Source organism: Thunnus maccoyii, chromosome 5 (genome assembly GCF_910596095.1).
Source record: "Thunnus maccoyii chromosome 5, fThuMac1.1, whole genome shotgun sequence".
NCBI lineage: Eukaryota > Metazoa > Chordata > Actinopteri > Scombriformes > Scombridae > Thunnus > Thunnus maccoyii.
In genome coordinates, this window is record NC_056537.1 from 19,492,115 (window position 1) to 19,564,203 (window position 72,089).

A 72,089-nucleotide genomic window follows, 5' to 3' on the forward strand; every position below is an offset into this window, starting at 1 on the left:
AGACAAATTATATAGTGGCAGCTTAACCATTCTTTTCACCTCTTCCGTCCCCTGCCAATATGAATAGCATGAGCCTCTGACACACCGCTCACTTCAGAAAGATCCATTACGTCTTTGGCTGAAGCTTTATCAGTTTCCCATTGGCTTAAAATCAATAGTTGGGGAAAAAACAGGTGGGCATTAGTGAGCATGCTCCAAAAGACTATGTAAATCTGTGACAGTTGCTGTGCCAAACAGATAACAGGAGAAAGAGAAGGAGAGAGGGGTGGAAGATTGGCTGCCTTAAAAACACAACCTATGCGTGCTATATTGAGGGGGTTTCAGTCAATTATTTTAAGTCAATTAGCAAGTGATAAAAGGGAGAGGAAAGAAAAAGGAAGACAGCAGCAGTTATGACAAGACATCTTCACAGCTTATTTGTGACAAGGCGACATACAGTCAATATTCAAAGCATATGACTGACTCAGCTGCTCGAGATAAGATGGTAGCCACCCGAGAGAAAAGATTCATATTAACCCTTCTGATGTTGTCAGGGAAGGACTATTGTCTGGGCCCTTGTTCTTAGCGGTTAACACAAAGGCAGTTCCACTCCAGCTCTCAGCTTCTTCACCCTCGACACTAGTGCAGCAAACTTGAATTGACTGAACGGTTGATGGTATAATGTTAATTACAGACCTGCCTCCAGTTTTTGCTGTTACTGTAACACTGAAGAGGAGGAGGAGGAAGAAAAAAAAAAGAATAAAGGAAGTTGTCGGTTCCTGTATGTTGCTGGTTATCAGGCACATTAAAGGCTTTACAAACAGCCAAGAGCCTCTTATGAAGCTGCTAGCACGACCAGAGCCATGCTGTGCTGGGGAAATAATAAGAGTCTGCTCTTTTTCAACCCACACATACTGTAACAACCAAGAACATTCCGTTTTGTCAAATCAAAGAGCAGCCATCGCATTCGGGTGGCGATTGAATATTCAGCAGGGTATTGCACTCATATTTTCCTGCAGAAAATGGAGAAACACTTGACATAGTCATATGAGTTCCATCTGCTTGTTGAGGCCCACCTGTACTCACACACTGCCAGGTGTGCTGGCAGAAAACACTTGGACCTCTCCATCTATTCATTCAGAGCTGAGGAATCCTCCAAAATGACACTGACATAAGAGGTATTTCCTTTATGCCTGCAATATGTTAGATTTCTGACAGGCCAGGTAAGTGCTCTGATATTCCCTAATATGTACAATATATACTATTTAAACAAAAAATTAAAACAAACTCTTGAGCAAACTGACTCCCACTCAACCTGTATTCCAGACTGTTACATAATTGCTGTCCCTATTTTGTTTTACTGCACCAGAAGGGTACCCATTTTAATGCAGTCATCTTGTTGTGAATGTTAGAGAAAATATGTGTATAAATTCAGTAACATAATGCCAGTCATTAACCCTCTGTGAAAGGTAAAGGGAAGTCCAGCCTGGAGGTTTTAAATGAATCCTTGCTGTTCCTATCAACTCACCATGCTCCGTAATTATCACAGGGGTCATACCATAATTTCCTCTTTATCCGCAAATAGCCTCAGCAGGATCACTTTTGTATTGCAACATAAACTTTTTAAACAGTTACCTGCAGGGTTTGAATAGCATTTGTCGAAATCTCTACAACATAAGGAGGATTGGTTGTACTGTATAGAGGGCAACAGTATAAGGTCATGGGTAAGGCTTTTCAATCACCACATATACGCTTATTTGTAGTAGCTATCCTTTTAGCTGCCTGAAGTTAATTTAGATTGTTAAGAAAATGCACGGATACATGTGGCATCTGCAAAAAATCAGTCTCCTTTCTCATTGTGAGGTGATATATTTAGATTGTATTGTAGAAGTAATTGCTTTGCTGAAGTGAGCTTGTGTTGTGCCTCATATCATGATGAACCACTCAAAACAGTAAAACACAATATATATATTTGCACTTGATAAATATCAGATTCAGATAAGAACTAGAACCTGCAGATGAGTATGTAAGGAAAAGAAACCCACAAACTGTAGAACTGTGGGATACATGTATTTTTCCCCTTCACAGTCACTGAGAAATCAATGTTAAGAACTAAGCTGAGGCATCAAAGACCAACAGCCTATCTGACCTGCATAGAGCCCCACTGTGGGGTATAATGCAGCATTGTACACCAGTTACTTAAAGACCCATTCATGCAGACACTAAGTAAATGCATAGGACCGTAAGATGGGGGGTTTGGGGTAGGATACGATTTACAATACTGCCTCCAGCCTTTACGATTAAACAACTTACACACAAATGGAAATATATTCAGAGAGAAGAAAAAACATCAGATGAAAGTGTTTCTGATTAGAGAAATACAAACCAAAGGTTTTTATTTTTCATAGCCTCCTTTGTCTCTCCATAAAAATAGTGTTGCTCAAAATAAACTGTTAAAAGAAAAGGAAAAACAAAGTCATGTTTCAATGTAGTCCATGGAAAAGCCCCAGTATCAGACATTCATTTAGTTTCACTTCAATCCTCTCGTCTTTTTTTTTTTTCTCCAAAAGCAGAACGGTCAGCAAAGCCCTGTATCACTGCACCACGTCTGTTCCTTTGAAAAATTAGCATCGGAATGAGCCCTTGCAGAGACAAGTCAGGCAACTGCTGTAATGCATTACTAAATTAGCCCTAAACACTACACAAGCCATTAAGAAGCATGTCAAAACCTAAGGGAAAAGAAATAATACAAAATGCAACCAATAACAGAACAAAGTATTTGCAGCAACTGTTATTCGTCTGCACTTCATCTTTGCCAGTTGAACCAGTGGGGAATCATGTGCACACTTAATAAACATGTTAAGATACGCTACAACTAAGAAGCACTGGCACTGTCAAATAAACGCAGCTTAGCTCCAGCGAACAGAGGGTTAAACCTTAGCTGCAGAAATTCACTGCAGTCCAAAAGCATTTGGCTGATAGCTACTGAACAGCACATTCTATCTGTGCCATTACGTTGCTATCCTTTGACAAATGTTTCTATCTATCTAGATTTTGCCTGTGTGTCTTTTTAAGTTCCTAGTCTGGAAATACCATTTTATTGCATATAATATTTGGCACAGTAAAAACTGGAGCTTAAATCTGGGGCTGTACTTAGAAACTGGTGCCTGTATAAAGAGTTTTTTACTGCATCCTAAATATGGTCAAAAACAAACTAAATGCCTCTTTTCCTACAGGAGACAGTGCCACCTTCTATTATCAATCACAAAAGCAATTCAGTATCTTTGTCTTTTTTTAAATAGAAGTCACCAGTTATTAGAAAATAGTTTCAAATTACTTTCTTTTCTAATATAATCTGCATGTCTCACCACTGTCTGGTAGTTTCATTTATATATATTTGTATTTTTTCATATTTATATACTTATGTATAGGCATGTACAAGAAACAAAAAATGTCTCTGCTTTGCACTTCTGTACAAAAGAAAGTTACCGTTTTGTTCTTTGTGCATTCTATTGCATGGACTGGTGAGCAGGTGGAGAGGAGGGTTTAGGGCAGAGTCAGAGATAGATCCATAGGGAGCATTACTCAGATTTGGGTCTCTTGAACCTTTTCCTTGCCGTGAGTAGTCTTAATGACGTAGGGATCAGCAATGGTGCTGATGTGGCTGTGATGCTGTCTGACTGAGCGATGAAGAGAGTTGTTCTGGGTCCAGTGGGCTCCGTAGCCCCCTTGGCGGGATGAAGAGGAGGAGGACACATACCCAGGCTTAAAGGTGTTGCTGTTGTGTTCCACTAATGTAGGCAGTACCAACCCTGTGTCATCAGAGCCACTAGATCCGGAGGTGGGTGGTGGAACTGGAGGAACTTCCTCCTCCATCTGAATGATTTCTATGGTCCTGGCTGCTGCCACCGTGCTCCTCTGTTGATGCCGCTTACGCAACTTATAGAATGCTATCAACATGGCTGCTGCCAGCAAGGTAACAGCAACAAAACAGCCAATGATGATTTTGGTGGTTTTCATCACCTCATCCAGGCTGGGAGCTGGCCCAGTAGGGACTCTGGCAGTTGGTATTGACACCTGCCTTGGAGTCTGAGTGTTTTGGAACAGCACAGTAGGTGTGGAGATGAAGACGGGCTTAAAGACAGAGGGCGAGGCAGGGACAGTCGGCTTAGGTTTAGGGGTCTCTTCCACTGTGGGCTCCAAAATCTCCACTGTTACAGTGGTAAAATAGGACAGATTGGAAGTGTTGAGTTCGGCATTGCTGACATTTAGGTAGGCAGAGGCATTGGAGTTTCCTGCCATGTTGCTCACCATACAGGTGTAGACCCCTGTGTCTGATGGGAGAACATTGGAGAAGTTGAGTGTTCCATCATTAAGAACAGATATCCGTGGGTGAGCCGAGCCATGGGTCAGTACAGTCCCATTGGGGAGAAGCCATCGAACTGAGCTCATTGCAGCTGTGCGACACTTCAGTTCTGCCACCCTCGCTGCCGAGATGTTCAGATCTCTAGGAGCATCGAGTATGAATGGTGCTGAACACTGAAAGGTAGTCTGATCCACTTCCACCAGGTATCGTCCTCTCATGTGGGCCGGGGTGTGGCAGCGTCCACAGCAGGTGGAATTTGTGGGAATGTATTCTCTGAGCCACCAGGAGAGCCATACTACATCACAATCACATCGCCAAGGGTTGTGGTGCAGGTGTAGCTCCACCAGGTACTGTAGAGGGGTGAAGAGGTTATGGGGCAGGGATGACAGATTATTATGGGCTAAATTCAGCTCCACCAATGCTGTGATATCATCAAATGCATTCCTCTCAATAGTGGTGATGGCAGAGTTCATAATCCAGAGTTTACGTAAACTCTTGAGCCCATGGAAGGCCCCGGGCTTCAGTTCAGGGAAAACATTTTCTGATATTTCGAGCTCCTCCAATCCCACTAGTGGTGAAAGATGAGGAAACTCCCTCAGGTTGCACATCCCCAAGTTGAGGTACTTGAGGTTCTGAAGGCCCTCGAAAGCCCCATCAGAGATGTACTCCAACTTTCTCAGTTCTCCCAGGTCCAGTCTCATGAGGGACGGGACACGGTTGAAGGCATAAGAGGGGATGCTCTCAATGGGATTGTTTCTAAGCCACAGCTCTCTCAACTTTGACAGGTACTCAAAAGCTCCACTGGGTATGACCGTCAGTCTGTTGTCAAACAGCTCCAAGGTATTGAGGCTGGTCAGGCCATTGAAAGCCCCAACTTCAATCTGCCTGATGGCATTCCTGCCCAGCTGCAAAACCTCCAGGTGATGCAGGTGCCTGAAGGTATCTGCCTCTATGGTCTCTATGCTGTTTTCCATCAGGTTGAGGTACCTGGTGTTAAATGGTATGTTAGGAGGAACCCTAACCAGACCTCGGCGGGTACACACCACCTTGCTGAGCTGGTTAGTGCAGGAGCACACACCTGGACAGTTCTGTGGGTTAGCCGAGCCCATCGCTGGGCCTGTGGACTGGCACATACTGAGAGCAGGCACGATGAGGGAGAGCACGGCGAGCAGGGCTGCGTTCCAGGTAGGCTGCACACTAACCTGGCCCAAAGGACTCATGGTGTGGAGGGCTCATTATTCTGCATGGTGGGGGGAGACGGCACACACCAGAGGACAGACCACCCTAGCCTGGCTGGAGCAACTCAAGGCTCCCAAGTTCCATCGACAGTGCAGGGGGATGCTACATCAAAATAGATGTGACAGAAGGGGGGGTGGGTGGAGAGGGAGAGATTAATACAAGAGAAGTAGCAGGGAAAAACAGTGCAGCAATGTAAGAAAATGAACAGTATCAGTGACGTACCTCATTAGTTTGAAAGTGGTCCTTTTTGCCTCTTTACAAATGTTAAAAGCAACAGTCATGCATCACATTCATTTATAATTCCCTTCCATGGAAATACATGAAATAGATGTTTTCTTGTTTTCCCTTTCTGAAAAAGTGAGGTGGCCCTCTATTAGCCAAAGGTACAAAATGGCTCCTGGTATTAAAGACTGAGAGCAGCATGGAAAACACTCACAGGCAGAGGTAAGGCCAGGAAGGCTTGGCAGGTGCCTGGATCCCTTCTGCCCCCACTAACTGCCCCCCTGCCAGGCCGCAGACTCCAAAATGCAACTCCACTGTGGATAAATCACAATGATCCATAAAGCACTTAAACACGACAGAGGAGGAGAGAAGAAGTGACCAACTGAAATAAATAAAAATCCCCAGTTCTCTCGGCTGCTGATACATGTGTTGGCTTGTCCGCTGGTCGCCTGTTTGGTAGAGAGACCTCCCTCACTGTGACTTTGCCAAGGGCTAGTCGGTCGGTGATTAGCCCCGTTGTGACAGAGACTGAGAGACAGAAAAAGGCTAAAGAACTCCTGGCACAATCATCCCCCTCTCCTCTCCTCCTCTGTGTTCCTCTTGCTTCCTCCCAATGTTGGGCTGGCCCTGGTCAGAGCAGCTGCAGGCTGCCGTGTGCACAGTTAGCAGTAATCCGTCTATTCCTCCTGGGGGGAGGGGGGTTGGGGGTGGTGGGAGAGATGGTGGCGCTGGGTGGGGGGTGGAGAAGTGGATGCGCTGCACTGTTGGAGCTTCGCAAAAGGCTGTCGGAGGAGAGAGAGCACTCTTGTCCTCTTCTGCAATGAGAGAAAAGAGAGAGAATGACGCTGGGAGGATGTGTGTGGAAGTGGGCTCCGTATCTGTATCCATAAACAGAGAAAGGTATTGAGGATTCTTCTGTCCGCTCGCTGTTTGTCCCCTGGGCTGTCTCCTGCAGTGTTCTTCTGCTTGCTTATTTGTTAGTTTTTCTCCAGGGCTGAGGTAGTAAGTTGTGGCAGTTAGCCATGTGTGTGGCTGTCAGACTTGCAGCTGGCTGGTGGACTACTGCAGTAGACAGAGTAGAACAGAGAGAGAGAGGGAAAGAGACAGAAAGAGAGAGAAGGAGAGAGAGAACCACAGACAGATCAAGAGCAAGGGAAAGATAGAGTGCGCAAAGGAGAGAGTGTGAGAGAGAGAGAGAGATGGAGAGGAGGAGGCACACGAGCACTCAAACAGGCAGCCCACCGTCACAAAAGCAGCAGGAGCAGCATTCTAATCCACATCTCCTCTTCTTGTTTATTCTTCAATCTCTCTTTTCTCTATTCCCCCCCTCCGATGTGTGTCGGTGTTGCAGGCAGCTAAGATGCTCGCTCTGCCCCCTCCCTTTGTCCTTCAGTGGGAACGTGAATGTACTGCTGACGCACTCCTCTCAGCTGCTCAGCCAGCCTCAGAGCAGTGCATTGGTTTGATGCAGTGTTCCTGTGTATTAACACATTCAACCTCCCCTCCTCCCGTATCGCTCCTTCTCCCTCCCCTCACTGTAACTATCTTCTCTTTCTCTCTCTCTTTCTGTCCTTGTATCTCACGTGTTCTGTCCCTCGCCTTCTTTCTTTACTCTCACTTTCTAGATCACTTTACCTGTGCCGATCTTCCCCTCTCCTTCGCTGTCTGTCTCCATGCCTTCCCCCCCTAACTTGTCGTTAAAATTAAAAGCCTCCTGTTCCAAAGTATCATACAGAGACAAGAGGTCAGACTTTCTACTCCAAGTCCAGAGTGGTTTTGTGTTCTCTGTCTCGTGAGCGCAGCAGTGCGCCAGTGTTTTCCAGTGGAGATGCGGCTTGCTGCTATTCCTCACTTCTTGTAAGGCACATTTTGGTGAGTGTTCCCTCATACATTATTACCATAAAGGACAAACAGACAGAGTTGTTTCTTTTATTTGTTTTTTTCTCATTTTGTCAGCTGTGTAGAATGTATTAAGTGTGTGTGTGTGTGTGTGTGTGTGTGTGTGTGTGTGTGTGTGTGTATGTTTTGTTGGAGGTGACGGGTTGGGTCGGGGGGTCCGTGACATCATAGAGGACTGAAATGCTGACTCTGCTTCTCTGTGTCTGCTGGGCAGTCTTCTCTTCAGGGAGGAGAAAGATGAAAGAGCTTGCACACAGTTATCTCTTAGAAAGATGAGAGAGAAAGACAGAGAGATAGAGGAAAAGAGACTTACCGAGAGAGGGAGAGAGAGAGATTGGGCCGGGTAGGAGGAGATATATCCACGTCCTTGGTGAAATAGGGGAAAGGAGCCCATATAGAAGGAAGAGAGAAATGAGATAAATAGGGATAGAGAAGAAGAATGAGGGAGACAGATGAGGGAACGAACTGCATAGTAGTCTCCTCAGTGAAATGGCACAGAAAGGCGAAGAAAAAGAAGGATGAGGATTAGGGGTGAGGAGTAGGAGGGACGAGAGGAGTGTTGATAGTGTTGGATTAAGCATCATTTGAATGCAGGAGAAGGAGTCTCCCTCTCTGCCTTTGGTTAATGACCATATTCTCTCTCTCTCTCTCTCTCTCTCTCTCTCCCTCCTCTCTCCTGTCACATATATATTTGCTATTGGGGTCTATAGAAAAAAAAAAGAAAAAAAAAAACAAACAATACATGAGGACAATAATAAATGTGCCACCTGGAATAAATATAAAGATGTTATTGAAAAATTCATGTGCTGTGTCCACATTGGACTGTACAGAGGATGAAAAAGGATCAAGTGATACTGAAGATAAATTAAACAAATGGAATACCGTTTACAGAAGTAGAGCATGAGGACTAATGCATTTGTGATATTGTATGTGTATTATATTGGATTGTATGTATATCCTTTGTTTGTGTTTACACAGTATATAAATATGAATAAAATACTAAATAAATGATAATGCTCAGTATTATCAGGATATGTCTAGATAAGGTATATAATATTACCCTTCTCTATATGCATCTTACAATGCATTTTATGTGCAACATGTTAATTTTACTTCTGCTGCATTTATGTCACTAATCAAAAACAATTGCCTCTTCCTCGTCAGGAAACTGAAGCAACATGAACATGATATGCTTGGATGTAATATTTCTTCTCTTTTGACCTTCGGTGGACCAAATTGATTGACAGAATACATTCTCTTAATACACTTCTTAATACACTTGATACATTTATTTTATATTGCACATAATATGTGCCTCATGCCAGCATAACTTTACCTTGATGTTCATACTGACAGCAGATATTGGATGCTTTAAACTGCAAATGAGCAATAAACAGATGACAATGATGATGATTTAAAATTAATTATTTGATATTTTAATTATCAACACCAAATAATGAGGAGTGACCAGAACTGATGCTATTATCAAAACCACCATTTGTAATATATAAAAGGATTCTATGTGCATGAGGCAAATGTAAAATGAGGCAATACATTTGAATTTAAGAAGAATGCAGACTGTCCTTCACTGCCCTACAGTATTTAGTGAAAATACTGTGGAAATAATTGTGTGAGCAACAAAGGCAATGAATGAAACTTATATCTCACAGTTTGTTTTATGCATCAAAGAATGACTTTGAGAGGGATGAAATAACGGATGAAAAACAAAGGATGAATGAAAAAACTCACTAACATCTGTGTTTTGAGAAGTAACATGCCAGATAGGCTGGAAAAGCATTTGAAAAATGTGCCAAGTGCAGCTCGTGTACCTATTCTATTCCCATATGATGCTTTAGAGTGAGGAAAGGAAGAAAGAGTGAGAGAGGAACAGCAAGGTGGGGGGAAGAGGGGAGGGTGAAGGAGAGATAACTATTAGTTAAGGTGGCGCAGGCAGGTTTGGTCAGATAATTGATGGCCATGGTTGTAGCTGCTGTGTTAATGCTATTACAGGGGGCATGAGCATGGAAAGGTCAGTTAGCACACTGGATATATGACATTTCCTCCTGCTGTCTTTATGGCTGTCTCTCCTTCTCTTTACCTCTCTGTCTTTCTTTCTCTTTCCTTTCACTGTCTACAGGGGATCCATAGTTATTACTATCAGAGAGAGGAATATCAGCCACAGCTGCTGTAGTCCAGTTCTCCCTTTAAATATGTGAAATGGATTCAGGGTGAGAATTTATTGCCATCTGAAAATTAATATATAGTGTGTAGTAAATCATAAGGGTTTTATGGAATTACTCTGTGGTCTGATATAGAATCTTGTGTTACAGTCTGTCAATTCCACAACATTAATAATTCAAAAAGATTGGTCTTTCAAAATGCCAATATTATGAACTGGATGGGTTATCTGTTGAGCTAATCTCTGTGTTTGGGTCCTTCAAAGTAAACGATAAACGACAATAGTGGTCAACTGATTTGCCTGATTAAAATATGCCAGGAATCAGAAAGGCTGAATCCAAATGTCCGGACTTCAACACACTCGCAGACTTTGCGGGAGCATTCCTGGGAAGTCTGAGAGTGCTGAGGGCTATCCAAACCCACATTTCATCAAGACCACAAGGGGCCTCAAGTGGGCTTTCTGCAGACTTCCAGAGAGTTTGCCTGGGCTGCAGACTTCATCAGACTTTGCTTGAGAAATTACCCATAATTCTGCAGCAATAGCCTGAGTACTACTAATTATTATTAGCATATCAATAATAAAAATAACAACAACAACAACAATAATAATTATAAAAAAAATAATAATATGCTGTTAAATAATTACTGATTTTTTTCCCACTTTTGTTGTGATTTAGTGAAGTACTCACAGAATAATTGGCCTATAAGCTTAATAACATTGATTTGTTTATTATAATCTGCTAAACTAGACAAACAAAGGTTGTTTTTGTCTGTCTACAATGTGAAGGTCCTCAGTTGAAGATTTAATGTAAATAGAATATTAGCAGTGTTTAGCAGCTCATGTTAAAGGAAAATCTGACTGAGCATTCTGAGCAGATTTTTTGAGTATAGAGCAGCAGACCTGCACATATCAGAACCATTAAGAACCGTTTAGAAAAAACACTTTGAAAGGAGTTAAAGGGTCAGGAATTTCAGTTTATCTCCATGGAAACACTGGAGGTCTTAAGTCGATCTCAGAGTGCATGGTGGCCCAGCGCCCTCACAGACTTGATGACGTTGAACACGTCATGGTGCGTATGACTCAAGTCCGTGAGGGCTCAGGCCGCAGGTCCAGAAGGTGGACATTTGGATTCAGCCAAACTTTTTATAGATTTTTCTCCTAACACGTATGCACCATAGCGTTAATCTGTGATTTCTTTCATCAACAATAAATCACTGTAAAGCTTATCATAACTTATTATGCTGTATGCTTAGTTTTCCTCTTTGGCACATAATCGGTAGTATTAATGCAATCAATTGGTATTTAGCTGACCTTCCAAACTGCCAAAAGTATTACAAAAATGAAAACTCTGCATGTCTTCAAGGCAAAAAAGTTGAAGGAACGACAGAACTTCAAATATTGATGGTAGCTGAACAGATGGAAAAGGCAAAATGCTTTCAAGTGGCTTAAGTCCCAGTTGTCACCACGAAGAGCAACAGCAGTGGAAGCATTATCCTAACCATCTGAGCCAACTACAACCTTAGTTACCTGCAGCACTTGGTTGAATAGACTTAATCAGAGCAAATATAGATTCTGACGCTTTTTCTCAATTCCTTGTCAACCTGTTATCACATATTTGGTCTGGAAATGAGGAGTCAGCGGATCTAGGCTGATCCTTAGAGGATCACGATGGAAATAAGCCTGTGGGCTTTATTGTGTAATTTAATCCTCGACAGTTTGTAAGTGTATGTGATGACTGTCTTCAGGTGAAGCAGTATTATGTATATTTTACGATTGTCAAATAAATCTATCTATCTAGCCCTTGAATTGAGACTCTGTTTCTCTATCAATGAAACAGGCAGGCCATTTCCAGCTCCCTGAAACAGGAAAAATCACTGGGCCAAAACATTAGAGAATTAGAGAATGAGCCAAAGAGGGAAGTATTACAAGACATGCATGTCAGGCATAGCTCAGTACTGAGGGTGGTTGCATTCTTTGGATGGTTTGGGTCAATACGACACCAGGATGGAGGGGGCTGGTGCGAGACATTTGTAGGCCAAAAGCAGCATGGTGTAGTAAAATACAGTGGTTCGGGTCAATACTGTGCCCTACAAAGCTGCGTCAGGGTTAGAGGGGAAATTGAATGTTTCTGGAAGTAAAATCTACATGCTGATAAATGTGTGTGTGTGTGTGTGACCCAATTAGTCTGTGTTGGCTGCGACCATCAATGAAGGTGACTGTGCTATGACAATATGGCGCTAAGACGTGAACCAGTCGTCTCTAAGGAGGCTTTCACTTCATGCAGTAGGTTTGCTGCTCTTACAGTACATGGACCATAATTTACACACTCCACTACTTTACTGTGCCTTTGCTGAGCCCGGTCACTGTTACTGCTGACTGCTGAGGTCTGAATCAACGAGATGACCGGTTGCAGCTGTTCTTTGTGAAATGAGTGAGAGTTAAAAGCTGGAGACAGGCATTGCCAGCTGACCCTGTGGTCATGGGCCAAACACATATGCTCTTGAGCCTTAAGGGTCAAGACTCCCATAGGCCAAGACAAATAGCACTACTGCCAGCTGCTGAAGCTAGCATTAACACAGTCACATTACAATCTCCCACTCCTGCTAATGCGAAGGCAAAAACCACATCTACTGCTTAGTTACTGTTGGTGACTGTTTCACCAGTGCAGCTTCACCTCGTTCTGTAGTTAGAACTGACCGATCTAATTAGCTGCTAGCATTATCCATTACCTTGCCTTACTTTGCCTTGGTACTATTCAATGTCTCCTGGCCCCAGTGGATCCCTCACCACTCAGCCTGTGCTTAGTGTGGCTGGTCAGCAAAGTGCTGGAGCAGCATTTGGCCTGAGAATAGAGGAGTGGATGGTGAGAGAAAGGAGACCGGTGGAAGCAGATCGATGTGGCCTGTATTCATTAACCCTCGCTCACAGCTCCCTTCCCACCCCAATCACAACCCCGCCATTTTAGGATGGCAGAAGGTGATTTATTAGCTGTCCTGGCTCAGTCAGCACCATCGACCCACAGTCTGAGGAGAGTTGACTCACACCAGGATATACCGATTCCCTCACAGTGGGCTGAACTCACTGAGTGAGCCGACACCATTCAAAGAGGAATCATGCTGGAAATAGCAGGATGATCAACATATATTTATTCCTATTTGTAAACTTTGTCAGTTTACAGGATAAGGTGTTATGTTTATCACACTTGTGTCATCATACATACAAGTTGTGTAGTATACAAAAAAAATACAATGCAAACTCTTCATGCAAGAAAATTTTTTCCTAAGGTGGGTGTGAAGGTCTGGTGACAAGTGTTGCGAGATGACCCTGTGGTCATGGGTCAAACAAACATGCTATTAAGCTGCAAGGGTCAAGACTCCCAAAAGCCAAGATTGATAAAAGTACTACCAGCTGCTGAAGCTAGCAATACAACTGTAATGTTAGGATCACCCATTCTATTGAGTCCCTGTATATTGTAAGCTGGCAATTAGGTTCTGCAATTAACTTTTTTGGCACTGTTCATTGTGACATTCAGTTTGAACTGATTTGTATCCCAACAAACCAAAACACTGTGTTTCAGCTGAGTTATCTTTCTTCATTTCAGCACTAGGAGCTATCCACATTTGACCATGTTTCCTGTTTGTATGCTTCTCTCCTCACAATTTTTTTTTCCTGTACAGGCTCCTTCTACACCTCCAGACTCATTTGTATGTTCTGCTATAGACTGACACTTGTTTCACCATTATTACATTTATAATTTCACAACCCCTTAATGTTGAGGAAAAGTTGAAAGGCAGACATTATTATAGACAGGTTGGAAAATCATTTTAAGCCAAGATATTGCTGTTACAGTGTGATCAAAAGGTGGTGATGCTAATATTGTGTGTGATCACCATTATTTTCACTCAATGCATATTGCAAAATTGTAATTTGTTAGTGCTCATTCTGTTAATGTAGATGCATAACCTTTGAAAAATAAAGCAACTTACTGAAAAGCTTTGTAGCTTATTAATATGGGAGTGAAATTAACTTGTTATTTCTTTCATATATTTGCATCATTAGGCTGACACTGACACGTTCCTGCCTTTGCAATGTGTGGTGCAATGAGTTATTAAGTCTCAGTTCTAACTTTACATCCTCATGTACTGAGCAGGCACGTTTGTCCACATACCGGCTGATTCGGAAAAAAGCACAGGTCATGGTGTAACTTGCTTTGAGAATGACAGCTGAATCTGAACTTTTTCCATACCTCACAGCATCAATGTGTGACAAAGTGAAGCAAAGCGATTTGTTTTGCTGTTATTTGATCTTGAGGCTTACTGAAAACACCTAGCTAGACAGGCTCCCATTCCTCTGCTCGGCACTCAGGAACAGAATTATTATTAAGTGGTAAACAAGACCCACACACAACAAATGCTTTGTTTTCATCGGTCACATAATATAGAACATTAACAAATCATTTATTAACTGCTATTCTCTTACTCAGCTTTGACCCCGTGTGTGCTAGTAGTCCTGTGATTGGGTGGGCGTTTTGGTTTTTGCTCAAGCAGTTTCAAGCTTCACTTGGTATCCCCAGATGCAGTATCCTCTGCCTCATGTTTCTCCCTCCACAACCCCCCTTCAACTATCATGTGGCCCCCTAGGGAGGTGCGCCTCACGGTCTGAAAACCTCTGGGTTGGATAAACACAATTTGTAAAAGGAGACTGAACAAATATGTTATATATGTACATCAGTGACAGATCATGCCAAAAGTATTAAGTGAAAGTCAGACATAATGGGTTTTTGGCAATGCAGACGGGTGCATCTGTTAATTAAAGCCCATGTTGTGTCTCCATGTTGTTTTGCTAATCCTCCTCATACACTCTAACAGCTGACCATTCTGTTTCCCAAATCCATCGTCCAGAAGTCACCTCTTGTCAGACAAACAGCTCTTAATAGAAACAATGCAGCTCAATTGATTGTATTGATTTCACACGACTGAGAACACAGTAGGTATTTGGTAGTTGGGACACAAACGGCCAATGAATGAGGTCAGATCCTTAATCCCACTTCACTTACAGGGGAGGGAATCTGCACATTAAGATGATGACCAGCAGTCAGTGTTACCATCTTTGAAAAATCACTACACCAGTCATGGCATGCGTGTCATGGAACAATTGCTGTCCATTTGGAAAGAATAGCATAATTTTGGTTATTGGGCTAAAACACAATTGTTTCGTTACTTTCAATAAATATCATCAATAATATAGTCCATACTGCTATTGTACAGCATGATCCCTTTGTTTAAAATAAGTATTAGGTAATGCTAAGGATGTGAGGAATTGCTGATAACAGTGATTATGATGGTAAACACTATTAATCAGAGCTACACGCTTCTGTGGAAAATAAATAAATAATGCCCCCCACCACCACCACCAGGAAATTAAGCTTCAACAGGTTGCTGTATTTATCTATTTTTATTTTCACGTCTGGATGCACAAACCCAGTTAATTATATTTGTGTATCCCATTAGCGCCATGATTGATTTTGTGCGGTTGAAATAAAACATGGCCATCCTCACTTCCCATGTGATGTGGACAGAGCTCTCATTGTTTGCGCACTGATGACCTTCATCACATACTCATTTGTATTTCTGAGTGGGTGGGTGAGTGGGTGGGGGGGTAGTCTTTAAAACTGCTTGTCTATAGTCACTACAGAATACTGTATATACGTACATTTAGCTGTAGTACTCAGAGTCGAGAGGAAGGGATGAGGAAAGTGTTGCTCATTCACATTTTAAAATTCTAGTGAACCACGTTGGTTTCAATGCTTAAAGTAAAGACCGCAAGCCTGAACCCAAAGCTGTTGCTCACCATGCAGAACCAGGGAAATGAATTTATTTGGCATAAAATATTTGACAGTCCTATGTACTCCACTAGAAATATTTGCACTGATTTGAAGAAAGTAAAGTTGGCCCTGTCTTAAAGTATTTCAATGGCCAAAATAAAAAAAAAAGAAGAAAGACTACTTTTACAAATGAGTCATTGCAAGATTTTGCCAGCCTCTTTTTGTGACAAACGTACACTCAAGCATGCACACAGATACACAACCCACTATGCTGGAGATGTATGAAGGCAGTGTGTTGGATGGACTCCCTCACCTCTCATATGCAAATAACTTTTCTCCATGCAGCTCTGTGATTGGCTTGCTGTTATTAATATTCTGCCAGCGTGTGACTTCGTTAGCCCGGAGTTACTGTGCCAACAGGCAGCATTAAAAAGGGACTTTGTCAATGTTTGATGTCTCGTGAAGTGATGCTGTGTGTGTGTGTGTGTGTGTGAGAGAGAGAGAGAGAGACAGAGAGACAGAGAGAGAGAGAGTCTCTGGGTTTTTTTTTAAAGGAGATTCAAATTTGGGCAGTGGGAGACACTTTTCCCCGCTGACATCAGATTGAGGAGGACGTGGCTATCAGCTTCTGAATATGATTGTAATAAAATTCTCTGTATGAACACCCAGTTTGTGTTATCTCTGTGGAGTAGCCAAACACATGGCAGGCTCCATCCTGTCTCTCAAATCACAAGGTTTAAGTATTGGTTTGGCTTATGGACACTGTCAAGGCGTAATCTCAACCTATTGCTTTTCATCCATTTAAGCCTGGGCCACTGCCAAGTATGCCTCCGCTTCTAAACAACAAACATCTTAAGTTGAATCATACAATCTAAACTGAACCATGTATAGGGATGTGATGTGAAGTCTAAACTAGCTGTGACATATTTGCCTTTGGCCAGCCTTCAGTCACCCGTCGTCACACTAAGTCGCTCTGTCACTGCCGTATTTCAACAATGACGGCATGAGCAGTGTGTTCTCAACACAGATCATAGGGTTTGTCATGACAAGTGTACAAGGGCCTCCCTGCTGTGTGTGTATGTAGGTGTGTGCGTGTGTGTGTGTGTGTGTGTGTGTGTGAAGATACAGTAAATCCCCCAAACTGGAGCTGGTGACCCTCTGTAATACATTTCCTTTGGCAGAGCAGTTCTGGATATCCCCCCAGGTGCCCCAGGGTTTCGTAGAGAGAAAAGTGTAGGGCAGCATTTTCTAAATTGAAGTCAATACCAATCGGCCATTTATCTACAAGCACCCTGATGCTAAGGGCATCTAAAGGCACATGTGCACAAACACACATACACACGCACACACACACACACGACTGAGTTTTCATTCCAGGAGCAGAATAAATGATTTACAGCCAGCAATAATCTTAAAATGAAACTCATTTTCTTAATCCTAACTCATTCAAATACTGCCCATTCTCTGAAAGAATCCTATTGTATGCGGGTTTGTTTGTATCAAGCTCCCAGGGCCAAGTTTCTTAGGAAAGGGATTGTTTCTTAGGAAACAAGAGGATTTAACAATACAGAAACTAATTACTCCTCTTCACCCTTGAATTGCACAGTCTATTGGAAATACAGCAATAAAAGGGCACATTATGCACACAGCATCAGTCAGCTTTCATACATCTTTGTATTCCATACATCCTGAAGATGTTGAGTCATCATGATGGAGCTCTCTCTCTCTCTGTCTCTCTCTCTTTCTCTCTCTCTCTCTCTCTCTGATTTTAGTAGGTTATATTAGACAGTTTATGATGCAATTGGTTTACCTAGTCTGACTAATCTGGATTTTTGACCACATAATGTCTCCGTATATAACAATACACAATAACATCAGTGATGTGCCGTCTTTGTCTTGAGCAAAGGTTTGTAATGAAATTTTGAAAAATTGACTGATTGAATAGAGCAACTGATTAGGGAGCTCTTGTGTGGTTTTTCAAAAAAAAAAAAAAAAAAAAAGAAAAAAACACAATGTGCTTTGAATTTAATTTACTCCAAAAGGTAAGCACAGATAAGACTGCTTCATGGTTTCCCATTCATAGCAGGTTAAAATGAAAGAATGGATGAATAACTTTAATTACAAAAACATCCTATCTCTCTATCCTATCTGTCTTCATTTTGCTCAAACTCAAACAAAAGTGTTCCAGTTTGTGCCTTACACTGAACACTAATAGTATTGCAAAAAGCTAACACTGGTTATTGTTGAGAAGAAGAGGGATTTTAATTACCAATAAAGAGAATACGTTTTGAAATGTACTCATTGTTAATTCGTGTTTGCTTATTTTGCTGCGTAGACGGCAACATTTTTGGGTAACACTTTACAATAAGTTACACAAAATTGTGATGAGTGAGAAACGAATCAGTAACAACCTGATAACTGATGAATTGCTATGTAGCGGATAATGATGAGTTGCAAGAGAACAGACTGGGTGATACTGTATTAATGAATCATTAGGTAATGATTAGTTCATAATTATCTATGAGTTGACATACTGACCACTTTCTTCATGAGTTGTTCCTGATTAACCTTTTTGTGCCCACTCAAGTAAAGTGGTACATCATATTACATTACTAAGTGGGCCCTCATTATTCTTGATTTTTTTACAATTATCCACAGATATTTATGAAATAATCATTATCTAATGATTCATTAGTATTGTAACTCCCATTCTGTTCTCTGGTAACTCATCATTATCTAATATATAGTCCTCAGATCGGAGTTATTGAGGAACTAGTTATTAACGATTCATCAGGTTGGGATTGTTTTCTGTACTATTTTATGAAATGTTACTGATTTTGTTTTTGTTTGGTTTTAAACAAAGGGATTATAAATCACAGAAGGTTTTCAGTCAATTAAATGCCAAAACACACGGAGTCCCATTGTGACCACCCATGGTATAAAAGTGTGCATTTAAGCTGTGAGGTGTTAAAAAAAAGGAGAAAATTAAAGAAAAAAAAGATCCTTGATTGTTCATAGCGGTTGTCTCATTTACAGCAGTAAATTGGACAAAAACAAGGAAGATGAAAATAAGTAACAGTTCAGCAAGGACGTTGTATTTCTCTTCAAATCTCTCTTAAAAGCTCATCTGATGTTGTTGTCTTGCACCGACACAGAACGAAGGCACAGCTGTCGAGTTCAGTCCAGAGTTGAGGGTGGATGAAGTCATATGTAGCTTTTGTATTTTGGCAACATATTGTGGTGTTATATAACAATTAGCGCCATATTGCGGTGTAAGAGATAGACTGCTCAAATGCAGACTAAAGACTTCCTACCCAGTATATTTGTCACCATAACTCCCTGCAGCAATTTGGTATTTTCTGCATGCATCATTTAAAACATTGTGTACTGTTGTGCGCCTCATTTCATCGTGGCTTCAAAATGTCTACAAATACATGAGTGCAGGTGTTTACCTGTCTTTCTCCCCCAGACGCTGTCGGCTCAATTTCTGCATGATGTTCAACCCAGTGAATAGTAACACAGTTTTCAGTGTCATGTCAGCGTGACTGGAAACTAAAGAAACAAAAAGAAAAAAAAATTGTACTGGTAAAAAATAACTAAAGAAAGCAAAAGAAAAATAACCTTGCCTTATAATAAAACAAACATACCAACAAATTCAGGTAAAGACTAATGTATAATTTTTTACTTTTGTCTTCCTCACCACATATAATCATAGAATAGCCTTTCTAACCATACTGCACTTGCCAGTGTAAATGAACCATTTTGCAAAAGAATGACTATTGACTGTATGCCTGTATTCTGTAGATTTGCCCCGCATGTTTTCTGCAGAGTGCAGTGACTTTTGTTGTGTAATTTGTCTATGAGCTCCTTCATTATGAACAGCACTCTGCATGTTCTACACTGATCTATATTCAGGGCCTAACCTTGCTCTTTCTGATGGGGATTATGCGCTCTAGAGGCAGGGTAATTTGATATCCATTGATTGAGTCAAGAGCCAATCTGAAATTGAGGAATTGTAGTTATTGCTATTGATTTTAATAACTAGGCTGTTACAGTTCATTCAGTGTGGCTCTAGTCGATACAGAAAGTGAACTGTTCCCTCTTCTGAAAAAGAACAGCACTTGATCCAGTGTTTTGTTTTTTTACATTATTCTGAAATATACCTTGATACAGAACCGCACTTTTCTGTGGTTTACAACAGCGTCCCCTGCTATTGTTTGTTACAGTGTGTCCTGACCCGATAGCCAATGATGAAGATAGTCACAGCAATTACAGACAATGAAACATTAACACCATTTAAAAAACACTGTATATGAAATTATATATTATGTGCAATATTAATGGATCTGGTGTGAATGTGAGCCATTGTAGTTCCCTGTGCATGCATACTTTATAGTGCCGCACATATTCTGTTTCAGCCCTTTCAATAACCCCACAAAGCCTGTTAATTTACTTTAGTCCATAGAGACCTTCGCTCAAAGTTTCTACTGATCCATATTTAACTAGTTATTGGTTTCAGTCTCCCTTAGGAGGTTGTATTCATTAAAGATTTCACTCTAGAAATACAGACTATAGGTGTCTTATAAAACTTAATTTTAAAAACTGTAAAGTTGATTGTACTTTATCTGTTTAATGTAATGTAACTTTTTCCAAAATGTTCTAGGTATACCAAGCCATAAGCCAATGTATTGTTAATGTTATTAATCATCAGCATACTATTTGTGCTCCAGTAGTAGAGGTAGTATTATATACATTACACAAGACAACAGTCTTGTGTAATGTATATTTCCAATATATGTATTTCCTAGTTTCAGGTGGGAGTCTAAGCCTTAGGCAAGAAACTTTGGATCAACAGTGAGGATCGAGCCTGAATATGTGTTGGAGAAGCCAGTGTTGACTTTGTTTGCACAAACATTTGAAAGGGTGAGATGGGTAGAGAGAAGAACAAGACAGCAGAGCCAAGAGTAAATTATATCTGATTTGAATGGTGAGTAATCATTTGTTTATAATAAACTGGCATGCAGTCACATAATGTTAACATTATACATATGTTACATACACATATCACAAAGATTTAAGTTTCTACCAAGAAAAAACCTTTCTTGTAGTTTCTATCTACAGTCTGGGTGAATTAAGTCGTGTCTTGTTTTAACACAGTGGTAAATATTTAAATAGTAAGAGAGCAAATTCTGACAAAAGGAGGAGTTTTTAACACAATAATTACAGCTTTTACAACCACCAAAGCCCCTAATTATGCTCCCTCCATTACCATGATGTTTAATGATGACACAAAGGGTGGCTACGAGGTGGCAGTGGTTGGTATTCACGGTGGTAGTAAGCACAGATGATGAAAGCAAGGATTATGATTTATGCAAAGTTCTATATACACATCTCTACTAGAGATATGACAGTAAACAAATACAAATTATTCAATTAAAGTATTTTATTTTTTATTGAGGGATTGAGGATTAACGCAGAAAATGAAGCAGACTAGATGATCTCTAATAACGAGAATACAGATATGAATACACATAACCCTGCTGTGTAGACTATATGTCTAATGTTCAATGTGTGACATTTTTTCTAACACACCAGTCTTTGACTGTCTTTGAGGCTTGGAAACCAAATGCATGTGTAATGTGAAGATGGTCATTGTTGGCTGCTCTGCACGGAGCAGTGCAAAGCCTGTGGTTGCGCAGTGAGAGGCAATCCATGCTAAGGAGACGAAGCGTGGCTATTGAAGCTCTAAGTGGGAATGAGTGGAAGGCTAATTTGATGGGAGCCACTTTTCTCCCCACCACATTTAAAACCCCATTACACCAGCATAGCCCACAGGTCATTTTGAGATGATTGAACTGCATAGGTCACCAACTCATACAAATACATATAGTGTGTATGCTGCAGTTTACCTCAACATGCAGTGCTGAAAAAAAGGGGTGGTATAGAAATTACTGGTCTAAGTAAATGTGCCATGGCATTATGTTTACTAGACCATGTTACTACTTTGAAAGGTTATAGCACTCACATCGTCTCTCTCTTTGTCTTTTCTCTCTCTCTCTCTCTCTCTCTCTCTCTCTCTCTCTCTCTCTCTCTCTCTCTCTCTCTCTCTCTCATACACACACCTGTCACTGAGGCCCATTAGCACCCCTGCTGAGGTTCTGTTTGGCTTTTAGACTCAGGCACCAAAGATCCCCTGTGAGGAGAGGGACTGGCGCTGTCTCTCGCTGCCCTCCCCTCCTGTAAACACTGAGTGGAACGGCACTCAAATAAAAGCTACTGTAACACAAATACAGTGTAACGCCAGCATGCATGCATACACACACGTTCACACCAAGCAGCTGCTAGCAGCCCTGCAGTGTGGAATCACCTTCACGGGATTAGAACAGGTTGAACTTCAGTGGATTTTCATCCAGAATGCACAGACCGTGTGTTGATCGATTCAACAATATGAGGAGTGGCAGAGGTGTGCGTGCATGAAATAGCTTGCTTGCACATGGGTGTGTTCATGCGCATGCTTGTTGGAAAGTTTATGCTGGTGAATGTGTGTGTGTGTGTAGGTCTGCTGTCTTGTCTGTGTGAGATCTCTTGTGTAGGTGTATGTGGAGAGGGAAAATATCAATATGTTACAGGATTTTTTTTTTTTTTTTTTCTCACCGCTGTTATCTTTGCTTTCCCACCTCCATTACACCCCCATCAGCCTTGGATGGATTAAATCAGCAATAAAGACCTCCATCCATGTCTCTGTAAAAGACATGAGACACATTAACAGCGCACACACAATAAGCAGTCTTGTATCCAGAGGCGGATTTTACAGCATCTATATTTGTTCTGCCTGCTGTTTTGTTGTGTTGTTGTTGAGAATACACACACATGCATCCATGCGTTTGTGTATGCACAAAAAAAAAAAAGAGCTGAGATGAAGTAGGAAAGACAAGGGAAATGTGTTAGTCACAGCACCTTGGGCAGTACACATTCAGATGCCCGGCAAATGATTAGAAATGGTTTTTATTGACACTGTAAATGCGTTTTACACAGGCAATAGGCTGCCAAGGGGATAAAAGACTCATGCTATCAAAGCCACGTGTGGCAGCCCTCCCACAATGCAGGACTGCATGTGTGTGTGTGCCAGTGTGCGCGTGTGCCTGCGTTTGAGTGTTTTTCATAGCTTTTCTTTTAATTACCCCCCTTGTGAATTAGTTGAGGAATGGGAGACAGGCTATGCAATGTTAAGTATCTTTGGCTGGGAATCATCTGTTTAGTCTGTTCCGTTTGATCTTCAAGAATAAGTCATTAGTTTGCAAGCAATCTGCTCCCTCTCCATCCCTCCCTTTTACTCCCTTTCTCTTCTTTTACTCCTCCCCCTGTGTAGTGTCTTTATTTAGGCAGTTTCATCGGAGCAGGGTGACTCAAATTGCCCAGTTACATAACGAAAAAAGGGTAGATTGTGTTAAGGAGATGTTGTGAAAAGGAGGAAATGGAACGGTGAGGAAATGGTTAAACTGAAAAGATGGAGAGAACAAGTGAAAGACAGAAGCTGTGAATCTTCACTTCCAGCTGATTGGGGAAATGAAGGGGTTCATTGTACAGTACATTGCACATTGTGAGAGGAGGCCGCTTCTTCTAGCTGCAAGGCACGAGCAAAGATTAAAAGTGTGTGTGTGTTTGTGTGTGTGTGTGTGTGTATATATGTGTGTTTGTGTATGCTTTTGTGTGGTGCTCAGACAGGGTGCAGATAAGAAGATTGTTAACACTGGATGAAGAGCAACCATTAGATGATAATTGGCTGACCAGATGCTCTTCTCACTGCATACAAATTACAGTCTTTAACTTCACCATGCCTCTGGCTTACACCATGCCATTACTGGTTAGTGCATATACAATGGGAGCCTTAACTCACAAGTAAAATCCTATTATTTTTAAAAACCATGCTGCACCCATCTTCTTAGAACACAACAATCTTTGCATTGATGGTTTTCTGTTTGAAAAATAAGGCTGGCGATTTTCTATATTTTTCTTATTCTCAACAAATCTCATGTGCAGAGCAGAACCAACAATGAATTGATCCTTCTTACAAGTATTGTGTGTGTATCCAAACCCTGATATATCATATTCCTCTGTGCCGTAGACCTCTGTTGTTTTCCAAAAACTGTTAGAAACACGTCAATGAGCCACACTGTTGCAGTGAAGGCAATACAGTAGATTTACAAGTACTTAATACTTGTAAGAAGAGTTCATTGTTTGGCTCTGCACATGAGATTTGTTGACAATAAAGAAAATATATAGAAAATTGCCAGCCTTATCCTTTAACTGTGTTATAAGTGTTAAGCATTGATTGTGTGATATATTTGTGATGTATTTGAGAAACAGGGTTTTTTTATGCACTATTTAAAGGAGTGTTTTAGTAAGAAATAAATAAATAAAATGAAAGTCTGCCTCCCTCTGTTCCTCTTACTCTGGGCTGTTTGCTTGGTGTTTCAGGGTTACTCAGAGCACTTTCTGAAGTCTTTTTCAGAAAGGGTGCCAAACTGTGTCAATGCCAAGAGAAGCATTAGCGGACCCTGTGCAGTCCCCACCACCCCAAATGGATATTAATAAACCCCTGCTCCATCTAGCATCTACTCTCCAACCAGTTCCACTTCTTCTCCCTATCCATCCCCTCTAATACCCCTCTATCTTGCACTCCATCCTCCTTTTCGTTTTCTGTCTCCAGTCCTTTTCCCCTTAAGTGTCAATAACTCTTGCTTGCCACACACACACACACACACACACACACACACACACACACACACACACACACAGGCAGGAGTTGCAGTGTCAGGCTTTCCACGGGGGCTGGTATAGTTATATAGTAGACTCTGTGGGTTTAGTAAAATCCTCATTAGGACTCAGTGTAGGTGTGAGCATCCCTGCTGCTGTCTCACAACAAACTGCTTACCTCGACAGAATACTCAGAAACACACACACACACAGCTGTACATGGACTAAACAAAGAGGAGAGTCAGACACTGATACAAGCCAGGAAACATTCACATCTATCTATATATATATATATATATATATATGCACACACAACGTGTGTTGATTGTACTAATGTATGCTCACACCCGTTTCCCATCTCAAACACACACTCGCTAACAAACATTAAGTGTTAGTGCTGCTGTGTGGTGACATTTTAATGGAGGGAGACGTCTCTCCCTAATTAATGTCAGTCAGGATGGCAAAGTATTTTAAAATAACTCTTTGAATAAGGCCTTGTACACTGCAATCACCCTGGTAAAGCAATTATAATATTCAGAGATCAAAATATTAAGCATCATTTTAAATTTAGTGGCTATTTGACCTGGATGCTGCTGGCTGACGCAAGTATTCGTGGATTTTTTTAATGTTAGAATATTATATTTAGCAATGAGAATTCTGTCATTCCACTTTAAAAGGCAAAATGAACCTTTTAAAATGTTCTTTAGTTGCCATACTGGTTGCCATTTTCCAAAACACAGGATCTTGTATATCTAATCTAATCTAATTTTAGGGAGAGAAAAGTGTACAGTATGAGTGGTGGTACACAAAAGTAAGTGCAGTGTGTCACTGGCGTTAACCAGTAAGCATCCTCCATCACCATTTATACAATTTAAAACAGATGGTAGAGCAAAGAGAGTTGAGGACAGAGCCAAGTGACATTAAGTTCATCATTCATGATCACTAAAGAGCAAACCCATCTTTTGAAAGAAAGAACACTCCAACTAGCTATTCAAAACTCCGCTTTGCATAACCTTCATGAAAGAACTGTAGAGACTCGCTGTAACAGTATTTAGGTATCAAGTCACAATAATATTTCAGATTATGTAGTAGAAAGTGGTGAATAGGCAAAATGTATCTGACATATTCAATGATGGTTTCCAAAGGCTTTTTCATGCCTCTGCCTCGAGTTAGATCTTTTTTTTTCTGCCCTGCTCAGTGTGCTACTTTGTCACTGCCGGTCCCTGCTGCTTCTGAGATGTGTGAAAGGTCCAGCCATTTACATAATAGTTTAAAGGCTGGATGGCTGTTACAGGAAACGTCAGCCACACTCATATTCAGTTTGGGATTTTTTTGTTAAGCTAGTAAAAAAGGAAGATCAGAATACTTTTTTTTTCTTCTTTTCATTAAAAACACTCTCTGGAGATCATTTTCATTTTCATTTTCAACAGAAATGTCTGTTTGTTCTTTACAAAAGCAACAACTCCAATACAATATTACAAAAATGAAATGGTGTCCTTTTTTATTTTTCTTTGATTTGTTTCCTTTTTTCCTAATTTTCACATACTTTCATTACTATTGCATCTGTTTGTCATTTCTGTTGGTTGTTATGTGGTAATTAAAACCATATTCATCATGCCCTTTTTAAAATACTATCAGGGACTAAACCAGCAGTGGGCTCTTAAAGTCAACACAGACTGCAGTACTACTCTGGGACGTTCCACAAACACAGGATCCAGCCTGCAGCGGGAAACTACAATTAGCTCCTATGTAAAACAGGTCTACAGCCTTCACCAGGTAGGGAGCTTCACAAAATGATCATATGTAAATTCTTGCAAAAATAAGTGGCTATATTGGTTTGAAGCATGTCTGACTGCATCTTCCGGATTACGGCTGATAGCTCCACATGAGAGCATCTATCCAACACGTCAGCGGAGTGCTGTGACTAATGATGTCTCCATCTATTCTAGAAAATAGCTGCTGATGTTTAGTTACATTTGACAAGCCAAACATTTACTGTACATTCATGGGCGTAGCATATGTGAGGCTGATTGCTCACCATGAGTGATTGTGAAGAACACCTGTGCAGGCCGCGTGTGATGAAAGACACAGACATGTGTGCATGCATGGAGAGAAAATTAGCATGCACTTAAATGCACTTGTGTGAGCTCTGTCCTCTGTATCTCTCTCACACTTTTACACACACATGCACTTACACTTCAAGGGCTGCTCATTTGGCTAACAGACCTCATTACACGGGTGGATGGATCATCGACCCCTTGGTGAAGGAATTAAAGAAATCTCCCTTTTCTTCTTCTCCATCCAGAATGTGTGACATGATGTCCTGGAGTTATTTACCTGCTCTCTCTAGCATGACAGCTAATCTCACCTGCAGTCCCAGGACCTTGCACATGACAGCTAAAATGTCTGCAACAAAAGTAGGTGGACAGAAGAATGTTTTTATGACCCTACTCTGATTTCAGAGAGTAAAATTTGGACTATTTGGCATAGGGACAATCAGCATCCTGATGATAATTGTGCCTGCGAGGAAATGACAATACTGTAAACAATGTTTAGTTAATAAAACATTCGTCATTTGCAGTAGCTTAAACTACGATTCCTCCCTTTGAACTGCTCTTAAAGGGACACATCACTAGTTTTACATGTCAAAGTCAATTTACTAATCACAAGTAGTATTACGTCATCTATGAAAACAATTGTATAAGGTCTTGTGGCTCTAGCCAAAGCTTTGTCAAGTATCAGAAAATTATTCGAGTGACATCACTTAAGTAAAATCAGTCTCTTAAGTAGTCACATTTTTAACAGTAGCAGAACTGTATGAAGCTGCTGCTAATGCAAACAGAACATCCTACTGCCATTGCATTACGTTAACAGTGGTGAACTGGCAAAACACGTGTTGTACACTGAGTCCTAATAAGGTATATTTCTGACAAAGTAGCTGCTCAAGGAGTGTTTGCAAGTATTACTGTAAACCGCCCTCGATGTTACCACAGTAACCAAAGGTGTCACCAAATCAACCTGACTGAAATATTACAAGAGTACTCCAATGACTTAGTATTGCATTCCCATAACATCGATCAGCCCGTCCTCACAAGAAAAACAACAGTATAGGTCTAAAATTCAGGCCGGTAAAAACGACCTATAGTTATGTTTATGCCATCTAGCAGCGGTAGTAATTATGACGCAGGGAAGTGACGCAGTTTAGATGATGTCAATATAAGGTGACTTGATGATTTTTGCTTTGTTAGGAGGAGGCAGGTTGGGTGGATGGCTTAGTGGAATTTGCTGCGGGAGACCACTGTTCATTTCCTGTTTCACGGGACATGTTTTTAGTTGTGTTGTAGCGTTTACTGTTGCCATGACAACGAAGGTTGCGTAACTTTAAGGATGTATAAACCACGTTTCAAGTGATCATTTTTTAACCCAAACCATGATCTTTCCCTAACCTGAACCAAATGGTTTTGGTGCCTAAACCTAACCAGCATTTAAACCAACAACATTTAAAAGTGTGAAATTGCTAATAATATACAATTTATTTACCACTTATAACATGAATAGCTAAGATTTTGTATTCCATAAATCATCATCAAAATGTAATTAAATTATTAATATATTAAAATTGTCTTGTTCCCACTTTTATATATATATATATGTGTGTGTGTGTGTGTGTGTGTGTGTGTGTGTGTGTATAGTTATATATAATATATTGGTATTTCCATATTGGAAGGAATGTGACAGCGATTAATTTCCCCATCAGATTTGGTCGTGATATATACAGCTGGTTAACCAGCAGCCTGTTCAGTTTTCCTCACAGCCTGACAGGGAGGGGCGGTCTACTTTCAGTACATCACAGCCTGTTGTGCACAGAGATGAAACACGATGCGCACCTGGTGCAGCAGTAGAGATTTATTTAGATCAATTTCACAGATCTACACATTGACCAATTTTTTGTTTTGTTACAGACGTGCTGCATGATAGTGGTGCAACAGGTATGCAGGCTGTATTCAGGACTCACAGTCAGGCTCCAAATGGTTGTGCCAGTGACATGTTTATCAGTCAAATCTGCCTTTTCTGTCTTCTACTTCTGAAACTATTGTTGGCATTTCACTAGCAGTGAAGTTTTTCTACACTTTTACCATCACAACCCTCTTTGCAATGAGTGGCAGCTCTCTCCACTGTTGCACTAATCCAACAGAGCTTTTCTTATATAGAGAAATGGTGGCATAGTAGTATGCTAATTACCAATAGCGGGCACGTGCCTGTCAATTTAGAATGATTCTGATTCACTAACATGCACACGGTGGAATGAACAACATTGGCCGGTGCGCACATGTCATGAATCTAACGGTAATTTTGCATGCACACTTATTTTGCACAAAGAACATTTCTACACAAATATTAGTGAATGAGGCCCATTGTCTTTTTTATTCCATGCATTCCTTGTCAAAATTACCCACAATGCAACTCAACTTAATTCATTTAAGCAAGGATGAGGAGCTACAGAGGTCTGGTTACCTCACTTCTTTCTAACTCCAAATACACAAACTTTCTTTCATTTTCAGGCTTGTAGTCTGCAGCCCCAACCGACAATACCTCGAATGACATCACCTGAGGCAATTTATCACACTTTGCGCACTGCTCCATCTGGAGCCTTTATACAACTTTTTTTCACATATAAAGTAGTACTCCCCAAGACCTGTAAATAGACTTTGATGTTTAAGTTCCCCTTTAAGGATTACAACTTGACAACATCTTGACAGTCAGATCTTGGCCTCTGCATCTATTCTGATCGTTCTATTTTAAAATCTGTCTTACATATCCCCCAGCTTTTTGGAGATGCAATACTAAATAACTGGAAAGCCTCTTTAATTTTATATTCCGACATAAATATTAACAAAATGGATTTTTTTTCTCCACTGTAATTTTCCATTTTAGATGGAATGGAAATTCCAAGAGGAAATGGAAATTGATCAATTTAAATGAAACTCGTATGACAAGTGTCACTTCTAATATACTGTATTTCATTACAAAAGAAAAACAAGTATTTCCTCCATATTCTATCTGGCTTCAGCTTAGAAAAAGTATAAACATGTTACCACCATCCCTCGTACTCACACAAACTCCCTCTCTAGTGATGTAGAAGGCTGTGTGTACAATGTGGTGAAATGTGTTTGCTGGCCATCACATCTAATAACTGCTCAGAGCCCCTTCCCACTAAATCAGCTTAGAGCATGTATGGTTTATATATACACACGCACATCAACACACACCTGAACCCTGTATGCACACATGTGATATCTTGGGCTAATTTCATCTCACATCTCAATAGGCCACTATAGATATTATTTATATTTGGCTATCCAATTCTGATGACAGTGTTACTTCTATTTATTCTAATTGTAAGGCAATCAGAGGTTCCAGATGTGTCCTGAAGACTGGGGGCCTGTTATGCAATCTGTGGCCGCAGCCATGGAGACTCAAATTATCATGACAACACTAATTAACATGATGACAACCAGTTAAATCCCCACCACAGCTGGGCTCTGGTCAACATGGTAACACATCACAGCCAAGTGTTCTTGACATCCTTTCCAGAACATTGGGCAGAGTGTCCCACACAAATGCTCTGTCTCACACATCCACACGCATACACTGCACACACTTTACACACACATGAATACAGATATAGACTGTGGACACTCACAATTACAGGCCTTGGGAGGTGTATATGTGTGACTGGATTTTGGAGCAGCTTGAAGCCATGTCTCATCATTTGTGACCTCCCAGCTGCAGGCCAGTGGAGGAAAAAAAAAAACTATTAAACCAATGAAGCCTGGTGAGGCGAGTGTGTTTTTGTGTGTGTGTCTGTGTGACTGTGTGTATATATTACAGCTGCACATGTGACAATCAAATGCCTTGGGGGAGAAAAAACATCCAGCTAGATTGGGCCTTATTACTAACGGTCCCTCCCTTTAGTCATCCTATCAGCTTCCTTCCTTCATTGAGAAATCTCCAAGACTTTGAGGTCACTTTTGATCACTACTATCCCTCATCTCTCCTTCTTTCCCTTTGACTTCTGCTCATATATTGCATCCCTCAACCTCCCACCCTGAAGCCCCCATCTCCACTAAAGATGTCAGACAATGGTTTCACACTGATCAAATGAGACATTGTGTCAGTTCCATCACAGGCCACAGGGAACAGTAGGAGCAAGTGAAATTGTTTGTGTGTGTATGAGAGAGAAAGAGAGAGAGCGAGAGCATGCGCGTGCATGTGCGGTAATATGTCTGAGTGTGTGTGTGTGTGTGTGTGCGTATAAAACTGAAAAGGTCCAGATGTGTGTGCATGTGTGTCTGTCTGTGAGGTTGTGACGTCAAGCTATCGCTTGAAAGAGCATGCAGGGGGAAAGTGAAGAGGGGAATAAAGGATGTGGTGGGAGAAGGATGTGAGGTTCATCAAGCAGAATGAAAACTGTCTATGCCACAGAATAACTGTTATGGCATACAGTATATGATTCACATACTGTCTCTCTTTGTCTTGATTTGATATTCTGTGTCTTTCCTCCAAAAAATACCTTCTTTTTCTCCTTTTTCCATCTAAAATTATAAGCAATCTCGTCTGGATCTTTTTTGCTATTTATCATATTTTGATATCTATCATGAGAGACTACTGCACCATTAAGGAGCTTGAGGAGTCACATGTGTCCTTTAATCAACGTAGCAGTTATAATATATTATAACATATTCTGTATTATTCCTCCAGTAATTTATGATCATTTCCACCACTGATCATACTGCATGATAACTTGCATGTAAGTTTTTTTACCCCACCTACTGCTCCTATTGAATCCCCAGGAGGAGAGTTCTCTATTTCTTCCATTTTCCTTATGTGCTATTTTTCTCTCTTCTTAGAGAGCCTGTGCTGGATCAGTAACTACTACTGACGTGGGACTGTGAAGTCCACTGAGACTTTGTATGTGATATACAAATAAACCTGACTTGACTTAATTTTTGCATGAGCCGTGAACTGGATTGCAAAGATAAAGGCAAATATATGCAACTACCTTGTCACAATACATTCATTTTTAACTACACTGGTTTGATATTGGACTGCTACCTATTTGTAGCCATGCCTCCTTCACTTAAGCTTTTCAAGGTTGGAAAATGCACTTTTTTATAATGCCCTTGTTTACAGGACTTGGTAGATCAGGCTGCACAATTTCCATCTCTGTTTCACATCATATCTTGTAGCTATTAACAATCTGTTTTTCAAATCCTGTTTACAATGTTCCTTCTTTGACCATTGCAAGCTAAGGTTGGCTTTACACTAGAATATTTTTGAATAGATTTAGAGTTTTGGATAAACAAAAGTCTGTGAACCATTTTATGAATATAGCTTTGTCAGAGCTTGGAGCATAAAACATACAGAAAGAAAGTGACCAAGTGACCATCCTTGATACACAGAACGGCCAACTGAAGAAAAGCCACATACCGCAAACTGCATATTGCCATTCAAGTCATAAAAGCTGGAAAATCAGCTTCCTCTGTATAAAATTAAAAAGCATGTTTACCCTGCAAATAGATCTGCTAAACTCTGGAGAATGAAATGAATAAACATTCATTGTTGGTTATTAATGGACAAGGCCCAATATGTAATATTGTGAGTTAAATGACTTCCCCCATTTGATTTTGCTCTCTATTGAATGCTTAGACAAACGCCTTGTCTTAACATCACAACCTGTGCCAAATGAGTCTATTATTCAGTGTGGCCATGCTTCATTAATGAATTGAACAGACAAATGAAAGCGACTGAAGACAACAGACACAAATGGGGACAAAGGATGAAAAAGAAGAAGAGAATACATGTAATTGTAATTCATATTTTCTGTCACATCCTCTTTGTTTTTGTGATGACCTAAAATTTCAAGAAAAGAAGAAATCTCAATGTTTTAAACTGTCTAAAATTCAAACGGCATCATTAAATTTCATTTAATAGTTCTATTATATATTATAATAAATCTAATCTTTCACTGATTCTAAGTGAGACTGAGCAATTCAATTTACTATGTTGGAATTCACAGTAATTCATGACATACCCGGGATGTTATGACGGAAAAAGGGAATCTGCTGTTACTACTGTTGTCTGACGCCTTTTTCAAATGTAACCCAGTTCCAAATTCATTTGCATGACACATATTATTTGGCACAGCTTCTTGGGCCCTTCTTACTGCATGTGATGATTGTTTACATTCTTTCTAAATACACGCCTAAATGAATAGCTCTTCAATTACTCTGTCTTTCACACCTTTAATAGACCGCGATCCACACAATTCTATGAGATCTTTCATCCTGTGCGCACAGTAATAGTTATTATTGATTTTATAATTATACTCTCTCTACACAATTAATGTTATTTCAATGCGTTGCAAACCTTTATAATGGCAAATACAAACCCAAGCATTTAACCTACACTTCCCCTTTCTTGAGTGCACATTCAGTGATTTTTAATATTGCAGAGCAGTGACAATACTCTCCATTTGCTTCAGCCACTTTGACTCTTTTAACAGCACTCTTTTCATGTGAACTTGCCCCTATTTCCAAACATTTTCCGGCTGCCTGGGAGAGTTTTGACTTGTGTTAAAATGTAATATATAAAATGTAAGAGTGCATTAAGTCCAACATCATGTAGCTCCATTCAGTATACTCAGCTTTCAGCTCACTATTTGGTTCTTCATACTGTCATTCCCTTTAAAATACAGTCCATCAGTTTTCAAACTTAGACACAACAATACACACATACATGCAGCCTCAGCCTTTTCCTCTGGGTATTGCTGATGTGACAGAGAAAACCTGGTCTGATGTAGCAGGGTAAGGATTACAATTGCAAGCTTTTACATATGCACACACACACACACACACACACACACACACACAACACATGCCTTGAGCAGATGGATAAAGTAGGGAGGATGTGACCAGAGGAATGATGCATGACAGGGACAGCTGTGCTAAGCTCACTTCATTCAAGATATACAAGCTCAGTCACCGTACACAGGCAGCGGGGCAAAGTGTCAAAGCAAGACACAAGTGCAAACACAACGGATGCCTGTTATGCAGACATTCAGAGGGGGAAGAAAAAAAACATATTGCATATTTCAGAGGAACAAATAGAGAGGCATTGCAAATGGAGAAGTCAAAAAAAGTATATTTTTTCAATATAATTTAACAGAGAAAGAGTTTCATTTAGACAATCATAAAACAGACCAAATATTATGTGGTGTTGTCAAACTCTGATTGTAACTGAAGCAACTAAATAATAAAACACAGCTTTGCAAGGTGTGGATGCAGTGGATGAAAATGCATTTGAACTGAGATGTCTGACTCGACAAATCATCTCTTTTGTTCTTCTTTGTCTAAACATAAAGGCTCAAAACAACAAAGCGGAAGTGACCCTGCATTCAAAACCGTTTGAAGCCTTGATTGAGTTTGCTGAACACCTCTGATGCTCATAATTCTCGTCCATTTTATTTTATTTTTTTCACACAGCAGATATGCACTGAAAGACACAGTGGACTTAGGGTAAGAAAACAATAGTACTTGTGCTCTGTGATTGCAGTTTTCAATCATTTGTCATCTGTGCCTATCTGTTCAATTAACAGAAACATAGGCACTCAAGGCAATGATATCATTAAGTTAATTTATTTTTGATAAATGTAAAACTATTGCACCTCATGTGAAACTGGTCATATGTTTTATAAAATTAAAGTCATTGTATATTAGGTTCTATTGATTACATGTAAATAATGGGAAGGGAAGCTGCTTATAATCTATTTATCCTCATACTAACTAGCTACCTGATGGTAATTCAATTTTAATTTCAGTTTGTTCATTACATAACCCACCTTGCCACCAGCAAGAGAGAAACTAAAGAGTTCTGCAACATGTAAAACACAGTGCACTTTGATTCATTTCTAGTCAGATCAAATGAAAAAAAGAATGCAAACATATTGAATTGTTGACTCACTCAAACATACAGGACATTTTATGTACTGATTCTGATTACATTGTGAGATTCATATCAAAACAGTCTAAGTGGAGATTCGCAGCTGAAATAAATACACAGAAACACTGACTTGAGGAGGGCCAGTGAAACATCCCTCTTGTCTTAATATTTCATACATTACAGCAGAGGAACAGAAGAGCCCTCCATTTTTAATGACCTAAGGGGGGGGTGTTACTACCAAACCTTGAGTGGGTATAGTAAAAACAAAGTTTTGCATTTCATGACTATTTATGTTGTTGTCTTTGTGTCGATTTAGAATATTGTGTATATTTTAAGGAACGAGGGAGGAGAAAAGACGCAATAAGAAAGAGAAAAACAGAGAGATCCTGAAAGTGATGTTTTGAGTTATTTGTGCTTTTGTCACTTCAGAGTAACAAACCATCAAGGCCTGTCAGACATCTGTCAGTGGCCACAAAATGCTTTTAAAATTAGTTTGTGGACAAAATATCTTATGTAATACAATTTCGCCTAAGTCTAAGCTACTGTGAGACAGGTATTAGAGACTACAAAGATGGTCTGATGATGTACTGGCTGATGAGATTTGTCTGATTTTTCTTTTCTTTTTGGAAGCATTGAAGGATTTATAAATACATATCAATTTCAGCTGAGGTTGTCCATGGACAATGTTTTACAGTCTAAAAAAATAATACTATTATTTTGCTATCTGGTGTTTTTCCGATGGGTTATTCTTGGTTTATTTAGGATGCTGCGGTGTGTATAAAAGTAAACAATGTTTACAAATCAATACCTAAAAAAGCCTAATATGTTGTCATGTCAGGAACAAAGCCTCTTCCCTGTGGAACCTGAAGAGCAATAGAGGACCATTCAGTGTGCGTTGTCATCATCCAGAGCTATTGAGCTGAACCTAGGAGTCAATACAGGACAAATGGCTTCCATTGTGTTTCAATGGTTCCCAAAAGAATAAGGAAACAATCCACTTGCAGATGATTGCTGTGTCTTCATGTTCCAGCGTGAAGCAAATGCAGACAATTTTTTGGAACCAGCAGTCCACAATACACAGTGTAAAGTCTTTCAGCATCAAGGCTGATAGCAAAGGGTGATACATTTTAAAGGAACAAAAGATGCCACAGGGAAAAAAAATGAGATGGCTGTGGCTAAGTACCTTTTCATCCTAGACAACCATTAAATAGTGTCTTACCACAACATAAGTTTTCTACTGTAGCTGATGTTGTCAACTTCAATAACAAAGAGACAAAAACAGGAAATGTGGTGGTAAGCAGCAGTTTGTACAGAGAATTTTAAATAAATGTTGAGTGATTAAATTTCCATTATGCATCATACAGTAAAACTTAGATTGTAGACTTTGTTATACACCACCGATATCACATCGCATGTGTGTGTGTGTGTGTGTTTTGATAATTGCCATTGATGACATTTGTTTGAAGGATGTGTACCTGTTTAGATGCTACAATAATACTGAGACACTCCAGTGTTTGCTGGCTTAATGATTCATTCATCATTCAGCTCTAAAGAAAAAAACAGACCACTGTTAACATCATCCTCTTGCTCCTCTGTTTACTCCTCCTGTATTCTATTGTTTGTCCTTCACTGGCAGACCTGCTCATGTCTTAACTTATTCTCAAGGTCAAAAAAAAAAATTATTATGGCAAACTGATACTGATGAATTAACCATTATTAATATGGAGTACAGGGACAGAGGGTTGATAGTTTGTAGCTAAACATCAAGTCAATTACTGAGTGAAAACACATCACAAACACTGTTTAAATGTAAAAAGCCGCTGCCAAACATCACATTAAGGATGACATTAAAAACTACTTTACATAGCACAGAGGAGGAGATGACGCACAGCTGGGGACTGTAACTGGCAAACCAGCAGCACGCAAGATTCTGCTACTCCACATAACCTATGCATGGCATTAGCATAACAAGCTAAAGGTTAATTATGAATGAAATAAAGCAAACTCTTGCTATAGGGGAACTTCTCAAAACCTCAAAATGATTCTAGTAAGTCCAACAACCTCTCAGTCAAACTTCAGACCAAAGGGGTGTTACTGTCTAACTTGGGAAACTCAGCTACTGATGAAACAGACACACACACAAAAAAACACACTAAACTGAAATGAATATGTTGTATACTTGACACCTGGAAATTCAGACAGTCACAAGTTTTATAACTTGGGATTTTTGTTTGGGAACAACTACTTGACAATAGGCAGTTTTCACAGAAGATATTTTTGTCTTTAGGGAAAGCACGTGTTACAACAGCTCCACCGTATTTAAGTGTCCCAGTAAGCCGTGATAGTGTCACAGTGAGCCACCATGCACATTACCAGGACCCTGAAACCAAAGCAGCCATCAGTAATTTTATTATCTACACTTGTGCTTTTTAGCGACATGTCAGAATGTCTTCCAAAAAATGGCCTATTAAATCAGCTCAGTACAGCAATGACAAATGTGATTAACTTGACCCACAAAACTGAAATGACCCATGATGTAAAATCAACCATCATGCAATTGCTTGGCCTATTGCTCACTTCAGATTTATTTAATAACAAAATTTGGTATATGGTTTTAGAGAATGTTATCAAAACAGCCACCGTTCTTCAATTATCTGATGCACAGACTACTTGAAATGATGTCTTTCTCAAGCGAATGCCCGTGTAAGGATATAGTGAGCATAGCAAAAACTGTGAGGTGGCTTTGCCTTGCTAACACTAGGAAGGAACGATATACACAACACACTCTGCACCGGATCCAGTGATACAAAATTGCCTGCAAAAAAGTAAAACAACCACCAGGAAGCAATTTGACTGGGAGATGGTGGGGATTCGGCCCTCCCCTCCCCATTGGGTCTCTTTTCATGCCTCTAGCAATTTATTTTCATCTCCAGTGAGAACAAAAATTATCCCACTAATAGATTCATGCTTAGGTTGAACCTTTGGCTGAAACCATAGCTTAGCTTTTAAAATAAGGATGAAACCACAATAATACCCAAAGGAGCCAAAGGGCCAGCTCTGATTTTCCAATCGTTCAGTTCTGAACAGAAAGTGAATTTTTATCAGTCATTCTTGCCTTCTCATGCATGCTGCACAGTTAAGTCCCCAGACTAGTTTGACATTAAATTGGGGATGCACACTTAACATATCTACCTTGACTGATTCATGATAAATAATAATAATCAATATTGGAACCAATTAATGATGCTGTGTAGTTCAATAATATTATAGTCATTTGGTCACTGATGCCTTTCCAAAATTAATAATAAAAAGAATCTTCTGATGTCAAACATGTTAAACGTGGTCAAAGGAGCATAACTTGAGGTGAATGTATGTAAAATGCTTTCTGCAACTCAAAAGCCAGGGCTTCAGCCTGCTTTGAACTCTTTGTTTACAATGTTACGTCTACTTCCTCCTAATGAGGACATCGGATTGTTTGCGCATGCCCACAAACGGCTGTCTGTTCCATAGCCTTTGTTGCTAAGGTTGTTCCGCGGTTTGCTCGGGTTGTCCACTCGCATATTTCAGATCAGATTTGGGCTCGAACATGTACTGATGTGTGCCGAGGGGCAACTTCCAGAATCTGGCCAATTAGAACAGAGTGGGATCATCAGGATTGAGGCCTAAAAAGGCCTGTTTCAGGCAGAGGCTGAACTGAGGGGCTGCATAAAGGGTCAGTATAAGATAAATAGGGGGTATTTTTAACTTATATGAAGATCTACCAGTAGAGCCACAGAATATAAATATAGACCTGGAAATGTGCATGATACGTCTCCTTTGAAAGCTCAAGCGTGGGGAGTATTGTTCTAAGGTCACTAGCCAAAGCGTTTTTAGATTACCAAAACAGCAAACTTGAGGGAAAAAAACATCAGCACAAACAAATAGGGAAAAGTAAACTGCTCAGTTTATTATACTTATTATATGATTTAAATATAAAACTTACACCGATCAATACTAACTCATCTCATTAATATCTAGCCACTGCCAGATGTGAGATGCTAAAACCAGTGGTGGGAGAAAGGCCAGCTGTGGGTGTCAGTCTATGTAAGTGCAAGTTTCCAGGTCATTACAGAAATATCTCTTTATCGTCCATTCCCTGTAACACTGTCAGACCTCCTCTTGCTCCACGATGAGTGAGATCCTCCTCCGTCTGTTAATGAATGTAAAAAAAATGTGTAAGCTGTTTGGTAGAAGGTCCTTGTCTCTCTCCGTGTCTTTCTTCCACCATCCTCTCATCTTGGGCCATTTACCCTCCCCCCCTCTCCACTTCTTGTAGCCTTGGGCTAAAGTGTGAGCATTGCAGTGATTTAGAGGCACACATAAAACTCTGTCATGCGCAGACAGCCCAAGACAGACACAGAAAGACAGAGACAGTGGCAGAGGAGTGCTTGTGTAAGTAAGAAATTGAAAGTGTGGTTGGATGTGTGTGTGTGTGTGTCTGTTTGTGTGTGGTGCCCATACATTATCACAGATCCTTTAACCACCAACAGAGCCTCATTTCCATTTCATTTCAACGTGTCAATCTGCTCAACCAAAGAATCCCCATCATTATCACCATCTGAACTGGAAAAAAAAAAAAAAAAAAAAATCAATTTCCTGAATGCCATCTACATGACTTTATGAAATCATAGCAGGGGGAGAGCTCTTTTTACAGCTCTGCCACATTCCAACGCAGCGACCAGTTAGCTTCACACTCACTTCCCCACGGGAGACATCAAGGAGAGGAGGGAAAGCAAGAAACAGGGGAGAGAAGCATGTATGTAGCTGTGCTGTAAATGGAATGGGAGAGGCTGATTACTTGTCATGGGCGAGAGGCTTGCAGGATGGGGTCAAATGTGTGGTACAGAAATGGAGAAGGGAAGGCATGCTGAAAGAGTGGTGAAGCAAGCAGAAAAAGGTGATGGAGGTAGAGATATGGCAGTGCGGGACGCGGAGAAACAGCAAAGACAGCGGGAGAGGGACGGGACTGGAGAGAGAGAGGACGGGGAGGATTTTCAGTGTAAGCCAGTAGTTGGTCTAAAAATAGTCTTGATGATATACGTCTGAGAGCATTCAAATGAGTGTATGTGTGTGTGCGTGTAAATGTGTGTGTGTGTGTGTGCAAGAGGGAGAGTGAGTGAATGACTGTGCCTAACGGTAGACAGAGTGAATTTATTACATTTTATTTACAAAAGTGCAGATTCTCAAGTCCCTCAGATAAATGATCCCAGGCCTGAGGGGAGTGACTGAGTGAGTGGAAATAAAGGACATGTTGTTGGATCTTGTACAGAAGCCAGTCTTTTTTTTTTTCATTCTCTGGTACTCGGTCAGTTTGTGCAACTGTCACTGTGGTCATATTGAAATCAGCTATTATGCATGATCCCCATCTTCCATATGTTTGTGTTCGTGCGTCGGCCTCCTCATTTTATGTGTGTGTTGCCTATCACAGCAGCATCTCTCATCGCACACTCTCAGCAGAATAAGTAAACGAGCAGGGTGACATGCAGAGCAGCTATCTTCGCTGACAGCCTGGGTGTGTGAGTGACATGATAAGGGTTTTCTCAGGTGGCACTCTAAATACAGGTTACACACATTATAGACCGAGGAGGATGATAGAAGTGGAAAGAGTGAAAAGGAAATCAGGGGGCAGCAGGTCTAGAGAAAAAGAGAGCTGAGTATGGAGAGGATTGGAGAGGGACATCACAGAGAGCTGTGATGTCTCTGTCAGTCATTATTTCAAAAGTTACCGCAGGTAAAATAGACAGTTTTTACTCTTAACGATGATATGGTATTTGTTTGGTGAAATAATTGACATATCCAGTAACTAATTGTCTTTTTCTTCCAGCAGAAGTGTATTTTAAATTTCCAAATGTGATTATCTCATTTTGCAACAAAACTATTTAAACATTCAACTCTCATATTCAAATGAGGGCAAATGACTAAATATTTGTCTTTAATAGACTCCATAATCATGGTGTCCATAATGCCTGAAAGGCAGCAAATGAGAAAAAGAGAAAATTAGTCTTGTAGAGAGAGATAGACAAATAAGTTCTGTCACACAGAATGACAACAATGTAGCGACGGAACAATTTTCACTCACAGAGCAAACTGAAAAATGGTGTTTAGTGGTGAGTTTGTGTATGTGTGTGTGTGTGTGTTTGGGACACAGCCTGCAGTCGAGGTCAGAGTTGTATGTTGGTGCTATAGTAAGCAGACAGGACACACGTGTCCTATCCTCCGCCAACACTCATTAACACTGCGTGGCCCTTTGGACGGCAGTGTTTAGCATTCTATAATGAGTTTCCCTCCGGAGCAGAAGGCTTGAATGTCACTCACAGTCAACTGCAGTTTGAGTTGGGAGGTGGTGATGTGTGTGGGTGGAACAGTGGGCACCATGTTTGTGTCTGGTTTCTGATGAGTGAAGACAAAGTAAACAGACACTAGACGCCGCTTATGAAAATTAGTGCAGGCGAACAGAGAAGAGAAGGCAGAAAGAGAGCATTTATAGAGTATTACGGCTATGTGTTTGGGGACATGTTCTCAGCATGCTCTCTGGACTGATCAAATGCCAGAATAAATGCCACAGACAGTGTGTGTTTTCTCTGGGCATGGCCTTTTAGGCTAGACAGAGTCTATTATTCAATTAAGAGCCATAGAATGCACTGGCCTTAAATAAAACCCTAAATTGGATCCCTGTTTGCAAGCCATGCATAGCACAATGAGAGCGAGTGATATTTTTATTGTATAACCTTAAGCTGATGAGGTTGTACAACACAGCAACCCTATTTTGACATTTTAACAATGCTAATGTAAACACATGGGGTGTGAAACATGTTTGAAAGCCAGTGTGAATATGTAAATGTAAAATAAGTTTTTGAATGGCCTTGCATTTTGATTTACTGGCATAATACCCCAATGATTTGCTGTAGTGTTATTCATAGCAGCTCTTGTTTTTAAAGACAACATAGAACAGCTTTACTTCCTTAAAGTAACAATCCCGAAGATCTTTCATCTCCTTTTCGTTCTCTTTGGCGGCACCTATGGTGATAAGCAGTAATTGCAGGATTGTTTGCGGACCTCACATCTCAGAGATCCAAACAGTGTCGCCTGTGTGATGTCAAGTCATTTGGCACCTGGGAGGCAACGCTAGCAGAGACCAGAAAAAACAGTACGCCACTTCACACACAAGTGAGTTGAAGAGCGACTGTGTTGTGTTAGCTGTCCTCTCTGGCAGACCAACCACCACTGGGTAATGGAAAACTACTGATTTTTCCTGGGAATGTCATCACCAACACCCAGTTTGTATTACTGCAAATGGAAGGGCTTTCATCAGTGGGCCATATGCTCAATCACTATTGTGTAACCTCATTCGGCGATAGATAGTGACTTAACAGACATTTATTTAAATTAAAATCTTTGAGATTATTTCTTTAAGATAGTATAAACTCTGTTGAAACAATCTGTTTGCGCAGGAAGGAACTGTGACAGAAGTGTAAACCAAATTAAGTTAAGGAGAGAAAAGCTGTTTGATCTGTTAAGAGATGCAGAATGGCAAGATAAGCCCTTTTCACAGGAGACGATTTGACTTGTCATAGAAGACAAAGCACAGGTGGACATAATAACATTAACAAGGGCTCTGTTCTATGCCAGCAAGTCATGCCAGTAAGCCAGCATGAACAATACCACGTCCCTGCACTGGGACATCTAAATGGTCCTTTACTTAAAAATGTGTGATATCTTTATTGGTTTCATTTTGTTAACACCCTCTAATGCAGGATGAGGTCACATTAAAGCAAGACTATGTAACTTTTGCTAACCTCTGCTGCTACAAGTGGTAATTACAGGACACTTTCACATTTAATTCTGTTGATATCTGAACAGCGAGGGTATTATTCTAACAGGAGGGAAACACTACTCGAAGGGGAACAGACTTTGACACAAGACCAGGACAAAGAGGAAAGGAAACATATCTCCAAATGAGGTAAAATTACTTTACTTTCAGTTGTACTGTTGTCACATCCTTCAACCGGGCTTAGCTGATCTCATTACCATGACTACCAACATCTGAATCCACAGCAGTTGTGTGTTAAATTTAATTGCTAACAGCTAGTGTTACACTGACTAAGTGACTAGCATCATTGGCTCTCGCTTGGCACATGGTGACAACTCAAGCCATAGCAGGGAGTTAATGAGTTACCCAACATGTGAATATGTCCCATGTAAGATTCACATCATCTTCATACACCACAGAAAATACAAGCTGGTAGCTGGTGGCTAGATATGTAACTTAGCTCTGTTAATAATGATCCAAGTTATATTCTGGCGAGATAATGAGTTAAGTAATTCACAGAAGGGCTGATAAATAAATGAAAACCATTAGGATGCATCTGCAATAAATGTGGATTCTACTGGTAATTGTGACAAATACAAACCTGGTTATGAGAGGTAGTTTGTGTTTTATTTAGTCATTGTTTACACTATAATGAGTCTTTGTTTACACCTGGTTGCCTGGGAACACAGATATGATGGTGCTTTCAGCCAACACAGCTGGAAAGTGGTCATACCCAAACACTTTAGAAAAACAGGCTACCACAGCCCATTTCTGTCATTTTTGAAAAAATGGATGTTAGGGTGGGAGCGGTGCATTATTTTCTAGAATCTAGAAAGAAATCTATCTTTTGGGTCTTTATGAGAAAGAAAGTACTTTTTGCAATTTTTACATATTTTAAAAGTTACAGTTTCACCTTAAATATTCACAGTTTTCCAGGAAGTGAGTTCTCCGGCATAGCTTTTGCCTGAAGAATTACAGAATAAGTTGAGGAATGCGCTGATAACTTCTATCTGTGTATGTGCAGATGTCTCTTTTTCTGCTTAGCTGCATCCTGGTGTTGTATGCCTACTGAAATCCAATACGGGGCAAAGATTGCCAGCAGACTTGGTTCAGAAAGCAAGTCTTTTATTTGACCTCAAAGTGCTTCAGCGCTCTCTTTGAGATGGAAGGATCCAGGAGAAAGAAAGAGTGTGAGAGAAAAAAAAAAAGTTTTATGAGGGATTGGATATGTATGCCTCCCTACTTAAAGTGGGGTCAAGAGTGTGTATCTGTATTCTCGTTAGTGCATGTGGTCAAGCGTGGATTAATTAGCAGTAATGTAATTCACACTGTCGCCTCTCATTACTTTCAGAAGGCACCCGGGCCCCCCCACACACACACACACACACACTGTATTCCTCTTGCCCTCTCTCCCTTCCTTTCTCCCTCTCTCACCTTTCTTTTCCTTCCATCCGTCCCCTTTATGTCACCCCCATCGCTCTCTGCACACTTTCTGCACCACATCAAAAAAAACCACAACCTGCTACTTGTTGTCTCCACCCCTCTCTGCCTCCCTTTCCTTTTACACTGTCACTCTCTCTCACCCTCTCATCACCTCTCATCATATCAGTTTTTCTATCACTGAGCATCACCTTCCCATCATGGACATTCTATATCCTTTTGTCTTCACCCTAAGGGCCCATTAACACCAGCATTTATATCAGCAAAATTTTATTCAATTTCAGTGGAATATCTGCAATCAATAGATCTACTTGGAGCTTTTGCATAGAGTTCAAGTTTAGTGAACTTTGACATGCAAATTTGCACTGTTGGCCTCTTGCAGACTGTCCTGAGTGCTGACATGAGGTAACGGAAAGCCAGAGTCCAAAATTAAATTATTATTATTATTATATTAGCTGTGATGCACAATCCGATTTGATATAATCCTGCTTTTTATTATTATTATATATATATTATTTTTTATACTGTTATGTCGTCAGATATCTTTGTAAAAATCTGTCAAAGTTCCAAAACTTGAGGTGAGGTAAAAATATTCCCTGCAAGTCAAAAGCCCAAGCTTTGAACGCTTTGTTTGCACTTTTACCTCTACTTCCTCCTTGTGATGATGTCGGATTGTTCACACATGCCCAAAAACGGCCATCCATTCCTTAGCCTTTTTTGCTAAGGTTGTTCCATGGGTTGCTCAGGTTGTGCACTTGCATATTTTGGATCGGATCGAACATGTATGGATATATCTGAGAAGTTTGCATTTCAAGTAAAGAGCGAGAAAAAGAAGTGAAATCCTACCACTACGGTTTGTTTACGTTGCCTCCCAAGCCGCCAGAAGTCTGCAGAGGGGCAGCTTCCTGAAGCTGGCAAATCAGATTAGAGTGGGCTCATCGGGACAGGGGCCTTAAAGAGATAGGAGCTAAAATGGCCTGTTTCAGACAGGCTGAACTGAGGGGCTGCAAAAAGGGCCAGTATAAGATAAATAAGACGTTTTTTGAAACGTAAATGATGCAATGATATACCAGTAGAGCCCCAGAATGTAAATATAAAGCTTGAAATGTGCATGATGTGTTCCCTTTAAGAGACTCTGCTGAGTTACAGAAGCTAGCAGAAGTTGTCTGGCAGTTAGCAAGCCAGCTAGCTTGGCAGGCTATTGAGACTGCCTAGCACTAGCATGTTCCCGGCTAGCTACCAAATTATCATCAAGATTGCTAACAACAATAACTCACCAATTTTCCCAACAAGGAATCATTATGTTATCAAGATTTCAGCACCAAATGTCCCGCAAGGACAGGCAGATACATTTTACGTTGGCACTTTCTGATGTGAACATGCACTAATGACTGCTAAAACCTTGTCCTTTCTGCTTTTGGCTCGGCTTTCACCCTTTTATGACCGTAGTCTTTCTCTTGCTCTATCTCTCTATCATTCTCACTAATTCTAGCATACACTTACTCATCCTTTTCACATCATCTGATAGAGCATCTGTGTGTGGGGGTGTGTGTTTGTGTGTGTGTGTGTGAGAGAGAGAGAGAGAGAGAGAGAGAGAGAGAGAGAAAGAGGGTGAAAGGCATGTCAAGGTTGAGTGAAAGCTATCTGTTTCTATTAGCTGTTATTCATCAGAGAAAAATTACAGGCTCATAATAGATGCATAATACATGGATAATGTAATATTACATAATGAATTAATTTATCAAAGACAGACAACAAATGGTTAGCAGAGAGTGAGTTGTGTGTCTGTGGATGAATATCAGCCTTTGTTTTGGACCTTGACTACATCAGTGCCTGTTCTCTGATCTGATCCAATCCAACCGCTGTGTAACATTCAAGGCAACAATAATTGGCCCATGTGAAAACCTCCTGTCAGTTACAAGGACATCAGTAAAATGAGAGTGATACATGGAGAAAAATCTCCCTTCGTGCTTCTTGTCTCTTAATGTTGTATAATGAGACACGAAGAGGATCCCCCTCTATCAGCCTCATGCATTATTTCACCTTCATTAGGACGTTAGTCGGAGAACAGTATCAGGCCGAAGAGAGGTATCAGAAGGAACAGGGCTAAATTAGCGAATAAGAAAAAGAGATCTACAGGATGGCACAAATTAGGAGTGACATACTGTGCTTTTTCTTGTCAATGTCTCATAAGATTTTAGAACAAAGGGAAGTCATTCAAATGAGTGGTGCATTCAAAAGACAAACAATAGCGTTCAAAATGTTCCGCCAGACTGATCGATGGTCTGCCAAACATCAGTCACTGCTCTTTTTTGACGCAGTGTTCCTGTGTGTGTTCGTCCTTTCTGATGGTTGAGGTAGACTAAGGACATGTATGTGAGAGACACTGTAAAAGCAAGTCCAACAATAAGTCATGATTGATTTTGTCCCCTGCCAGTTGGAGGAAGAGACAAACACATTCCCCACAGGGCCTAGTGAGATAGATTGTGTACCAAGAATGCCATTGTCACTGAAAAGCACATTTTCCCTGACAAGGCAGCGCTATTTCTCCTCCCCTTCTCCTCCTTTCTCACAATGACAAATACTCTTAGCCTGATAGATGGTATTGTTTCCAATCACACATCTCTCTTTTCTCTTTGTTTCTCCTACCAAACACACACAAACACATACTGTATAAGCAAGCGGGTGTTAACAGTGAGTCTACATACCTCTTGTAATGTTTATCAAAGTCAACAGGGATGAAATTTAAGCTCAACTGAACAGAACCTGATACACCTACAGAGGCCTTATGTTAAAAGATTGTAAAGTCCTTTGTTTTGTAAAATACAATGTGTGTTGATGTAAAATACCTGACAGTCTTGACACAGGGAAAAACGCAAGAAAACGGTTATACAAGCGAGGTATTCCAAGGATGTTTCATCAAGCTCCAAGTGAAAGTGCGTCATAGTAAATATCAATGTCAACAGTGTTTTTTTCAATTAAAAGTTTTGGCATAACTTGTGTAATGTAATGTTCATTGGAGTATTTTGTAAATTCACTGTCCTAATTTAGCAAAAAAAATGAGATTTCTGTGAGAATAGCACAACAATTAAACTTTCAAACAAACAAAAGAGAAGCATGCAGCAGAACTGTAAGGTATTCAGCCTGAGTGAGTTCCCTCAGGCTGGTGTGGTTAGAACAAAAGCTGTGTGGCCCAATGGAGCCACATTGTCACCATGCAGGATGCTTGCTGTGTTTTCTCATCTGCCAGTCAGCTCCTGTTGATTACAGCTGGCTGCCAGGAAGGGGAGAATTAATCAGTGCTGTCAGATCACTATGCAGATCATCTGATCAGGCACAGGAAGACATTCACTGACACACAATTTATGCAGAATATGCACAGAAAATCCATCTATTATATTGCTAGATACGATATGCCTCTTTGGAAAGTTGCTTAACCTTCACAAAGTTGCCTTCTGTCGCCAAGTGGTGTGTTGACTGAAGCTTAGACAACAACCGAGAAAGTGCAGAGCTATCTTTGTCAACGTCTGCAGCAAAGAGTTCTTCTGGGAAATGGTTTATTGTGAGTAAATTACATTCATTTCACTAATTTGTGTTTAATTGAAGTGCCTGCTTTGCATGGACTATTTTGAATGGGAAATCTAAAACTATCTATAAACCATCTCAATCACTAGGCCAGATTACTGACAAAGTGGGCAACTGCTGCTCATCTCCAAGGGCCCTGGGACCCCTGGAGGTCCAGGGTTGTGTTGGAGTGTTGCAAGCTACAGATTTTTGACTGACACTGATTACTGGCTTATGAAATGACTCCCTCTGGTTTTAGCTGTGTGAGCTGGCCTTGACAGCACATAGAAAAAATAAAAAGAAAAGAAGGAAAAAAAACAGGCAGAGGGTCATTCTGCATTGACTGATATAAGACATGATCTACATCAACAACTTTGTCTCCAAGAAATTCTGTCTATATAGTAATAATGAGTTTTGCCAAATATGTTTTTAGGGAAATTTAATCACTCAGGGGTTTATGTTCAGTGGCGTTGCATTTTTATATTGTTTAGGAATGTGGTCAAGGTAGATGGCTGGAACACAAATTGCCTTGATACCGGAGACCGAGATTTGCATCTTGAGTCCCGTGGTGCGGTTGGGCTTAGGTAACAATTGTACTAAATAAATTACTTAAAGCACAAGACGCAACATGTTTCAATATTTTACTGAAACATGTTGTGTCTTGTGCTTCAAGCAGTTTTTGACTTTTTAAATTTTTAAAGCCCCCCTCCACTCAGAAATATGTTTTTCTTCTTGTTCCTACAGCTGGATGTTTGTACAGTGGCCGACAAGGGCAAACACACTGCAACTTAAAAAAAAACATGCAAATAGACAAGACAAAGCAAATTAAGGAAACATCATCATCAATTTCACAATACATGCGCATCATTTAGAAAACGCACTGCAAATACCACAACACAATGTAAGTATTTCCAGGGGACACTTAAGAGTGATGAACACATCAATAACTCATAAGCAAAACGTTGTTAAAACACAAACAGTACGTAGTAACGTAGACAATGACCTACAATCTTAATTTCACCAAAACAAGCCGTCCTCTGACATGGACAAATGACATTGTTCTCTATGTACAGCCGGCTGTGAGGCAAGTGTGCAGGGACCCTCTAAAAAGTGCAACAACAAAAATAGATACTTCAAACAATACTGAATAACCCCTAACCCTTTTTTCCCAAACTAAGTGTTGTAGTATAACCAACAGCAGACCATTGATGTGTGAAGTGGTTTTGGAGACACTACACTGTATAAGAGTGAAGTTATTGAATAAGTAGGTTAAGGTGGTCTTAAATTTTGAGGTGATGCCTAGTTACATGAGAAATATCTCCCGACAGGATTCACTAATTTAAATATTTTTAAATTATGGGTCCCTCCTTGTGAGATTATCAATATTTTTCCAGATCAATTTATTGTAACCTTTTGACTCATTCATTATATTAAGATAAAAACAAGATTTAGCTAATCTCAGTTCTTGAATAACTTTGTTCTTCAAACCTTTATAAATCAGCATATCAGTGTCTCTTTCAGATTTCATTACTTTCCTTAGTGCTGGATCTCTTGACTTCATCAGTTTCCACAGGTTTTCATTGAACCAGGGTAGATTATTTTTATTTTTAAATTTTCGAGACCCTCACAGTAAATCTTTCCCTAACAGAGTCATTTCTACAAAATAAATGTGTTACAGCCATACTCCAGAGCATCTGCAGATAGTACAATAGATTGATAGAATAGATAGATCAACAACAGATAGTACAATCAAATTATAACTTTTGGTCATTCTTTCTTGTTTATTAGTAAATATATCTAATTGTGTACCAGAGTTTAGTAATCCTTGTTGAGCCCTTTACTAATTGTTCTAGGTGGAATTTCTCTGTAATCATTTTTATTTTCTTTCTTTAACTTATCATCCCAGTTGACATTAAAATCACCCATAACAATTCATTCTTTGTTGTGGTGGCACTGACATATTCTAGAGTGTTAACTGCTTTGAACACAGCACTTTCACATTTTATGCCTTTTTTCACATATATAAGCAAGCAAGCCTCTTGGGATTGAAAAGTACAATAGGCTGACAGTTGTATATCCAGCATCAAAATTACACAAGATGCATAAACAGTTTCATTAGAAAACTGGAGTCTTGTGATGTCAACCATGTCTCCTAGAAATTATGTTTATATACTTCTAATTTGCAACAGAAAATGGGTTTTGGGAAAAACATAATGGAAAATTATGTTTTTTTAATCAACATAATTAGGAAATGCTTTTAATGAATGCCAAGTCGCAAAATATGGATACTGAACGTATCTGCAAAATGTATTAATTTGTTTACTCACCAATATTCTCTAGTGTGTTGTAATACAATATGCTCATAGCAACTGAAGCATGATCCATGTCTTTTTTTATGGTCCTGTTTAGGCACTAAAATCACTTAGTTAAAGTTATGAGAAGACTGTCATGTTTTAAGATGTGTATAAAATATTCTAAAAGTTAAAATAATTAAAATGGCATCTACTCCTCCCTCTTTAAAAATTCCACATTCAATGAATATACAATTATTTTTAATTTCAAAAGTTTAATTGCTGGATACAAGATGTCTCCCACTTCACTGTAAAGTTTATTCTCAGTGTTTGTGCACTGAAGGCTTCAAGTTTCCACATTACATTTATGTAAGTGGAGTATTGGACCAGGATTGGCTTCCAAACCAAACCAAACCAAACCATGTTTGTAGGCCCACCCATTAAAATCAGATTTTCAGTGAGAACAGAGAAATGTTCCACTTGTCAAACTCTGCACTAACATCATTCTGCACAGTGAAGCTCAAACATACGGTGGCCAACAAGGGCAAACGTGCTGCAACTTAAGAAAATGCCTGCAAATAGACAAAACAAATGCAAATTAAGAAAACATCTTCATCAATTTGACAATACATACGCAGCATATAGGGAACGCGTTGCACATACCACAACACAACGGAAGTGTTTCCAGCTGTACATAGAGACAAATGTTATTTGTCCATCTCAAAGAACAGCTCATTTTGATGAAAGTAAGGTTGTAGCTCATTGTCTACCTTACTAAGGTAGGAAAGAGGCGTCATTTGTGTCCTCTGGAAACATTTCTATTGTCGCTTCTGTAATGTGTTGTGGTATTTTCAGCGTATTTTCTAAATGCTGCATGTGTTGTCAAATTGAGGAAGATGTTTTCTTTATTTGCTTGTGTTTTGTCTATTTGTGCGTGTTTTCATAAGTTGCAGTGCGTTTGCCCTTGTTGGCCACCATATCGTGGTAAAGTGTAAAAGAAAAGTAAAAATTTCAAACCTGGGTAATAACCGTGGCATGGCTAGCTAAATGTGTAATCATTAATACCTAAATGTTATAGTTTTACTTTTATAATAATAACTATTTGCCTTTCTGTTATGTCAGAAGTGACTCTCATCTATTACAATAAACTGTCTTTGTCATCCTATATGCTGTCCTCTTTGTCTTTCCGTTGCCACCACACATGCTTTTCGCACTTTTTTGGCCATCTTGGTCAAGGTTGCAGAGCTCTCTGCTATGTTGTCTTTCATCATATCAATCTGCTGTAAACAAAGTCCTTGAGAAAACCTTGAAAGTAAATGAGAAAATGCATTAAAGGAAGCACAATGGCAAGAGCTGAATGAGTAAAAATTGTAGGAAATACATTTTACCTGTATTTGATTTGATCTATTATGTTATGTATAATATATGTGACTTACATAATAGTGTTGTTGATTGTTAATTGTTAAACTAACCTGTACACATATAACATCCAACTGAAGAAGGAGACTTTGTAATCGCTGAGAAATTACTTGTGCCTAATTAACTTCCTTATTTGTCTTCCTCTACAGCTGCTTCGCTGACACCTCCTTGGAGATAAGTTAAGAGTAAAACAGACATAGGAAGAAAACTTTAAAACTGGAAGGTATCTTTATTTTACCTAAACATTTCCACTTTATTCTACTTTATAATGCTACTCCACTACATATGAGAGAGACGTATTTTACTTTTAGCTCCACTACTTGTATCTGACAGCTATAGCTAGTTTACTTTAAAGATCAAGCTTCTACACATGAAAAATATGAGTTTATAAATCATAATAATCTCTGACAGAGGTTTTCTTCTGTGCAATGAGCACTTTTACTTTTGATACTTTAAGGTGTAACTTCACTCAAAGGTCTGAGCCTAACTCCACCCACATAACCTTGAAAAATGTTAAAATGTGGGCAAGGGGCTAAGAGGGGGGAGTGGGGCTGGCCAGAGAAAAATGACAATAATGATAATAATGAGAGGAAGACAAACAGTGCAATGACATTTAAACAAGCCATAAGTAATTTTTAAATAAACCTGTCTGTGCTTAACTTGGTTTATTTTCACCTGCAGACAGTTTTAGCTTCAGGAGCTAAAAGCAGCTAACAGCAGCACTGACCTGCTGGAGGAAATTTCTCAGTCTGTGACTGTCCGAGGTAGGAAACACTGCCGGCAGCCACAAAAACAATAGAAATCCTCTTTGCATTTCGTCCTGTAGCTCTGTAACTCTCCGGCTGTCCGTTCCTGCAGTTATCAGGTGGTAAAATCTTGTTTTAAAATGTTTAATTGCGGTGTAACTGGAGCTCCACCGTTATTGAACCTGTCTGCTGAGGAGCTGACCCACTGTCCACTACTGCTCCGTATGATTGGGGGTTACACAGTCCCAATTGTAAATAGGCAACTATACTGTAAACCAGGTGCAGGACGTGCTAACATTGTCCTCCCCCCACCCCCTAAAGTGGATGCGTCCATCCATATGATGTCAGAGGTCAAGTAGGAAATAATCAAATCAAGACTGAAAGAGTGAAGTTTGAATCTAAAATAACACTAGCATGTACAAATGGATAAAGGTTCCAAAAAGCGAAAAGGTGGAGCAGAAAAGGTCAGAGAGAAAAAAAAAATCTTGTGACTGATACCGCAAAATGTTTTAAGTTAACAAATTTATTCAAAATGTCGATGCCACTGCCATGCAAAATCCAGTTACAATTAGCATGCCTAGCTGCATTGATAATATTAACAGTCTACTGCCAAATGAAGAGGAGGAGGAAAGAGTCTGAACAGGTGAGCAGGCTGATTCCAGTGGAGAGCCACTGCCGAGGACAAGCTAAAGGTGCATGACACCCCAAAACAGGTGAACGTTAACTCACATAGTGACAGAGTTAACAGCGGAGCTCCGGACTTGATCCTCTCCATTACGCAAATGGCATACAAACACAGCTTTTCAACTGTAAAATTCATCAAGAATAGATTACAGAGCACTACATCTTGAAGTGTTCATGCTTATGGCTATGAAAAAAGACATTTTAATGGCTTTGAACACTGCTGGAATAACGTTATCGCCAGGATGGCAGAGAAGAGCACACTGAAGGTAGGACATGCTATTTGATTCTATCCGCTGCTTAAGGCTGCTGTGCTGTGCTATTTCTTTAAAAGATATCAGTTGATTATCACACTGGGTCAGCTCCAACAGGGTGCAGACATGCTGCTTGTCACAGCCAGACAATAGCAGTGAATGAACATTTAAATAGTGTCTGTGGCATGAAATCCTGACTGTTAAGCCTGATGTGTAAATTGCATCAGCTGCAAACACAATGTCAGATGATTGACTATAAATAGCTCTCACATATCCAGATCATCACAGGAAAGCTTTTGTCCAGTGTGAAAATTAAGTTTTTCTGCTATTTTGTTTTATGAAGACAGCATTGCATTTTGTCATAGACTACATTCATGACATATGATTATGTCATATTTGTTTTATTTGTGAAGTTACAGATTGTAGCATAAGTGCATCAAGATTTGGGTTGCCCATATCAATTGTAAAACAAGCAAAATACTAAGTGCGGTTAATGGGGTGCCGACTTTTCCTCTAGGCTATTTATTTATGACATTATTTTATGAAACCCTATAAGTACGCCTGTTGTTAGAGTGCCAACTTGATGTCTATTACTTAGCCTATATTTTATAAATAGCCTGTTATTGCTTTATGCAACTCATAAGTGCTTATGTTGGGGAAAAATGGGCCCAGTCCAGACGAAAATTGCCAGGGCTTAATTTTGTTCCAGGTCTGACCCTTTTTGAAAGAAAGAAACTTGAAAATCTGTTTTTCTTATAACACACTTATCCTTCATTCTGATTGGCTGTATTAGCGGGACATACGTGACCATTGCCCGGTTGTAGTCATGGCCACATCAGCTGGGACCCCACACATACTCGACTCCAGAAGTGTAGGCAGAAATCACAGTGAAGGTGGGCACAGAGAAAATCAGGTGGGCCTTGCCTGTGCAAGACCAATAAGATACAATAGGTTCTGAAACGCTTATATTAACCAAAATAGACCATTATACTAGCCTTATACATCATCAGAGGAAATGCTACAGGCACCAAGAGGAACATTAACGGCATTGCATAGCCTGGCACGGCGGCCATTTATTCACACACACACACACACCAGCACCAACGTGCTCAGTAACGTTAAAAATGACACCAGAACATATACTGGCACAGCGGCCACACAAACCACACACATTGCACACACACACACACACACACACACACAGATGGCAGATGAAGCAACATCAGCGTTTTTGTACATCGAACAAAACTAGACCCAATAAACAATATTTAAAAAGGCAATAGGCTAATACAGCCCGAAATTGTAAATTAGCTTACTTTTGATGATGTATGATGGCTTGGTGTTGAACACTGAAATTATTTCATCATAGTCCAACGCTCTCAGTCAGTTCTCTTTCAAAGGAGAGCATGGACAAAGAGTTCAGTCTGTATGTCATCACTGATGCCCTAATGGCAGTTTTTATCCGACTGACAGTTGAAAAGAGTGTTTCAAGAGTAACGTTACAGCTTGTTGCTGCTGCTGACGGGGAAAGTGTTAGTTACTACTTGGCACTTGTTGAGAAGAAACTGGTACAGGAGGAGTAGGTGTCTGGGTTGAGAATGATGGTTGAACTTGAAGTGCATTCTCTTCCTCCTGCTCCCCACGACGTCTTTTTGTGAGTGCTTTGTTTCGCAATGTTTTTTATCTTAATCTACATTAAAAGCAGCTAGCTAGCAAACAGTAGGCTACTGTTTCTCTAGGCAATGCGCGGGCTGTACACTAAGTGAGCAACGTTTTTTTCCCCCCGCGTGGCGAAGTCATGACCCGCCCTACTGTGCCTCTGATTGGCTTACCCTGATATTCTTACCCTACCTCTAACCAATCTCTCTCCTCATACCTAACCATAACCAACCCAACCAACAAAGGCAATGAGTACTAGCCAATCAGAGAGGAGGAGCTGCTCGCTGCTCGCAATCTGGCATTTGCAAAATGCACTGCCACTCAAAAAATCTGACCTAGATAATAGTGACTTAGTATCTCACAATAATGACTTAGTATCTCAAAATAATGAGTTAGTGGCAGAACACTCGCAGATGGCGATGTTCAGTCATTTTCAAGCTAATTCTTGAACTGAAAAACATAATAAATGGGGGAAGATGAAATAAGAATGAATCATAGGATGGAATGGTCTTTAGTTGATTTAATTGATTGAGATACATTTTATTCATTATTATGAGATACTAAGTCATTATTATGAGATACTAAGTCATTATTTTGAGATACTAAGTCATTATTATGAGATAGTTTCTCATTATAATGACTTACAGGATTTTTTTTTTCATCACAGTGGCAGAAATGGGCTTCTATAAATACCCTTATTGGTCAGGTGTTTATTTTACAGCTTAGCATCACTCACTGCTCAATGCTCCACCATAACTTCCGGCTGGTCTATCGGCATAAACAGGCCACAGTAAGAATGCACGTCAAGTCATTTTTAGACACTGTCCACACATGGTGAACATTTCAGTTCTGTGCTGTTGTATTGATTTATCACAAGTGTTGTTTCAATTAGGGATTTTGGCATTTGTTTTTTTTCTGGACAATAAACTAATAAAATTGGGCAACAGATAATTGATGCTTGATTATAACAATAATACCTGTATAATTATTTGTCCTGTTTCACTGTTGTTTTGACAGGAAAGTGGAGCTTTTTAACTAATAGCCATTGTACCAGTCAGAAACTTCTCCTAACAGCTCGTCCTTTATTATCATGAGACTACAAGACACTTTCATTACACCACTTTGTAGACATGTTTCAGTTTTTTTTCTGCTACATTCACAACCAGCACTATGCAGAATAAACTTATCAACTTAGTGTGAGTTGAATTTTTACAATGGCATCATGCTTCACTCTTCCTTGAAGTTCATGGTTAAATAATATAAATTAACACACATTTCTGTATCATTTCAGGGGTGCCTGCATCCCCAACAGCTGTGCCATATGCAAAGAAGTGCCACACACAGCTGGTAAGGCAAAGAAAAAAGATCTTCAATCAAAGAAAGTTGTTGCGTTGACCAAAGAAAGGGACTCCCTTTTGAAGCAGCTGTCAGAATTCAAATATTCAATTTACAGTTACATTATCAGTAACTAATACTTATGCGCAATTAAACTTGAACTATATCATAAGGCCAGCTCAGCCAGGGTTTACATGCCTATTTGTGAGAGGGAACAGTTTACTTGTGAAAATATATTGTTTTTATTTACTTTTACAGCACACACAGGCATTCAGGACCTAACTTGCAAACACACAAAAAGTCACATTGAAACGTGCATACTTACTAAGCCCTTTTCACATGACCTGTTTTTCTTTTTACCACACACTCTTCTTTCTCTGTTTGTTTTTATGAGGTCTTAACTGTAATTTTGTCGTCCATGTGTCACAGTTCTACTATTTGTTCTTTCTCTGCATTAGACAAGAAGAAAAGCAGTGCTGGGGCAGATCTTGGCTTTTCAGCTGACATAAGCAACTCAGAGTTATCTGACTCATCAGAGACATTCAAGCTGGTCTCATCTTCCTCCTCAACATTGTCTTTCTTGTCTTCATCCTCTTCATCCTCCTCCACTTCATCATCTGAAGATTAGAGAAAGGATGTCAGTAAACGCAGTAAGGACAAGAAAAAAAAAGAAGACAGTAAAAGCAAAGAAGAGGAAAAAAGAGAAGAGAGGGAAAGAAAGATGCTGTAAGGAAAATCTGTAAAACCTGTTTATCCGCTTGACCAGTAATTGTAAAAACATACTATATGAGCATGTTAAACCATCTATTCTTGATCTACGTTTACCCCTTGTTCTGAAAATAGTAATTTCTATGTTTAACAATATGCTACTATAACTTTACAATAAGCTGATAATACACTATCACATTTTACAAAGTCAATTTTGACATCCTAATGGAAAACATAGTTTACATTTGTCAGAAATGAAGATTACACTAACATGACAAGAGTAGTACAAGGATCTCCAAGTTTTCCAAGTAAAAACGTAATGTAATGTCTTGTCCCCCTGTAATTGAGAGAAAGTAAAAGGTAGGGCAGCATGCTGGTTTGGCATTTGTATGGATTTTTCTTTTTCCTAAGCAGGAAGAAATTACACTGTGTGTCATAATGTTGCACAGATCCCAAAACAAAATACCAAAACATTTAGAGAAGGTCTGCTGCACCCAAAGGACATTAAGAGGTTCACTCACTGCTGCTGTGTTCCAATTTTTATTGTGATGCAAGGTCAGTTTTTGTTCAGCAATGCAGGAATATTGGGTGTTAATTGTTGAAAAATAACTTTTTAACAGTTGTCATCAACAGTTGTGGAGAATGTTTATAAGAATACTGATGCTGCTCAGAAGAGATTGTGAATTTTTTTGTTTCTCCATTGTTGCAAAATCTTTTGTCACATCTTAGCATCCTTTGACTGTATATTGGTTTCCAATTGAATAGTCTACAACAGACTTTGTACATGAATAGTAATTTATACATTTACATGTCCTTAGTAACAGGTGTTAACGAACCAATTATTAACCATTAACCAAGTGTTACAAATATCTGGTCCATATGTTTACATAATGTGTATAGATGTTTTAGAGACAATTTCTTAAAGGTTTACAAATCATTTGGTAATCATTAACAAATATTTAATATTGTAATAAAATGTTACAATGTGTGGAACTGCTAATAGTTTACTAATGTAATCAGAATCTTATTGTCTCTTATCAGCTATGATATATAATATATAATTTATAAACTAGTGATAAAATAATTACAGTATAGCATTACTAATTAGTAAACATTATTAATTATTCATTGTTTCATAACAGTAAAATAATGATGAACTAAATTAACTATCAATACACCATTTATTAATGACGGTTATTATAATATGTATATATTATGTGTGTGTGTGTATATATATATATACATTTATGTATTTTTCTCTCTAAGGTATGAGTGTGACTGTGGCTAACAGTTGAAACCTCTGATCATGACATCATGGTTGCTTTTAGCCCCAAAGTCTAAATTGTTGTATAGAGCAGCTAAGAAAGGGCTATAGGGGCTATAGATTCTGCTAATGACACACTTTGTTGATGGACGTTTTGTGAGTCAATTTAATGAAATCATTTTAATGCATGCTGGCAATTTCATTATAATCAAGCCATACAATTTCACAGTATTTAGTTAGATTAATATCATTACAGCACTTAATGGGTTATATTGGTCACACAAAATAAAGTGTAGTATTTATCAGAGGATGCTAACACAAGGACCTCTGCCTCTCCAAACCACCATATCCATTATCCTGCCACATTTTCTCCAAACCCCAGCTAAATATGGAATATCATTTTTCTTGTTGAAGAAATGTCATGGGAGCATGCCTTTCCATTCTCTGCCACTCCTGGCTTAATTAGAGTTCTGTAATTACTGGAACTGTAATTTCTGGGTTGAGGAGATGGGATGTGTAGTGTGGGTTGCAGAGGAAATCCTCTGAGCTTTCATGCAAAGCAATGCTAGATACTTTCTCTGCACTGCAATCATGTAGAAAGGCTCCCAACAGTCTAATCTTTAAGTGAAGATAAATTGACGTTGGTTTGTCCCATTATCTAGGCTTATTTTACCATTTTTAATCAATTTTAATCAATAAAGGTGCTGACATATATAATAACTCACCAGTTTGACCTGCAGCACACATCCTGATCATAGAGTCAGGCCGTTATCTGCCTGAAACACTGGTACTTGGCTTGGATCCAGCCACGCAGATGGGACCAGGTAGAACGGTTTTTGATGCGTTATTTTAAGTGCCGAGAGAGGAGTAGGCCAACTCCAGTAAGATAAGCCGATTGTGTATTGTGCTGTCGGGCTGACGATGATGCAATCTTAGGCAGTGAACTCTCCCTCCGTTTTTTTAATTTCCCTCAAGCATCTGTTTCTAAATGGGGGTTTTATCCTTTAAAGCTGAGGCATGTTGTAACCTTCAGCTGTTTTATTCTTTTCTAAGCACTAAGCAGGATAGCCAGAGGGAACAAACTGCTGCCAGGACACTGTACACTCTTCAATATGGGTAATTACCGCCACAATCAGTTCAGCCCATTACTAACTCTGCGCTCAATAGCGAAAGGGAGGAACTTCAGTGAAAACAACAAATTCACTCAGTCAAATGTCATCTATTGAAACATGCACAAATACTGTACATGCATGTGGATTTACAAATCTGCGCCAATATATACTACATGCATATCATATTACTGTTGGCACCGTATGTAGTAGACTCCGTTTCAATTTAAATTATTCAAATCCAGCATTTTTTTTTCTTAGTAGGCTTGTGAATGCATTGCTCTAAGCTCTTTTCCCACATCCGTTTTTCTGATTTAGATTTGAAAGCCCTTGCAGATGTTGTAAATTTACAGACAGATGTACAAGTCCACTCTCTCTGTCTCTCGCTCTCTCTCTCACTCACTCTAAGTGTATTACATGTTGACAGCTCTTTGAACTACAGGGTTTCATATTTGTGAGCTATTCAAGCAAGCTAAAAGTGATGTGAATCTACTTCACAGAGAGAGAGAGAGAAAATGTGCTCTGACTGTAAATTGACAGGAGTTTTCCGATCCCTACCATTAACATGTTTTTCTTTTCTTGTCTATTAACTGGCAATTTCAAGTCCTGAAGGGGTTTACAAATGAAATTGAGTGAACCAACTGAGTTGATGTCAAGCTATGTTTCATGTGATTTTTTATTTTCATTCAAAATGTGTCTGGTATCAAGATCTATTCAGATTGTGTCTAGATCCGGTTGGGACAAATTACAATTTCTATCATGCATCATAAGACTGTGGCGCAACTCAAGCAATTAAATTTGCTCATCTGATTTCTTTTTTTCTGTAGGAAATTGCAATCACTCCTGAAAAGAAAACACGTTTGCACTCAACCCTACATTTAGAAAGTAGATTGCTATGTCTCCATTTGGCAAATTGCCTCTGGCACAGGCTTCAGAAGCTTGTCTGAGGTGTTTGACACAGGTAATCTGACTGTGTTCACTTCCCTTCACTTTACTTTAATACTTTCATCATGCCATATACCACATAAGTATCTAAGTGGTCCTTCGGCATGGTTAGAGATGCATTAACATGCCAATATACATTTCTCTCTGACCACTGCACGTGAAACCAGTTGCATTTCAGGGCACAGTCTGACCAGACCTGTTGAATCAAGAGATAGACACTATATTGTACTTCATCGCAGAGTATAATCACAGATCATTGACCGTGGTCTTACTATTAACAGAAACAACTGAGGAACAAAACAAATTGCTCTGCTAGAAAAGTTTTAAGAATATAAAGCTTTGCCTATCCAGAGAGAGCTCCTGTTCCCTCTTCTGTCTGACTACTTCCACAGTCAGTGGCAGAGCTCTGGACAAGGTCCTGCCTTCCCGAGTCATCCCACACACTTCCCACACCTTGATTTTTGCTTCTGAATAAACAGAACTTGCACTTGTGGCCTGGCAATACCTGTCTGCTGATTCAGAGGTTACCTGGGTTTACCTCTTTAGCTTGACAGCTTCCTCTGCCAGCAGGTGGACACCAGACAGACACTGATGAGGATATGGGCAAAGGTTTTAGCAACCTTTCAGATTCCCTGTCCCCAAACCTTCCCTGGGATACTAAAATATTGCTCCACATTGAGAGCTGGGAGATGAAGACCATGCAGACAGGGGTGTCTGCCAGACGTTCCCAGTTGGCCTGCACTACACATTTGGGTTTACTATGTCTGTCAAGCAGCTTACCTAACCAGTGGCACCTTAGTGCAATGGCCCCATTTTCCTGGTTGTTTCAGGTTAGTGGATTATCTTGAACAGAGACAGCTTGTGCTGGCTTCTATTTAAATGTTGTTAAATGAGACATATCACGTTTTCTGTGATTTTTTTATACTGTTATGATGTCAGATGTCTATGTTACATGGTCAAAGGTCCAAAACTAAAGGTGAATGTATGTAAAATGCTCCCTGCAAGTCAAAAGCCCTCAAAAGCCCAAAAGGCTTCAGGCTGCTCTGAATGGTTAGTTTGAAATGTTATCTCTACTTCCTCTTTGTGATAACGTCAGATTGTTCACACATGCCCACAAATGACTGTCTATTCCACAGCCTTTGTTGCTAATGTTGTGGCGAAATCCTACTACTATTGTAAGTCTGCAGAGGGGACAATCAGACCAGAGTGGGCTCATTGAGAGGGGGCCTGGAGCTGAAAAGGACTGTTTCAGACAGAGGTTCAACTGAGGGCTGCATCAAGTGCCAGTGTAAGGTAAATATCTGTAACTCATGTAAAGATATACCAGTAGAGCCCACAAATATAAAAATAGACCTGGAAATTTACATGATACGCCCCCTTTAAAAAGTGTACAAAATGGTCTTTTCATTTTGAAAATTTTTCATTTTTAAATGTTTTGTTTCTTTAAAAAAGAAAAAGAAAAGGACATAGCATTGATATTTAGATTTTTCTGAATTGTTTATCCTGAGCAATAACAATAAAGCTGACTGAATTTACTGTAGACTCCACTCAACCCGCAGCTGCTAGAGTCAGAGGATGGCTAACATTAATAAATGAGAGCAGGGTCGACGATCCATTAAAAAGTGCTTTGAAGCTCCATTTAAGAAAATATGGTCCTACAACCTGCACTATGTAATTTAGAAGAGAAATAGGTTGTGTCAGAGAACATTTATAAAAATTAATATAGATGTGGTTTTGTAAATTATTTGTCAGAGTGAGGGAGTGGTTATTGTAATCACTGTCACAAGCTATAATTTCACAGTAACACTGCTAAATGCATCTATCTATCCATCTATCCATCTATCTATCTATCTATCTATGATGAGAAGAGGAGGCAATAAGCAGAGAAGGAACGAAGGAGGCAAGACAGGCTTGAAAGTGGGTGGCAAATGAAATGTGCTGATGGTGTTGTAAGAATCAAAGAGAACCATAAGCTGTGGGAGCTGACAGCATTGTTTTTCTTGATTGTGTTTATTTATTTATTTATTTATTCATTTATTTATTTATATTCTCCTCACACAGCCCTGACAGATCTGAGGCACTGAGACAACACTCGGGAGAGAGATGGATGCTGACAAGGATATAGTTAATACATGCTGCATGGCGAAGTCAGAAGAAAGGAACAGTTAGGCCTCTAATCACACAGAAGTCAACACAAAGGCCCTTTCACAGTGGAGCTCAAAGGAAAATAAGGGAAACTCAGGTGGACGCAGCAAGGGGAGAGAAAAGACAGGAAAGTATGGAGGATAGGAGAGAGGAGATAAAAGGAGAGGGGAGATGAAGTGATGTTTCATCCTCAGGTCCCCATTCTTTGTTTTTTTTTTAGCTTTAGTGTCAGCATGGCTCGAGGCTTTGCATATTTACATATTTATTTTATTTACGTAACTATTTACATAATTACCATAATGAAATCTGCTCTCTGCCAGTGCTTTGTGGTATATGAACCTCCAATGAACCCGTAGTTTATGAATAGGCGTTGAATGCCTACAGATGCATGTTTCCATACACACATACACACACACACACACACAATATTCTTTCTCTCCTTTTCTTTCTTTTCCTCTTGCTCATCATCTGTTTTCTTTTTTCTTGTTTATTGTCTTCTTTTTGTCCTATCTTTGCCCCCATGCACACCTCACCTCCCACAGAACCAGCATGAAGGCGCAGGATGCATTACCAATGTGTGTGTGTGTATGTGTGTGTGTGTATGACCTACTGTGCCCCTGCTGAAAGCCTCGTACACCATAAGGACCTCTCTATCTGATCTGCCCCATCTGCTATCAAGACAGGTAGTGTCTACACCTGGGGGAGAACTCTCTTTCTCCCTTTGTCTTTCTGTCTCTCTCAATCTGTCTCTCCCCTCACACACACACAGACACATGTGCTCACACACCACTGTGCCAGGATGTAGAGTGCTTGTTATTGAGACATCTGCCAGAGTGTAGACTGACTGACATCAGTCATCCAGCTGCAACAGATGATGATGAGGAGCAAGGTCAATGTTCTCTGTCCTGTCCTCTCGAACCCTGGAGGGCCTTTGGCCCTACTTTGCTCTGATCTCTGAAGGTACCACAGAGCAGTGAGTACACACTCACTAGTTACAGTAAGCTCTATTTTTGCTTGTTGTCTGGCTCAGATTTTATTCTGGCCCAGGAGGTTAAATGGAGTGCATGTTCTGAAAATCAGTTATATGGGGTGAGCTGATTTCACTTTGTTACATTTCTGTAGAGATATTTCAGAAACAGTAGGACAGCACATGCTGACACACTATGTACACAAAAAATCACTGGGTTAAAAGTTTGGCTCAATATAACATCAATATAACACTGGGTTAACTTTACCCAGTAGCAATCTGTTATTTTGACCCAGTGTTACACAAACAAGCTTTAGCTAAGAACTGTCACAAATTTATTATTTGTTGTACAAAACAATATGAAAATGACATTCAAAAGATACACAAGTTATTAACAATACATAACAAACCATGACATGTAATAGAGTAGATCATAACAAGCTTCAGTTTGGGTACATAACCCAACAGCACAATAAAAAATAACAATGAAACTCGGTCAAAACGACCACTTGTCTTGAGTGGCTTTCTGGGTGACATTATCCCAGTATTGTATTCATGTTATATTGACCCAAAGTAGGTCAATTTTGACTCAGTGATTTTTAGTGTGTGGTAGAGGGACACCTGGGACTTAACCTTCCGTACAGCAGTACATTGTAAGACTTAAGATAAACTGTGGTCCATAGTCTTTCTACATTAAAAAAAGGAGTTTAAGCTGTGGATGAGGGTCCACAATGAACTATGGTCTTTAAATAATGACATATTTTATTTGAAAATGTTCAAAACATAGAAACAACCATTTTACTGGAGAATCAGAGACAACAAAGGCACAGTCAGAGCAGCTTTATAGTCACTTGTTGACGAAGTCATGATGACTTTTTTCAAACGTCTCTACAGAGCTGTGTTGTCAGGTAGTTGTGAGTACATGAGTGACATTACTTTCTGTGAGATGCGCCTCAAAGGGCATTTCTTAGAATTAAGTTAATACAGAGTTGAAATGTCATTTATTCAGTAAATTTCTTTTTGATACAAAAAAATGCACTTAGAAGACAGTCTCACAACTGAGCATTAAAATAATGACTCTGCCTCCGGGAATGGCAAGCAGAGCGCTGTGATTATTAATGACATTCTGCTGTTAGTGTGAGAACCGAATTTCATTTGGATAGTCTACCATGACATGATGACATTTTGCCACTGTCTTATCTGTCAAAGTAAACCAAATCATAACAACAAAGCCCCATTAGAGCAGCTGTTAGCTCAGGCTGAGACATAATATACGTTTTTGATATGAGTATATACACTCAAGGCAAACTCGGTGGACTCTAAAAGCCAAAGAGTGCTATGCACTGAACAATGTAAACAAAGCTTTTTGGTGGTGTACACCAAAAACTTTGTTTACATTTTTTGAGATGGCTACATATGTAGAGTCATTGTCCTTGCTGTTGAAACTACATGTTAAAGAAAAATAATTGAATGAAAGTGAAAATGTCATGGTAACCCTTAAGAAAAAAAAACTCACCAGCATCACTGGTTCACATCTCAAATGCATTGAGAAGGAAACAAGAAGAGAGCCTGAGGGACAATGAGCACAGAAAGGGAGAAACATAATACACAACAGATTAAAATTTAGAATGTCAAGACATCCTTTTAACCGTTCAACAAGTGTCTGTTGCTCCTCTCTCTCTCTATCTCTCTCTCTCTCTCTCTCTCTCTCTCTGACCCCCTCTCTCTCTCCATCTCTCCATCCCTCCATCTCTGCCAAGGACACCATCCCTGCTGTTGTTACCATGGAGACAAGCCCAGAAGGGCTGTGGGCGAGACATGTGAGGGACTGTGGGTGACTGTGTGTATGTGTGTGTGTATGTGTGTGTGTGTGTGTGTGTGTGTGTGCGCGAGTGCGTCCATTGTGTGTGCATGAGCATGTGTGTCCAAATCTTTGCCCTTGTTTGTTTTTTTGTGATTTTTCAAGTTGATTTCCTTATTTGTTTTCTCCATGATTACACTCATTTGAATGGTCACTTACAGGTGAATTTACATTACTTCAACAACTAAGGTATTGTACATAGATGCAGAGAGTATGGTTAAGGGTCAAGGCTAATTCTTTTATCTGAATGGTCATATGTAGTTGGAAATGGCTGATAAAACAAACTAAATGTATTTGGAATAATGTTTTTAAATTTGTTAAGGTGTATCCACTGTTAGCTGCTATGCTGTGGTATGTGGTATTTCTGACATACACAACTGTGGATCAGCATCATATTGTGCCGTAAGACTTGAGACATGGTTTTGATTTATTTCCCACCAAACAATACAAGCCTCCAAGGGTATGTGCGCCTGTGTGTGTGGTGGGATATGGGAAGTAATGCATGTGTTGACAGCAATAATTCACCCCATTTAGTGAATGAGAGATGCAAAGAAAGTGTCATTTTCTTGCACCAGCCACTCTCTCCACTAAGAGATGGTAATGTCACTGTCACTGTTGTTGTTTGAAAAGCCTAATGGCCCAACATCAAAGTCTTCTTTTTCCTGCTAGAAAACGGAGGTTTGCAGCAGTGAAACATGTATTATGTGAGAGTTTATGCATAGATCATTATTAGTTTGAGCAGAATGTTGAATGAGGCCTAATTCAATGACAGATTTATGGAGCTGGCTGCAATGCACCAGTTATTAATTTGCATTAGATCTCTAGTTTTTATTTTAAGGGGATGTGTGCTCTGAATGAAGGCAGTCTAAAACCCAAGTACCTCAGTCAAATGGAAACACAAACAGAAGATTATTGTTCTGATATTAAGTCACCTATCACAACATAGCAACACAGAACAACACACACTTTTCCCCTCACTGCCTCATTAATATCATACATTGATACAGAGTTGATACAGAAACAAGAACACCTTCCTCTCTGATGAATTGAGTGAAAGGTTGAAAGCTCAGAGCAGCATCTCTGTGAAATTAATTTAGTAAATTGTCACTCAAACATCAATCTGCATGTGAGCACACACATACACATAGAGACAATAACAGGAGGCAGTGAATAAAAATACAATGTGATGAAATTCTTACAGTGGTGTACAGTAAGTTAAAGGCCTTTTTGGACATCATGCTACAACAATAGTACAACATATTACATAAGAGAAGGCAGATTGTCACGTTAACTTATAAAGCTTACTCTAAAGAACCTACTTTCTGTTATTCATGTTGAGCCAAAAACCTTTTTATTATTGCATATTTTTATCCTGGGTCTTCTGAATGATAATTCACTACACCTGCATGTATAAACATCCCATCACCTGAGATACAAACTATTAGTGTAGCCATGCTTAACGATGTCTCCATTCCACTTTATAAGTGTTAACTTATAGGCTAAGATATTGTTAAGGTTTGCTCTTACAATGATGTCATGACCTGTGATTGATGTATAAATGAGCATGTGCAAATAAAGAAATACTCTTCCAGTTCAAGTAACACCAATGAGCATGTGTGATTATTCCTCCGTGAAATACAGTATGTGAAATTAAACTGGTTTTCCTACCCTTATTATGACAGCGCCAACAGGTTATGGGCCTAGGAGGGAACTTGGAAGTCAATGGCACACGAGTTATGGGAGACAAAGTTTTTGGGCCATCCTCAGTTACTAGGGCTAAAGGGGTACCATATTGAACGAGCCAGACCCTAATGGGGAGGAGGAGGAGGAGAACGAGGATGCTAAGAAAAATGAGGAAGGCTACACTGAATTGATACATATTTTGGATGACAAAAGTCTTTCCCTGATTATGAGAGAAGCAGTGGATGATGGGAGAAAAGCATTCCAGATATTGAGGGACCATTGCACGGGAAAGGGAAGCCACGCATGATTAGCCTCTACACAGAGCTAACATCTCTCCAGAAGGTCACCAACAAGAGTGTTACGGACTACATCATTAGTATAGAGACAGCTATTACAGTACTAAGAAATGCTGAAGAGACTCTTAGCAATGGACTGTTGATTGCAATGATTCTGAGAGGTTTGCCAGAGTCATTTAAGCTTTTTGCCATCTACATAACGCAGGGTGATGAGAAGATAACTTTTGGTGGGTTCAAAACTAAGTTAAGGAGCTACGAGAGCACCAAGAAGTGATGAAGGCAAGTGACTGGGTGAGAGGGAGAAATAAAGAGGGCTCAGAGATAACCTGCTACAACTGCGGCCAGAAAGGGCATAAGGCCCAGGAATGTACTAATGCAAATTGCAGAGGAAAAAGGAGAGACAATGTAAAATAAGCAACCAACGCTGAAGATCATACATTTGCGTTCAAAATAAGTGACTGTAAGGTTCATGGATTGAAACAGAAAGGGCCGATGGTTGATACAGGAGTAACGTCACATATAATCATGGACATCAAGAAGTTTAAGAAGTTTGACGAGACTTTCCAGCCAGAAAAGCACTTCCTGGGGTTGGCTGACGGAACAAGAACGAACAGTGTTACGTTGAGGAGAGGTGATGCGGAGGTCTGCCTGAAAGACAGCAAGGGTCATTGGGTGAATACAATGCCGGCGTGGCGCTGCACATACCGTTGCATCCACAGGACAATTTCTCTGTCAAAGCAGCAACAGCCAACGGAGCTTCAGTCACCTTTCAACAAGGGTGTGACCAGCTCATCCAAGTGGGACATCAAAAAGTACGATAGACTTTACTATTTAAACATTGTATATGATGAAAATGATGATGGATGTCATGGGTGTTATGATATTCAAACATGGCACAAAATTCTTGGTCAATGTAATCATGATGATGTGTCAGAGTTGCAGAATGTAACAGAGGGGATGAAAATCAAGGGAAAGACTGATAAGTCTAGCCTAAACTGTGAAGTCTGCACAAAAGGGAAATTTGCTCAGAGTAGGAACCAAGATTCTGATGAAAGAGCAAAAGCAGCACTTGAGCTCGTACACACTGATTTGGCTGGTCCTATTGAGCCAGAGGCAAAAAATGGGTTTAGATACACTCGAGCATTTACTGATGATTATGCAGGGGCAGTGTTTGTGTACTTCCTGAAAGCAAAAAAGTGATACTGTCAAAGCCACGAAAAGTTCCTTGCTGACATGGTTCCTTATGGGAAAATCAGTTGTATTAGGTCAGATAACGGCACAGAGTTCACAGCAAAAGACTTTCGGTATGCTCAGTAAGAATGCCATAAAACATGAGACTTCAGCACCTTACTCATCTATCAAAATGGGACCACTGAGAGAAATTGGAGAATGCTGTTTGAAATGGCAAGATGTATGCTACTTGAGAGCAATTTACTAAAGAAGTTGTTGACATATGTTGTAATGACTACTGCAGTAATTCGTTACAGGTGCTGCAACAGATGTGTAGGACAGACTCCACACTACATGTTGACAGGGAGGAAGCTTAATCTTTAAAAGATAAAGGTATTTAGATTGGTCTGCTATGCATACAAACAGGACAAGAAAAAAAAGACTCACAGTGTAAAAGGAGGATCTTTGCTGGGTATGACGAAAATAGCCCATCATACCTATTCTACTACCAAGACACAGAGAGAGTCCTTAAACACAGGTTAGTGAAGCTCGTTACAAAAAGTGTAGTTGAAACTCAGTGCCAAACTCAGACGGATCTGGAAGTGAGTGATGATGATCTTCATAGTAGGAGATTTGTATCCCTCATGCCAAAAGCCAAGATGGCTGATCAAAGTTCAAATGAGACACAAGACCCTCAAATTGAAACTTCAGAGAGTGACAATGACACTCAGACAGGACAGGGAGGAGATAGTCATAGTACACACTATCCCAAAAGAGAGAGGAAAAGGCCCCAGTGCTTGAATGACTATGAGCGTAAAGTGTAGTGTGATGACAAGATACTAGCAAATAGTGACTACTGATAGAGTGATGTGTAATGTACTGCAAACCTTCAAGGAAGCCCTGAGCTCATCAAAGCCAGGAATTTGTGCTAGTGCTAGGGTGCTGAAGGAGGAAATGGATTCCCTTTGGGAAAATGATGCATTCACATTGACCGCACCGCCAGAGGGGAAAAATCCAATCGCAGCTAGATGGGTCAGTGTGGTTAAAGACAATTCAGATGAGACTGAAACATACAAGGCTAGATATGTTGCAGAGGGTTATAGATAAGTGGCAGGAATAGACTACAAGAAGACTTTCTCTCCAACCGCAAATATGACATCAGTACGTAGCTTGATGCAACTGGCAGCTCAGATTAACTTAGACTTACACCAGATGGATGTTAAAACATCTTATCTACATGCTCCAATTGATTGTAGGTGTACATGGAGCAACCTGGAGGACTTGAAGTTAAGTCAGACACAGGTGAAAAGCTAGTCTGCAAATTGAACAAGTAGAAAACTGGAACAAAATGTTGCATGATCACCTCGGTGAAAATGGTTTTGCAGAGTCTCCAGCAGATCATTGTGTCTTAAGCAAACAAAGTGAAAATGACAGGATAATTCTGATCATTTGGGTTGAAGATCTAATTATCGCTGCTAGTTAAAGTGACTCACTCAATGGTGTGAAAAAAATGTTGAGGGCAAAATTCAAGATGGAGGATCTTGGGAAACTTGAGCATTTCCTAGGCATTGGTTTTATACAGAGAGAAGGAGAAATAAGGATGAACCAAAAAGGTACATAACAAAGATACTGGGGAGGTTTGGCATGTCTGACTGTAAGACAAGGTCAACCCCATGTGAACAGAAACAAAACTTTGATGGTGATGGTGAACCTGTTCAACCAAAAAGATATTGTGAAGCTGTAGACAGCTTTTTATACGTAATGACATGAACAAGACCTGGTCAAAATTGGATTAGCAGCAAGCTGTCACAATACCTATCAGAGCCAAAGGAACAACACTGGATAACTGCCAAACATGTGTTGAGGTACTTGAAGGGTACAATAAACCAAGAGTTGTGTTAAAAACAGAGAAGACAAACTTGTAGCATGTCGTGATGCTGATTGGGCAGCAGATCAAAACGACAGACGAAGCACAGCAGGGTACTGGTTTAGTTTAACTAAAAATGGGCCTGTTATTTCATGGGAATCTAAGAAGCAGCCAACAGTAGCTTCATCTGCTGTACATGTGAAGCAGAGTATATGGCACTGGCTGCAACCATACAAGAAAGTTTGTATCTTGTTCAGTTATTGAATGGTATGGAGAGTGAGTGCCAATATGCACCAGTAAAAATCTTTGAAGATGTGTAAGGTGCAGTTGCTCTGTCAAAGAACCCATTATGTCGTCAGAGATGTAAACATGTCAACAGGTATCATTTCACTCGGTCTGCACTCAGAAATAGTAAAATAACCATTCAATATTTTCCAACAGCAGACATAGTTGCAGATATTTTGACTAAGCTCAAGGTTGAAAAATTTGTGGTTTATATGTTTGAAATGCTGGACCAGCCAGACAGTTTTTTTTTAACCTTTATTTATTCAGGGGAATTTCACAGAGAGCAATGCTGTCTTTTTCAGTAAAGCTCTGATCACATTCACACAGTTACACATTCATACTTGGAAGCTGCCCAGTACAACCACAGTCTGATCTGCCGGCCACTGAGCAGCTCCAGTGGCGCAGTTAGGGTTAAGGGCCTTGTTCAAGGACACCTCAGTGGTGGTAATGAGGGAGGAAGTTGTTGTGAAGTGTATAATTGTGTGCAACATGTGTAATTGATAACATTGTGTTGAGTATGACTTGTACAGTATAAGAGCAAGTGGGGGTGTTAACCCATAGCCTATGCTGATGTCATGGCCTGTGATGGATGTATAAATGAGCATGAGCAAATAAAGAAATCCTCTTCCAGTGACACTGATGATGAGCACGTGTGATTATTCCTCCATGAAATATGTGTACTTAAACTGGTTTTCCTACCTTTATGATGACAGCGCCAATAATAACCTTTGAATTACATTGTTATGTCGCCCTTATTTACTCCCATCCTCCACCCTGCAGTGAATAACTTTTCAAGGCCCCCGTGTTTACACTCTCAGCATTGTAATAGCTATTTTCCATTTAAGTTTTCTGTTCAGAATGGGCCAAAGACAGCAGGAACAGTCAGAAGGAGGGAGCAAAGGGCTAATAAGAGAGAAATAGAGACTAATATACTGTAGGTAATTACCCTCATTAAACAGCCATATATTCAGAAAGACAGGAGATCATTTTTATCATGTGTGTGCATATGTGTATTTCTCTGTATGGGTATGCTTTATATTGCCTCAGCTCCAGCCCTCTGGCATTGATGGAGCATCATCATTATCACCTGGGCTGATGGTAAAGTGGTTCCTTGGCTAGACCCTGTCGACAGGCACTGTTTGGTGTCACACTTTGTGTGCGAGCGTGTGCAAGTGCATGCCAGCAAATGTATTTTGCTATTGCAGTTTCAGTAATTCCATGGCCACATTGACATGGCCAACATGGCTTTACTGGCAGGTCCCTTATGCAAACAAATGGCCTTGGCTGGCAGGTTCAGTGAAGGGTGACGGTTGTATCTGGTTACATCAGGCGCGGGAGTGATGGGCACAGCAGATTCAGCGGAGAAATGGTTTCATTTCACTTGCACTGTTGGACCCGCCACATGCCCTTATAAAACAGTGAACACCCAGATTTGGCGTCAGACATTGTGACAATGATTAGATCGTTTAATTGCTTTACACTCAGTTATTTAATATGAGCTATCTCACTGACATTGGTTAAGGAATACTGCTGTCAATTTTTTTTTGTTTGTTTTTGAAGGTCAGTTAAATAACAGGCAAGTCTCTAGGCTGTAACTAGGCAACAGTTCTGCATTGATAAAACGATCAGTCAACAATAGTCAGGTTAACATGAGGACAGACAGAATAAAGGGAATAAATGCAGTTATTCACACTGATATCAAGAGTTATGTACACCATTCATAACATTACTGTAAAGATAATCACTTCTTTAAAAGTTTCTCCTCAGGCTATGAGTAATATTCAGTAGAAGTAGTGTAATAGTTCAATAGACAGAAAGGAAGAAAGATTCACCTTATCACATCATCTTTCCCAGTTCAACTTGTTGCCTTTTGTGATCATCACTTTCACATAAAATTCACATGTCATAAAATTAGGTTATCCCATGCTCCAGCTCAAAAAAAAAAAGTTAAAGTAAGTTCAAGACAGCTGAAAGTCAGTATCGTCTTTAACTTAGTGACAAGCTGTTCTGACATTATCAAACAGGATTTATGAGGGTTTCATACGCCCAAGAGGTTGGAGAATTTTCTCAACTCACTGAAGAGT

The 72,089-nt window shown here is 39.8% G+C and overlaps 1 protein-coding gene and 1 long non-coding RNA gene across 21 annotated transcripts; one reads left to right on the forward strand and one right to left on the reverse strand.

Annotated features, from left to right (window-relative positions):
- Window positions 1-2,342: 2,342 nt before the first annotated feature.
- lrrc4.2 (leucine rich repeat containing 4.2) lies at window positions 2,343-54,501 on the reverse strand. Of its 20 annotated transcripts, XM_042410668.1 has the most exons (6): window positions 54,215-54,501; window positions 54,028-54,102; window positions 53,515-53,635; window positions 22,363-22,449; window positions 19,161-19,260; window positions 2,343-8,409 (listed from the first exon to the last, which is right to left on the reverse strand). In XM_042410668.1, exon 6 carries the CDS (start codon window positions 5,563-5,565, stop codon window positions 3,565-3,567), a length of 2,001 nt encoding a protein of 666 aa, XP_042266602.1. In that variant the 5' UTR covers window positions 5,566-8,409; window positions 19,161-19,260; window positions 22,363-22,449; window positions 53,515-53,635; window positions 54,028-54,102; window positions 54,215-54,501; the 3' UTR covers window positions 2,343-3,564. The 20 variants fall into 20 exon arrangements, with proteins under 20 accessions (XP_042266602.1, XP_042266601.1, XP_042266594.1 ...); XM_042410667.1 differs by lacking the exon at window positions 53,515-53,635; XM_042410660.1 differs by lacking the exon at window positions 53,515-53,635 and having other exon boundaries at window positions 2,343-7,925; window positions 8,019-8,071; window positions 54,028-54,501.
- A 466-nt stretch (window positions 54,502-54,967) lies between these two features.
- LOC121897822 lies at window positions 54,968-56,247 on the forward strand. The gene is made up of 3 exons (XR_006096294.1): window positions 54,968-55,160; window positions 55,662-55,717; window positions 56,164-56,247. It is a non-coding gene; the product is annotated as an uncharacterized LOC121897822 (long non-coding RNA).
- Window positions 56,248-72,089: the final 15,842 nt, after the last annotated feature.

Coding starts and splice junctions, on each gene's coding strand:
- lrrc4.2 (XM_042410667.1), bottom strand. CDS start 5,565: ATGAGTCCTTTGGGCCAGGTTAGTGTGCAGCCTACCTGGAACGCAGCC.